Source organism: Gopherus flavomarginatus, chromosome 1 (assembly GCF_025201925.1).
Source record: "Gopherus flavomarginatus isolate rGopFla2 chromosome 1, rGopFla2.mat.asm, whole genome shotgun sequence".
In the NCBI taxonomy this organism is placed as follows: Eukaryota; Metazoa; Chordata; order Testudines; family Testudinidae; genus Gopherus; species Gopherus flavomarginatus.
In genome coordinates, this window is record NC_066617.1 from 252,566,543 (window position 1) to 252,618,384 (window position 51,842).

Here is a 51,842-nt window from a genome sequence, read left to right on the forward strand (position 1 = left end):
AACTTGGCAGCATTGCATGTAATGGGGGGCGGTGTTGGGGAAATTCAGGGGGCTATACACACACATACCCCGGGGACACCTAGGGAAATCCCTGGGATGCCCTGTTTAGAGGTTTCCCACACTGAAGGAAGCTCAGGTGGCTCAAAAGAGCAGTTTGGAGAGGAACTGCACTGGAGATTTGGCCAGAGAACAGCAAGAAACCAGCATTCTGTTTCTCAATGTTTCATTTATGGGGGCACCCCAAGTGTAAGACTATCTGGTACTAAGTACAGATAAGACAGCTGGAGGCTAACATATCTGGTATTAGAAATCTACTCAAACCTGTGCAAAAAGTTATAAAGGGGAAAATGGCAGAAAACAACTGGAGGCCAGAAATAATCCCATTCTTTGATATAATGTTCTCTTTCCATCAAAATATTTTCATTTTTTAAAGTGACACCAAGGTGTTATGCTAAGTTAAGCATTGTTATTTATGTACTGAATTCAATAAGAAAATGTCAGGTTTCATCACTATAGGACATTTCTGAAATTCCACCCAGAAATGTTTGTCTTTACTTTTTAATGCTCAACACACTCTTTGTGCTCAACATTCTTGCAGTCATTCATTCCTTCTCATAGCTAAGCAAGACTGGTCCTGTTTGGTACTTGGAAGGGAAACATATAAGGAGGAGTTTAAAAAATAAAAGTCAAGCAGGTGTTGCAAGATGTAATGCCGTTGACTCAGTACACGGCGTTCTTCTGAGCTCATTTCACAATATTGTGTAAGAGGTACTGCTCAGCTGGAAGTGCCATCTTCAGTCTGAGATGTGAACCAGTGATCATCTAAAGATCCTGTGGCCCTTTTCACAAAAATAGGGTGGTTAACCCTTGTGTCCTGCTCCAGTTGCAGTTTTTAGGTAATTATATTCTTCCTAGCTAAAATCCCTTTGTTTCAATTGAAGAAGTTTTTCTTCAGCCCCCCTCCCCCTTAATAGAAAACAAATGCTGTATAGAGAGACTGATGCAGAATGGTCCCATTGTTCCATCGCAAAGATGGGTGCATTTCACTAGTGCACGTGATTTTCACAGTGGTTTTCAACCTTTTTTCGTTTGTGGATCCCTAAAAAATTTCTAATGGAGGTGCGGACCCCTTTGGAAATCTTAGACAGTCTGCAGCTCCCCAGGGGTCCGTGGATCATGCGTTGAAAACCACTGCACTATTGGGTAGGTGATTCCCTCCAATATACTGCAAATTTATAAAGCGTGTTGAGAGCCTTCTGGAAGAAAATACTATATAAATTTAAATAATGTGTGGAGTGTACATTAATATAAACTATTGAAATTCAGCTTTGAAGTGTTTTTTGAAAGCCGTTATTGAGGTCTTTCTTTTTTTCACCCTATCTAGTGAAACATGACATCAACGACATTGTTTTTGTGCAGTATAACAGTATTTCTTTATTCACTCAAGGCAGGTAAGTTAATCAGTGGATCCTTAAGGGTTTGTTCCAAGACTGGTTCTTTCACAGACATTACAGTAATTTTCTTTGAGAGTAGCTGTTTCCAAATATATGTACATCTAAAGATAAGCAATCTTAACAATAGTGGTACTTCTGTGCTTAGGGGATGCAATTGTTTCCATTGCATACTGTCTTAATAACAGTAGAAGTCTTTGAAGCAGAGTGTAATATGCAGCATTCTGGCATATTGAATGTCTTATTGAACAACTTTTGGGGCTTAGCTTTGCTGAATGTGTTCACATTATAATGAAACATACACATGGTCATAAATTTGAAGATACCAACTTTGTAACTAGTTAATCACTTTACTTAGTTATGCTAACCTACTTTTCGTAATAGATATAGGTCTGAATTGCATCCATCTTGCTCTGCCTTTCAGTCAGGGCTAACAATCCAGATCTTCTGCTGCTGCTCTCTCTCTCTGTAAATTTCTAATAGATCTGGTTGGAATAAGATGCTATTGGGGACAGACAGTTATTACATTTTCATAGAATGTTACTAATGCAAAATGTGTACATTTAGTGAAAATAATATATGAATTGCTAGCGTGATCTCCATATATCCTGGTTAATGCCTTGCTTCCTTATCATATATACCAGCACAAATGAATTACTATAATACAATAACCTAAAATGCTTCTTCACTTGATCTAATAGGTGGAAATTGAATTTAGATGTTTGGGGTGGGAGAAATATCTGGTTTCCCCTAATTGTGTTTTTTAATATAATATAGTTGAGGTTAAAAAAAAAAGTATAGATGAGGTGCAGTATGAAAATTTATCTTAAACATATCCAGTAACACAAGAAATTTTGACCTTGCCTCTACAGTTAGAAAATAGCTTATTTGTACTAGCATATCATTTGCACAATAATATGGTATATTGTCCATTGTTATTTGATCATATAACAGTAGTAATAATATCATAGCAATAATGCTACATAATAGCATATAATTCCTTTATTTTCCAAAGGATCCTGTATTGCTTTTCAAGCTAAGGGCCAAATCCTCCTATCCAAAAAGCTTGCAGCAGGACACAGTCTGATTAAAAGAAAAACGCCATGAATTTTCATTCACGGAGTTTCTAACAGATTATTCTGGTGAAGATGAGTTTTATGTCTGTGGACAGAGGAGCTGTGTGGCTCACTAGTCCAGTGGATGTCTTAACTTTTATATGAAAATTTTGTGGCTAGCAAGCCATTAGTGTGGAGGGGCTGATATCCTCTGGCTGCTCTCTTACATGGCAATACGTACTCCTGTTGGCCTCCCTGCCTATGCATCTTATAATTCTTACCTGTGCCATGAAAATGCTAGATAGCACAGAGTGAGCTTCCTAGAAATTGATATTGGGCGTTCATAAAACATGTCGCTGTTTTGGATACTGCTTAGGGTTTGGCGGCAGAAAGGAGCCTATTCCAGTACCCTTTATGTTCTTTATAGCCAGATCAGGTCAATATTTGCATGTGTTTCATACCCTCCACATTTAAGAGGGGAGGGATTGCTTTGGCTCGATAGGTACAGAAATGACTTCACCTACCACTAAAATACAGCCCTTTGTCACAGGCTGTAGCAACAGTTTAACAGCATATAGTACTACAGAAAAAAATGTGTTGAAGTAGAGCATGAGGAAGAAAACCATAATCCAACTGAAACAAAAGGAATTTTAGATGAGCAACATGTAGTGATTGAGTCTGAAATAGACCATGACACCAGAGTTGACACCTCTAACAAAAGGTTCATAAGGCAGGATTTTTCAAAAATGCTCACCACTAGGCTAATTCTGCTCCCACTGAGTTCAGTGGGAGCAGAATTAGGCCAATATTGAGTGCTCTGAAAAATCTTACCCTTGGTGCTCATGAGAAGGTGGCTGAGTGGAAACCCCTTGATATTTGTACAATTTATACTTTCATCTTCAAAATTCCATTAACTAGATGCTTTTACATACAGAAAGATGGGAACATGCATTATTCTCTATTGATGGCTTATTTCAGATGAAGAAGCTAAGTTAAGAAGCAGAGTAAGAACAAATAAGAAGTCTATGTGTGTGCGTGTTAGAGAAAACGACGATTCACTAACATTCTGCATCTAAGATGAAAAACAAAAATGGCAGCTCTGCAGTAGGGATTTGCCCATATTTAAAGGTGCAGCATGCAGAACACAGAATATTTCATTTCAGTTGCCTAGCTACATCCACCACATCGTTTGAGTATGATTATGTGGTATCTTCCAGTCTGAAGATGAATAACAGTAGTTCTCTCTCCTGTAACAGAATTAAGGATGAATGTTGAAATTGTAGTAAAATTTGTCAACATGGTAAAGAAATAAACTCAAAATTTTCTTTTACAATTTTTAAGCTCTTCTCTTGTTTTTCATTTTGTCTTTCTTTAGAGAAATGTGAAGTCTATGATGTGAATGATGTGTTTCTTAAGCACAATTTTGTACACGAAGGTCAGCCACTTGCTGTCAACTGTTCAGTAGATAAAATACTGAATTTTGAAAACACAGACTATAACTTGACTTGGTACAAAACTGGTAGCCAAACATCTGTAGCTAAAGACCAACATTCCAGAATTCACCAGCAAAATAACTTCATTTGGTTTCTCCCTGCAACTTTAGAAGATTCGGGATCCTATGAATGTGTTATAAGGTAAAGACTTTTTTAAAAAAAGTTATACTACTGCAGAAGTAAGCTGCAAAGTTGTGTGTAGGGTTTTTTTGTTTTTGCTTTTTTTGCGGGGGATGAGTGTGATAATCAGTATATAGTTACATTTCTTCATAAGTACTGCTGTGGAGGGAATTAATACAATAGAGGGCATGTTCATAATATTTTTACTCTTTCAAGATGAGCCAAATATAATGGTCAGTTTACTGTAGAAACTACAGACGTCCAAACTCCTCCTCTTCCTCCTCTAAAAGAAGCTGCGTATCCTGAAGTTGTGAGGCTATAATACACATAGCTAATATGATAAGTGGTTTAATTCAGCTATTTTATGTTCCATTGCAGGAATTTATCAAGCTGCAGAAAAGTATATATGAACCTAAGAGTTTTCAAGAATATCTATGGTTTATGCTTTAATGAAAAATTTGCCATTGGGGAGGAGATACTAACATCATCACATGCTAAGGTTGTGTGTCCTCATTTGGATTACTTCAGAGATGAGGAGAATACTTTGCCCCTTCAGTGGTATAAGGTAAAAATAGTAGTTTTTTGCTGTCATAACTCCTTGATATGTAAACTATAATCAGTGTTTTTTAATACCAGTCACTGATGTTTGTGAATGTCAATGGAAAAATGACAGCATTTTTTAAATGTGAGAAGAGCTTTTGCAAAATAAACTGAGAAAAGGTGACAATTACCCTTTAGCTTTTGTTCTCTAAAGGTATGTACTAGTTAGAAACCCCTTAATTTTTGGTCTGTGCTTTGTATTTATGAATTATGGATCAGAAAGTGAGCTCTAATTTGAGCCACCAAACCACATAGTCAGTAGGTGCCATATTCTTTCTTGCTAGTGAAGTGTAACTGCCTTGAATATAATTTCCTTGTGAAAATAAATTTAGTAAACAATGTTCTTATCTTTCATAAAGGGAAGATATCTGGTGTGGGGTTGCTATGCTCCCTTTTACATTAAGGCTGCTTAACGCGTCCCATAATAAAATTATGTTACGCAGTTTAAATAGCAGCTCTTTCCCTCATCCACATATTGTTTGGCCTAGCAAAAGTGTGCTGGGCTGAGAGCCAAGGGACCATGCTGTTGGGATAAAAGTTGGAAAACTTGAGTCACAAGTCCACCCAATTTGGGCATAATCAATTTTGGCCTTTATTTATACAATTTCTGACAGAATTATTTTCACTTATAGCATCTGGACATGCATTTATGCCAGACAAATAATAACAGATAAGACGGAGTTGGCAAAGGGCTCAAGTTACCACATTCTGGGGCACCGGAAGTCTTCCTAGAATTCTTAATGGTGGTTGTTTCCCCCATCTCTTGGTCTGGTCTTTCAGTCCTCTCCTTCAATTTCTGCTCTGGTGTTTCTCCAGTTTGGAGTTTGGCTGTTAACAAACCAACTCTTTGGGTTTTGGATGACCCATGCATTGTGCATGCTCAAATTCAAGTGATCTGGTTTTGCAGTTTTGTTGTCATGTTGTTTTTGTAAAAAGAACAGGAGTACTTGTGGCACCTTAGAAACTAACACATTTATTTGAGCATAAGCTTTCGTGGGCTACAGCCCACTTCATTGGACACATAGAATGGAACATACGGTGAAGAGATATATATACATATAGAAAACATGAAAAAACCAAAAGCATGTTGTTTTTGTGTCACCTTACCCGGGATCTTCTCTGTAAAAAAGGCTTCTTGTTACAGGATTGTGTTTTTACCCCCAGACGTCCAGCATAACATGTTACCTTTGTTTTGTTGGCAATAATATCATTTTAAGCAAATCATCAATTCTGTATGAAGGAATTGCCAAAACCACGCTTGTACCAGCAAGGTCTTGACCTAAGAGTTACCTCATTTGTACTCATTCACTACCCATAAATACAAATCATTAAAAATGTAGCTATGAAAGCTCCCTAATCTTACTGTTAATAACTCTCCATGTTATATTTCAGTGTTATAAGTGAGTGTATGTTCTCCCCTTCTACCTTTTAATCTATTAGAAAGGGTGGGGGAGTTATGGAAAACATGATGATTCTTTAATGTCAGCATTTCTTATTTTCTTTAAAATATGGGTTTTTCATTCAAAATCCAATTTTCTTGATGAATCATTTAAAAAAAAAAAAGAAGTAATGAAATTTTTTTCCCGTGCATGCATTTTGAGGGGAGTTTCTGTTTTAGGACCTTGATATTTAGTTGCTTTTAATGGCTGTCCAACAAGGAGTTCTAGATGCCCTTTTTCTACACTGGTGTTTGATGCCCTTTACAAGCCTTGTTAGTGAGAAAGGATTCATATCCCATTCAGAAGTTACACAAGATCAATTCTGAAAATGCAGGGAAAAGATTTAAAATTTTTATTAAAGCTAATATTAAAATTATTTAATACACAGCTTAAGGAAAGAGTGTCTGTCTGTACATCTGGATGTAGTGCTTAGATTATCTAAAAATACATAAAATGAAAATAAAAGTCATACAATACATATAGTACATAATCAGTGATAACCCACATTTAGATTAATAAGTCTAAAGATACAGTATAGCTATTAGTATCCAAATATTTGGGTACAACACTTATGAAAAAGTTATACAGACGGTTGTGTAAAGCAAATATAGCAATGAGTGAAGATTGTCCCTCAGTAATTGAGAAATTAGGATAGGTCGTCCCTTAGACAATACAATCCATCAGGGAAGTATTTCAGTTACTTTCTTGACTTTGCTTCTCATCAGCACTCCAGCTCATCTCCCCTGGTATTGCCAATGTCCTGTGATGTGTTCTAGATAGATGTCCCTCAACCATCTGATGGCATCCGACGTCATGAGTTTCAGTATCAGCCAAGTGTAGCATTGACCAATACTGCATTCGCTAAACACTTGCTCATTACTGGGGTCCCATGTGCCCAGAGCTCTGATGATCAGTGCATGAGTTTGAACCTCATAGTCTCTAGCTCTCAAGGTGTTGGATAAAGAGACGTATTTCTCCAGCTTCCGAAATCAGGTGTCGTGGAAGGCCTGGTTCCTGTTTTCAAAGGGAACTGTGACATCCAGCATGGTGAGCTGCTTCCATTCCTTGTTGATGATGACTATGTCCAGTCGCAGTTGGCTGTCTGTTCCGGGGATGGCAGCGTTTACAGCCACCTTCCCCAGGGGTGGCAGGATGGCTCTGACTAGTCAATTCTGGATGGCTTTGTGTCACAGATGCCAGGCTCTGGAATGGGTCTTGCAGCTACACAGGACATAAGGTAGTGTCTCGTTGGCATGGCCACACTTCCTGCATTGCTTGTCCCAATTCCTGTGGCAGATGGCTCAGTGCAGTGGGACGCAGTTGAGCCAGGCCTTGTGGATGAACCTCCAGTCAGCAAATCGGGTGAAACTGCCCCCGGAGTGGTTGTTGGTATCCCACTTGCATATCACCTCAAGGGCCTTGCCTTGGGCTGGCTTCTGTTTCAGGTTTTCCACACACTGGCAGAGGATGGCATCCTTCAGGGTCCTCTCCAGCATAGTTCTAGCTCTTGGAGTGATGATAGTGTGATCTGTAGTCTTCACCTGTGGCACCAGGACTCTCAGCTCCTGGCGTTCCTCACACCGCTTCCAGTGGCAGCTGATACGTTCTCCAGTCATTGCATAGCATTGCAGGTACGCATCCAGAATGAAGCACTCTCCTCCTTCTCTTCCAAATTTGCCTTCCAGTGAGCCACTCAAGTAGGTGGCAACATTCACTTCCTGATGATGTCATGCATAGCACTTTCCATGAAGTTCCTCACCATGGTGTCAGGGCACGTCAGTAGGCAGAAGGCATGAGTGATCAGCACAACATTGCACAGATCACCCATTTGAGGGACTTTGGTGCCTCCCTGCCTGTGTGAGATGTACACCAGTTCATTACTGGCCCTTTGGGGAAGAAATATCCACTTCTTCACTAACTGCTTGAAGGTGCTGTCTGCCTTGTTAAGAGGTACCTTCACCATGGCAGATCCCCTCAGGACAAATGAAATATGTGGGATCAGGAAGATGTTCAAGGCATTGCTCTTCTGCCATGGTGCTAGTAGAGAGGAGTCGATACTGGCTATATCTCGTAAGATCTCCGTGATGGTATTCTCAGGTGTCTGCTGGATGCAGAAACCCATGACTACATCTCTAATATGCCAGATTCAAATCTTTTCCTTTTTTCCACATTGCCTACTAGAAGGAATGTGCTACGTCTGGGTACTTGGCTGTGCAGCCTGTAAAGTGAGTGCTACTTCTGCATATGTAGTCGACCATTCCCATATGCTACATGACTTCCTCCAGTGGCTGGTACACAACTTGTTCCTGCTCCTTGCTGTTAGTCCTTTAGCTTAAGTGGTAGAGGTCTGTGTGGCAATCTTGAAGGTGCAGAGTTCAAGCTACCTTGATTATTTATGAAGGGGACTGTTACAGTTGTACATAATAGAAATTGTTTTTTCTTAAGTTGTCTAGCACTCAAAAAACAGGAAATGCCAGAAAGTCCTGTGATCTAATCCTACCTTGACCACTGTCTTACTGTCTGACTTTGGCAAGTTCCTTTGTCTTCCTTTCTCCATTTCCCAAACTGTTAAATCTGAATAATAATAGTTATCCACCTTCCTCGCAGGAATATTGTGAGGATGGATTAATGTCTGTGCAATCCAAAGCTCCATTTAAAAAAAGTTAAGTACTCTGAAAAATCAGATACTAGGTATGTCAGGTTAGGTGCCTGATCATTGATGTACACTAAATTAGTGGACATTTCTGCAAATTCTGGTCTCTCATTGCTTTAATTCCCCCTCTGTAAAATGAGTTATTGTAATTAAGCTTGTCTGTGGACAGACCTGGAGTTGGTTTGAATCACAACCTCAGAGCCTAGGGAAATGTTTGTGTTTTTCCAAGACAAACCAGGGAGACTGTCCCAGATTTATGGTCCAGGAAAAGCTTAGGCTGCAGCATACAGGCAAGCCCTGGAGAGGCATGATATTATATTCTATCTGTGATTTAACAGAGCATTGTAATTGTGTTTAGGAGTGTGAACTGCTTGAAGAGGAAAGGTTTGTCTCTTCCAGTGATTACCTTGTGATTAAAAATGCAACTCTACATGACAAAGGAAACTACACATGCAGAACATCATATACTTACAAGGGAAAACAATATAACATTTCACGAGACATTAGTCTAACTGTGACAGGTATATGCCTTTTATTTTTTATGTCCTTGCACTTCAGAAATACTATCCAGATTCTCAGCTACAGCTAAAGAACAGCACGTGTGTGTGTGTGTGTATATGAGAGAGCGAGATAATGGTTTACACTTCACTTTCGTATTCTTGTGGTTTTGCTGCCATTTTGTTCAGAGTTGATTCCCTTGTGCCAAGATAGAGCAGCCCCAGAGATTAGAAAGGAGAGAAGAGTAAATTAACCTACAGTAGCAAACAAAAACATGAAGGGTTTGGCTATTGCATTTTAATATTGATCACTATTCAGAAGTCACTGTTTGTATGTCTGTCTTTAAGGCATTCTTTGGGAATCTCATCACTGTGGTCGTGTAGCACTTACCATATGCTGCAGCTGCCACTGAATTTCTGAAGTAACTTTGTTTTTTTGTTTAGTGAGTCCACGGAACACTCCACCAGAAATATTTTACCCAAGAAACAATTCCATTGAAGTAGAACTTGGTAAGCAAGTTTTCTTACAACAAAATAATAAAGTGTATCCTAAACAGAATTTAGACTCAAGAGGATTTCCAAGTGTTGTTTGCTTAGTCATGTCGTCCTTTACAGCAAAAGTGCCCCCTATGCAACAAAAAAGACTAAGAGTGTGTCTATACAACAGCTGGGATGATGCTTTCCCGCGTGGATAGACAGACGCACAAGCTTTGATCAAGCTAGCATGCTAAAAATAGCAGTGTGGCCACAGTGGCATGGACTAGCTTCCCAAGTTTAATTCTGCCCAGCCCCCTGGGAACATACTCTGGTGGCTACCCAAGCTGCTGCAGCCACGCTGGTGTTTTTAGCAGGCTGTCTCGAACAGAGGTAGTGCATGTCTGTCTACCTGCACTGGGAATCACCCTCTCAGCTACTGTGTAGACAAACCTTTAGCGGTCAGGAAACTCTATGAGATTCAGCTCAGAGGGTCTCTCATATATTAACTTCCTGAGGGAGAAGAAGGTGGAACAGACAAGAGGGAATTTTTTTGAGAAGCAGAGGAAGTTGTATGAGGCAACATTGCTTTCCCTAGCCACCGCCTTCACTGCAGCACAGCTCCTTCTGTGCTCTTTAGAAGTGACTGCTCCGTAATGCCTACAGATGTGGAACAGATCCTGTGAGGAAACCCCTGTGAAACTTTTGGGTGGTTGATGCCACAGAGAATGGCTATTCTCTCCTGAATTCAGCTCCTTCTGGTCCAGCCAGTCCCCTTCCTACCCTGCAGATCCCTGAATTTGTACATTTGGTTCAGAGGGGTTTCTGTAAAATGGAGCGGGAAGGCATGGAGAGTGTAGTATGAAGCTGCTGTTGTTGCTTTGCCCACTCTATGCCTGTATCTGACTTCTAGTGGATTTTGCATTCTTATATGTATTAGTGTAGAGAATTGTATGGCCTTTAACTACAATATAGTTATTTAAATTGCCACTTTGTAACTGTCTTGTAGGCTCACGTGTCGTAGTGGACTGCAATGTAACAGGCGCTGAAGTGTTTCAGGTGTACTGGACAGTCAACAACACATACATTGATCTATATTATAAGAGTAGAATTTTTGAAGAGGAAGATTATGAGTAAGTATGCTTCCAGATCAGAATGTATTGGATTATCAACTAAAATCTTATATAATTTCTCTGTTTTGTTTGAGCCAGCTATGAAAAATTTACAGTTACACAAATAAACACACTTTTGTGATCTAATTATAGGCGGGGCTGGTAGCACTGCCTTTGACTAAGGTTCCCAACACTTTCGGTTAAAGACCTTGTTTTCAGTTGCTTATTACTTTGCCACACTTTAATTGTTTGTGCTGAAATTTTACATGCTGGGTTCTGCCTCAAGCTGATTTTTTTCCCTTTTAATTCCAGTCAAAACAGTTCTGGCATTTCTGAGAATGAGGTTGGGGCAAAATGATTTTTTTTTACCCTATGTTACAAAATTCTGGCAACCTTTTATTTGAAATGATCTATGGCCCATATGCTTTGGAGCAGGGGCTTTAAATTTGGCTGGGGGTAGCCTCTGTGTCAGGGTTGCATATTTTGCCATCCCCAGGAAAATCTGCCTAAATTTGGCTAAATTATGAGCCTTAGAAACTTAGATTTTACAGGTAAATTCCCTGAAGATTCCATCCACATGCTTCAGATGAGGGCTCAGCAGAACTTTCCCTGCACTTGTGCAGCTCTGGGATGCTGCCCGGTCTCGGTCTGGGCACGGGCACCTGAAATGAGAGCAGGGAGACTCCTCCTGTGCTCTCAGTGACCACCCCAGACACACCCCTACCTCATTGGGCCCAGGCAGTGTGAGAGAGGAAGCTGCCTGATTCAAATGCAGAGGGGATTACAGTCAGACATGTAGGGGTGTAGACAGAAACAAGGAACATTTGAGAGGCAGAAACTGTGAATGGCGGCTGGCAGGAAGGGGCTGAGGGAGGGAGGGACTTGGGGTGGGCAAGGAGGCTAGGATAGGGAGCTGGAGAGGTAAATCGGGAAGAATGGGAAGCCAGTAGGTGCAGGGAGGACTGAGATTGTATGAAGAGCTAAGGGAAGATTGGGACTTTCTGAGCAAGGATATTGAGAACCAGTGGGTGAGGAGAGGAGGTGGCAAGGAGGGAAAACAGATCTGATGATGAGTCTGGGTATGGGAGCAGAATTGGGACTGGCTGGGAAAAGAAACTAGGACAAGGAGATGGGTGTCTGGGATGAATTGGGGAAGGAGGTGGCTGGGCGCCAGGGTTGAGGAGAAAGATGGATCAGATGAGGAGCTGGGATGGGGGGAACTGGGACTGCCTGAGTAAGGGGACTGGGACAGAGTCTTAGGTGCCTCAAATTGGGCACCCAAAATTAGTGGAAACTTTTTGATTTTTGCAAAATCAAAATCTTTTTGCAAAAAAATCTGCAAGATGGGGCTTCCACCACCCCTCATCTCCCGGTGGGTTTGTGAAGATAAATGAATGAATATTTATGAAGCACTCAGATACTGTAATGAAGAACATCCCACACGGAAATTACTAATTCTACCTTCAGAGTGTGGTCTGATTAGCATGCGGTAAATCAGGTCTAGGGTTACACATTGAACAACAAGGGGAAAATAAAATATTGAATAGTTGCTCACTAAGTGAGCACCATCCCATTTTGTGCAATGAATGACGCATGGTCCTATGGAAACAAAGTGATCATGTAACTAAAGACTGTATCATAATGCAGCCATGGAGGGGGCCCAGATTAAGGTTGTCCAGTTATAATTCTGGCATTTCCTAACTTCTGACCTTGCAACCTCAATAACATTCTTTTAGTTTAGGGGGTTTATTGTATGTAATAGATAATTAATCCATATATCACTGATGTATAAGGTCTATAACCTTCATTGATGAATATATTTAAATAAATAGTTGACATTTCAAATGGTAAATAGAATATTTTTAGTGATAAACATTAATTGGATAAGCAGATAGGTTCTTTAATGTGAGACATGTAATGTGAAATTAACAAGATAAATATTCCCCCATTCTCCCAGTACTAAAAAGTTACAGTTTCTAGTGCAATATTTACCCCACCACACTTTACTAAGCCAATGTTTGATAAGGTTAGCACCACAGGGGCCTTGGAAAATACCATGGGGAAGAATTTGTGTGGGGCTTCTTAAAAGTGCAGCACAAACCTCACAGCCCAGGGACGGGAGGGCTAAGCCCTCCTAATTCCGTGCTACTCCTGGGGCTGAAATGGCAGCTGTGCCTGAACTGTCCTGTGGGTGATGGTATTAGAGTTATGGTCCCACCTTCTCTAGCTCCAGCCCCACCCTGGGCCCATTTCCTACTCCAGGGCTTGTGGTGGGATGGAAGAAGGACCTTGTGTGGCAGCCTGTAGGTTCCTTGTGTATACTTATGCTGGGGGGCATTCTCCCCCAGCCATTTCTGTGGCCTCTACAGCTACATCCACAGAGTTGAAAGACATTAAAAGCTCTAATACAATCCTTTCCCTACACTCATGTTTTTGCAAGCTGAAATGTGCCCATAAGTTTAATGTATAAAGCAAATATTTTATATGAATAGCCTACAGAAACTGTGTATGCTTTTGAGGAAACAGTGCACCAACTGTGTTTATATAAGGATGTCCCTTGATTTCCATCCTGCTTGTCAGAGATAGACAAAATGTCATGAGGATCCCCTTATGGATTCCAGGAATCTTTCAGTTCTGAAAAGAATCTGATATATGGTCATAGTGTTGAAGATCACTGACTATTGTCCTGTTGTGATTGCCAGCGAAGAAACCGCTTCAGTAGGGATTGAGTTGTTTTTATTACTATGTTTGCTACCTTTTGGATAGAGGAGAAACTTTCTACGATGGACGCCGTCTCGCTACGGTGAGGCTCAATATTTCCAAAGTGAATAGCGAGGATTATGAACATCACTTCGTCTGCCATGCTTTGAATTCTTTTGGTCAAGTTGCAACATATATAGCATTAAAACACAGAGGTAATGCATTATTGGATACATTTGACTTGACTTTCCCAGGAAGAGTTGGATACTGTGTTCAGATACCACAATTATATGAGTCATATACATATCTAGATAGATAAACTGCTTTTCCTTTTGGTTAACTTTAAGATGTGTGAGTCGGGGGGGAGGGACAGGAAACAGAGGGGAAGGTGGTGTGTGTGCGTATGTGTGCACAGAAATTGGAGGTGAGCATATGAAGATTTAGGAGATTAATAAAAAGGATGAAAGTACACATGGTGAAGGGAAATTTTAAACAGCAGAGTTTGGAAGGATTTCTACATTAGAGTAAATTGTGAGAAGCTTTCAAGGAATAGAAATGAATGAGCAAGGTTCAAAACTACTGTGCTGTATGTTGGATGATCAAAAGTTGAGGCACTGAGAAATTTGAGCCTAAATGGCTTGCTTACGGCCACACACTGAGTTAGTGATGATGCTTGGAATAGAAATTGAGTCTCCTGACTCACTCACTGTCTTATACACTAACCATCAGAAATCCTCAACCTGGACTACACACAACAATCAATCATAGTGGGTCAAATTTAGGGGTTACTTCTGAAAATTTCTGTATTAATTTTTTGTGCCAAGGTTTCTTCATCTATAAACTACTGCTAACACTATTTAACCCAGAGAGCTTTTATGGGGATTTATTCATGCTTGTAAGAGCATTCACATCCTCCAGTAGCAAGTGTTATGAAAACATAAATTGTTAATTGTTTTCCTTTGTATTAGATGCTCTACTTGTTGATTTGCCCAACCAATAATTGATATAGTTGTTCTGTAGTAATACATATGTACAGTCAATTTTTATAAAAATTATGAGAATATAGAAATGTAACTTTTGAATATTACTACAGTCGTTTGAAAGTTCAAAGTTAGACAAATTCCGCAGTTTCTTCTTTTTTTCTTGTACTGATGCAGTTGCAGATTTTCACAGATCTCTGACTGGAGGATTCATTGCATTGCTGCTTTTAGCAGTTGTTACTTTATTAATCTTCAAGCTTTTCAAGATTGACATTGTGCTTTGGTATCGTAGTTCTTGCCATGCTTTTGTAAAGAAAGAAGGTATGTAGAGCAGCCAGTTTGCTACCTTTTTATATTGATTTTTGTATCTTGCAAAAGAGTATTTAGGAAGGTCTTTTGATGATGGGGAAGAAATGATCCCCGGGGTAGAACTTGTTTAGAATTTTCTAAAGAAATTGGAGGGTATTTGAAATGAGTGAGTAAAATGCATAACATACTAAGACGATAAACAATTGGAAGTATATGTGGCAATGATGGTTAGGTGGTACAACCCAGAAATCCATTCATTCCCCAGATCTGTGGATTGCTGTCTGCTTTGCTAAAAAATGCACCTTGTTTTGCCATAAGCTTTACAGCTTACCTGTTGGTGACCAGTAGATGTCACCAGAGCAACATACTGCCATTTAGCAGCAATGGTACCGCCTAAGGTTAAAAATAATTTTTTTAAAAAAAGCTTTTGTATAGGAGAGGCAATATGAAATTTTGCCTGGAATGTTTCTATTGAAAATCAGTCTCTCAGACTTTTCTCAAGATGAGAACATTGTCTACAATTTCTTCTTTTTATCCATCCCCTTCTCCGTCCCCTTCCTTTTAAAAGCTGAAAGCTATGAGAGGCAGGTGCAAGAGGGGGTAAAAGTGCCACCACAGCCACATTCCTTGATTACCATGTATTTTATTATTTTTATGTACTGTGGGGATGTGTGCAAAGGTTTAAGAAGGGGGAGCAGCTGCTACATGATATATTATTCTTTGTACTACAGAAGCACCTAAGAACCCCTGACACTGACCAGGATTCTGTTGTGCTGGGCAGTGTACAAGCACAGTACAAAAAGAGGGTCTTTGCCCCACAGCGCTTACAGTTAGAGCCAGGAAACATATTTTGGAGGAATGGGTTATTCCTGTTTTAGTCAATTAGAAACTATTTGTGAATTTGATACAAATTTGCCAAATACTCTGGGCCCAAAATAACAATAGTAATAATTTGGGGCTAAAGTCACAAAATGAGTAGAGGAGGAAGAGGTGATGCTGCTGCTGCTCCCCCTACAGCAAAGGGGAGGTAGGAGTGTTGCTCTGATAACCTTTAACCCCATGGTTAGGCTACTCACTCAGGATGTGCGAGACCCAGGTTTGAATCCCCACACTGGAATAGGATTTTGAACCCTGCTTTCCCCCCTTCTTCTACTAGCATTAGCTTCCTGTCCTGCTCAGGGAGAGGATTAATGTTTAATAGGGCTGGTTGAAATGATTTCACTGGAAAGGAATTTTGACGAAAAATGAATTTTGGTCAACAATTAAATTTTCATAAGAAAATTTCATGTGACAAACTTTTCCAGTTTTTCAAAGAAAAACCAGATTTTGAGTTTTGGTAAAACCTTTTTTTTTCTTCACTCAACATGGTTTTTGAAAAGCATTTGAATATTTTTGTTTGTTTTGTTTATGGAAAAATTATAATTTTTTTTGGTGGGAAGTTTCTACAAAATCTAAACCCCCAAAATGTTCTCAAATTTTCTGCTGACAAATATCTGGCATTTCCCACCAGCTAAAGTGTTCAGCCAATGTCAGGCAGGAGGAGGGCTGGAGAACATTCTGGAGGAGGTAGGTGTGCTAGTGGATGTCTACCTAGGACCAGTGGAGCTGGGACTTCTTTCCCTGCAGATCATAGGGTGCTGTGCTCAATCCACATGGTGGCAAACCCCTCATCCATGAGGAGACAATGAGTTAGATGTATGGCTGGTCATCCAACCTTCATTTTAGAGCATTTCATCCCCTTTCCTGGTTGTTTGCCAAAGGATTTTAAATACTAAACAATTAAAAATTGTAATAAAGGTAGGGTTTTTTTAAAGGAGTCTCTTGCTCTTTCTTTATAGCTTCAGATGGGAAGATCTATGATGCATACGTCATGTATCCAAAACCCAATGGGGTGAGATGTATCTACACCCTGAACAACTTTGTTCTGAGAATACTACCCGAGGTTTTAGAGAGACAGTGTGGATATAATCTTTTTATACTTGGAAGGGATGATTTACTAGGGGAAGGTATGTTAAAAATAGCAAAATTAATATTATCCTTGCTGTGTTTTCTTTTGACATGTTGTTCTAAGATTTGTTGTGTATGTTGGTGATGAAAAAAACAATGTGAGACTGACTAATTTTGTAAACTTAGTTTAGCTGCATTGCCTATATCATTGCTGATTTTTAAGGATGAGGGACTCGGAGCAACTATTCCTTATGAAGAATTCCTCTTCTGAGACAGAAATACAAGATGGCCATTATTTAATTTAAATAAAAACCTCAAGTGAGAATAACAAGGACACCAGTCATTATTGATTAATAATAAATCTAGTTTTTATGTAGAGCTTTTCATCAGTAGAGTTCAAAGAGCTTTGTAAAGCAGGTAAAAATCCCCCATTTTACAGATGGGGAAACTGAGGCACAGAGTGGTGAAGTGACTTGCCTAAGGTCAACTAGCAGGCCAATGGTCAAATGAAGTAGAATCCAGGTGTCTTGAGTCCCAGTCCAGTGCTCTATCCACCAGGGAACATTGCCTCCCACCGTGCCATTAGTGGGTTTTGTGGTATGGATGTCCGTTCAATGAGATCTAGACTACAAACTCATTTCACACAGATCACTGGACAGCCCTCAGGTAGAAACCACTTTTGATTGTTGCTGAAGTGAGCTGGATTGGATCTAACAATCTGTTTTTGAAAGGTTCTGTACTCTACTAATCTTCTGAGCGAGCCACCGCCCCATAAGTATGTACTTTTAAAATAATGAGAGAAGTTTTGCATAAGTTGAAATTTTTCTATGCCTACTTTGATCATTCTTGCATTACTTACAGCTGTGGTCAATGTTATTGATGAAACCATCAAACAAAGCAGAAGACTGATGATAATTTTAGAATCAGAAGCATTGAGTTACAATGTGTTAGAAGATACCTTTGAACAGCAACTGGCTGTGTACAATGCTCTTATCCGGGATGAAATAAAAATTATTCTGATTGAACTAGATAAAATACAAGACAACACAAACATGCCAGAATCCATTAAATACATTAAACAAAAGCACGGAGCCATCCGGTGGAAAGGAGACTTCACAGAGAAATCTCACTCAGCAAATACAAAGTTCTGGAAAAATGTGAGATACCGAATGCCACTCAGACAAACAGTGTCTTCTTTGGATCCAAAAACTTTTCACTATTTTGCAGCAACAGAAAGATGATGATGCTGTATTTTAATGGCACAGACCGGCTCACTTTTAAATATTTACTGTGGACATTTTGTCTTCAGAAGCTTCTAGTGTGTATTACCAAGTGGTCATCTCAGTCACTTAGATGCTTTCAAGATTAAAAAACCCACTACAACATCATTTTGTTGTTGATTAAAAAATTCAGTTGCCACTATACCATTGTGCAGATATTGGGAGGTATCTGAATCATTGTCTCAGTATCCCAGATATTTAAAGGTGAGATGTAGCAAATGCAGTGGCATATAATTTTTGCGATTTCTTTATAAGAAAACTTATTGCAGGGAAGTTTTTTTGTTTTTTAAATTGAGGTTAAATAACTAATACATTTAAATGAGCATTCATTATGCCTAGTTTTTTATACTGTGGTTTTGTTGTTGATATGTTTTTTCTGAAAATAATTTGATCTGATCTAATCAAGGTACTTCCAAACTCAAGTCATGCCTTTTTCCCCATTTCACATGCCTCCCTTTTATTTTCGTCTCTTTTCTTTTTGATCTTTAAAGACATTTTGTTTTTCTAAAGCTCCTTTCATCTGAGATTCTTGAAATAGTTTGAACTTATTAATTATTATTCAAAAGTATTAATTACCTTATTTATTCGTATTGCAATTATATCTCTGAGCCCTAATCATGGATCAAGGCCCCATTGTGTTAGGTGTTGTATAAAGCTACAGTGAGTTAGGTAACCATTATTTACCCAAGCAAGTAAATCAGTAAGCCTGTGACATACTAGGGAATAGAATGCAGGTGTTCTGCTTCCTTATCCTGTGCTGTAGTCCTAAGAAATCCATCTCCCACCCTCCCATTTTAGTTCTTCATAAAGGAGGAGAGAGATGGTGGTGAGCAGACTATACTGTGTTGAGCATACTTAGTTGCGAGTGAAAAACTTCTGCACACAGAACTCAGTTTTATTTCTACCCTTAATAGTTTCATAAAATCCTTTAAGATATATAAAGTGTATCGAGCTTATTTCTGAATACTTTCTCCCCAGCACAGTAGTGTCCACAGGTTTTATCATGGATCTTTAGACAGCATGGAGGCACAACTCTGACCTTTTCTGAGGGCTTGGAAACAACCCACCTGCTGAAGAGCCTGCCATTTTAGTTTTTGTCTCCATAGCTTCTGGCTTGGTGGACAGGCCTCCGTGATGGAGTGCTTTAAGGGATTGTTGAATCCAAAACAAAGACTAAATGATATACTTCTGATAAAGACAGCAGGTCTTTAATTTGGCTGGAGCTTGTGCTGAATTTTTTTGAGTGGCTTCTGGGACTGCGTCACCTTATTTTGGGCTTCCCTTTCTCCCTGAGGCACTGCAGTAGGCCATGTTCATGCTTGACCCTGGCAAGGCAGCAAAAGAAGCTTAAAGGGAAACCTGCTCCTCTTGTAACTTTTCCAAGGTATAACACATGGGATAGTGAGTTCTTCTGGTTTTGTAGGCCTAGAGCACAGAATCAGCTTCTCTTTTTATGATGTGTTTTTTATTTTGTAAATAGTAAATTAAAGAACAAAGGTGACTGTCATATTGCGTGACCTGTGTGGCAGACCCCTCAAATACAGCAAAAGGCCTATAATAATATTGTTGTGACTGAGGTGTGCCACATGGGTAGGTGTCATGTGCAGTTGAAAAGCCAGGCTGTGACATGCTTTTCACTTCACACAGAGTCAGGTCCAGATGTGTAGGTGATGACAATGCTAACACATAGGAGTGGAAAGATAGGGGATATGAACAAGTGAAGCTATAATTTCTTGGTCATATAGAAGTTTCAATGCTGTTGGGGCTCTGTGCAGCTCTAGCTGACGCTTATTTCTCACATAATACAAACCTTTGTACTTTGAAGTCTGTATACGTCGTGTCCACTGAAGAATAAATAGGAAAGCTCATTCAGTTTTGCACAAACGTTGCATTTGGTAGACAGAAAAATGTCTTTACAAAGTTTATACTTCCTTGCTCATTCTGTTCTTCCCACTTCCTGTTTGTTTTTCTGAGTAAAAATGTAACTTCCTCTTTACCACAATAAGCTGCATTATGTAAGCTCTGTGGTCCACTGATCAGCAACATGCCTCTTCCCTGCTTTAAAAAGGCAATCTGGATATATATATATATATATATATATATAGTATTTCAGCTCATTTATGTAATGGTAGCAAAAATAAAGGTTTTAATTAGGAACATACACTTAAAGGAGCCATACACTTCTGCTTCGCTGCCTTTTTGAGATGATCCAAAATAGCAAGAGTCTCATCACCGTAATACCTGAATGTCTTTCAGTAATGCATTAAGCAATATGACTAATGCCTGTCACATCTTTGTTCTGTGCAGTGGAGTTGTTTTTGTTTCATGTTTTTCAATGTGTACACTGCTATGGTATATATTTGTTAGAGAAGCCAAGGTCAAAGGTATGCACCTTGCACGCAGAGCACAAGGCAGTGAGGTTTATGATGGTCCATTGTTCCTGGGGGAAATAATTTCACATGCTTGGACCAGCCTCTGAGAAAGTTCTGTTTCCTGTACAGATGAGCTTTAACCTTGTTGTAGAGAGTTCCATTGTGCCTGAGGAATGAAATTTTCAACCAGTGTCTTCATTCTGGAGCTTTAGGAGATCTTTTAGATGCCATGGAGTGCTTTGAAGATAAGGATCAAGACCCTGAACTTGATTCAGAATCTGTGAGAAACCAGTGTAGAGAGCAGAGGACAGGTTTGATGTGCTCATGGTAGCCTGCCTGCTGGGCAGATGCCAATCCCTTTCCTTCCACTCCCTCTGAGATGATACAAACACCATGTGTTACAAATGGGGATATGTGAGTTAATCAATTGTAAGGGTTTAGTCCTTGGTTATATGCTCTCAAGGGGATCCATATACTCCCTTGAAGTCTGACTGTTATTCAAGCAACAGTTTTTCATAATGAATCAGAGCACTGTTCAATGCTATCAGTATCTCTTACTCATTAAATCAGTCAACAGCACATCCTTAAAAGTTCAATGGCCTTTTTGTGGTTAGAGGACATTATTTAAAATTTTTTTCAAAGCTTGTCATGTTCAGTCTTGCCCACCAGAAGGTCTGGAGGGCTCAAAAGACTCCTCCTTCCCTTGGTCTCTGAAAAACAAAGTGGTCCCCTGACCGTTTCTTACAGGAAGCTTGAAGTTGGCTCATGAGTGATCATTTTGCTTCTTTAGGCCTGAGTCATCTTGTCTTAAGAATGATGGATGTGATGGACATCTTTTGTCATCAGGCTTCAGGTAATTTCGTGAATTGGGTCAGCAATGGCCAAGGAGGGCTTGGTGCAGCTGTGGGAGGGTTGGAGGTGTAAAACTACCCTTTGCACTCTCTTGATCCTGATGCCACTCTGTGGTAGACCAGTCCTCAGATTGCTTTAACTTGTGCCTTTCTTTGACTAATCAGGCAGTGCCCTCTCTAGTGAATACATGTGTTAGAAAGCTGCATAATCTCCCCAGTGCCTCAATTGACTGTGAGCTTTCTTTCTCCTAGGCTGTCCCATGCAAATGCAGGCCTGGATAGGCTTGTCAGGTGGTTTATTACTGTTCTCCTAGATGCTGGTTAATTTAAATAGTAAACAGATAACTTTTAGGCTGGCAATTTCTTTACAAGAGTTTAGCACCCTGTAAAATTCAGATACTGATTTTTGCCCACTTTTTTTCATCACGCCAAAAATTTGTAGAGTTGGTCACAAAGTGTGAAGAAAATTTGTTTTTGAAATCTTGAAAAAATTTAAGCAGCTCTATAGTTGATTGGAAAATAATTTGAAATGCTACTAACTTTTTTCAAATTTTGCATTTTCATCCATGTCACAATTCAAAATATTTCAACCAGTTTTAAGAGTTTTATTTCTATGGAATACAAGCATACATTGATTTGTACTGCCTTTTTTGCTGTGGAATTCCTGTGATATTTTTAACTTTTGGTGGCTTTTCTCCTTCTGAAAGTGGCTTCAGAAATAGGATGAAATTTTTGAGTCAAGCTTAGAATGTAGGGTTGGCAAAATTCAATTTTTTAAAAATAATTTCAGTGGATATTAGTGGTTACTTTTAAACATTTTTATCAGTTTAAATGTTCATAGTTGTGGGAAATTATCATAGAATCTCAGGGTTGGAAGGGACCTCAGGAGATCATCTAGTCCAACCCTCTGCTTAAAGCAGGACAAATCCTCAGGCTTTTTTTTTTTTTTTTTACCCCAGTTCCCTAAATGGCTCCCTCAGGGATTGAGCTCCCAGCCCTGGGTTTGGCAGGCCAATGCGCAAACCACTGAGCTATCCCTCCCCCTCCATCAGATGATAATTTAATGACAATAGATGTTAAGACTCAAAAAGTTAAAACAAACAAATTGTCACCATTACATGTCAGAACATACAAGGGAATATTCTTAAATCAAACTCTAATTTCTGAAGCGGCATTTTTCTTGCTTTGCTTTTGTAAATTTTGATTATTATCAGTCAAAATATTTTTTGTTGGGGGGAGTGTGTGTGTATGGCAAAATCAAGGTTTATTGACATTTATTGATTAAAATAGAATCCTTCCAAGCGTATTAATATGTTCCTACAAAACTTCTCCACTTCTAAAATTTGGGAATAATTTCCACAGAGATGTTAAATCAAAGATGAACTATTTTTACTGAACTGGTAAATCAACCAAATTCAGGATGAGATACACCAGCATTATTAATATTGAAGAGAAACTGCAGGTTTTAAACCCTTTCTAAAGTCTTTACATGTAGAAATAGATGTGGGGTGGTGCAGTTAAGTTATGGTTAAATTTCAGCTAATCATCTGAGGGTACAATGACAAGAGGGAAAGTAGTTTAATTTTCTTGTTGAGGGAGCTGATTTTGATGCTGAAGTCATTCTTTTTTTTTTCTCTTGGGAATTTTGGTAACAGTCTTAACTCATATTTCTGGCATTTTGTTTCCTGGCATTATGTTACTCTGGTTTTGCTTGAAAACCACAGAAAGATTATCTTTGCACAGTACAGTGAAAGCAACACATACAAAAATCTACATCAGAGATTCAATTAGCTAATCTACACATCTATCTTTAGAGAGGAAAATAATTTAACTAGCTAGAGCATAGTTTCTGGAAGTATGCTAGGGTCTGAAGAAAAAACAGCCTATGCAGATGGCAACATTGATTAGTCTTTGTTGATCATAAAACTGATGGCAACTTTCACTTAATATTGTATTAATGCCTACAATGAAAACACATGGGATTGTTTGAAGGCAGGTTAACTAGATGGAAGAGCTTTTTGTTCTTCACAGGGTAATCAACATTTGGAATTCTCTTCCTTAGAATTGGAATCTAGATCATTAGAATTCAGTGGGAAAAAAGGACAATTACCTGGACATCCATAATATCTCAGGATCTAAATGGAATAAGATTCCTAACTGTGGAATTTTGTGTTTGTGCACATACAGAGGATTAAATTGATCACTGAATTTCAGATGATGGGGAGGGAATTCTCTGAAAGGCATATTAGCAAGGATGTTGCTTGTTAATTTTTACATATCTTTGGTTACATGGGTTAATCCCACCTACTCATTTTCTATGGTTGCTGGGAAGTGGGCACTAGCTGACTTCAGACCTTCCCTCTGTTTCTATTACACGTAGCACATTAGCTTTTTTTCTGATGTATGTAAGAAAATTATCTACTAGGTAATTCAAGTTGGGCATCCAAAGTTATTGGGACACTTCTAGGAATTTAGGCCTTGGGCACCCAAACTATATAGAACTCATATTAACTGTCCCTGCTTTTGTTTTGTCCTTGTGCACTTGGTGAGGAGTGTGGGAAGAATATACCTTTTATTGGCTTTGTCCATTTATCCTGCATTCCAGGCTTTTTCCTTTCTTACCATCCTGTTTATTCTGAGATTTGTTTGATTGGATATTTTTAACATCACTTCAGTTCTCTAAATTGTGTTCTCCATCCTGGTACCTGAATGTGGTTGGCTCTGTTTAGGGGATTTTTCATTCATACTTTCCCCCTCCATTCTCCTTCCCCCACACTCTGGCCTAGTGTCAACTAACATTCTGTCAATAACTATGGTGTGGCCTGTTGCCTGAACATATTTTGTAAGATAACACTGCATTTTTAATTTAGGGACATTATTGATTTGATTGCATTAATTCACCCAGGCCTAAAGGGTACATATAAAGCACAGCCCAGCACTCGGGGTGGTGTGGACCAAGTTGTGCTGCCCCAGTGGGAGCTCCTCAGTGCAGGAGGAATGCACCATTGCTTTACTCCATCACAAGGGGCAGCACGTTTTCCCTTACTTGGCGGGCCCTGCAGAAAGAGATTGAGAAACTGATTCCACCTACCTCCCACCCTTTCAGTGTCATGTAGGTCCCAGTGCACAGATACTGTAATTCTCACAGGGCTTTGGGCAGGGTACACAAAAGAGGAGACACATTGTACAGTCCCCATTCCTGCACACCAGGGTAAGTGCCTGTCAGATTTTGTCCCACAGGTACCACATTAGATACATATTATACATAGAGTGATAAATCAACACAATGCCAGTAAAACCCCTGCCTCCTGCCCAGGGTTTTCCCCTTCTTTCCACACTCTTTATTCAGCTGCTGCCAACACATATGTTGATATGCATGTATGCTATCTCCAGAGACAGTATTCATTGCTGAGGTATTGATGGATGTGTAGGGACAAACTGAATACTGATCGCTAAAACGAAGCTAAGTAGTAATACCGTCAAACAATGACAAAGTGACTATTTAATAGTGTCCCCAACTCCATCTAGAAATGAATCCCTGTAGCGGAGTGGTCACCCACTCCTGCCCAACAGAGGACTGTGGCTGGGGCATGCAGCTCCCAGGCTGATCAGGGAAGTAAGCAGAGCTGGGAGCCACGCCCCAAACCACAGCCAGCCCTTATAAAAAGGCTTTGAGCTAGGAGCACAGACACACTTTATCTGCTTGTAGAGGGAGATAGGCCTGGCTGCTAGGGAGTTGAGACGGTACCTGGGTGGAGCAGAGCTGGGGGAAGGACAAGGGAGCTGGGGAGCTCCAGCCTGGAAAAACCTCAGGCTGCGGCCTAGCAGGAGCGGCACGAGGGTTTTTGGTGCCCTAGACTCGCCGGTCCTGCGGTTCTGGTGGACCTCCCGCAGGCGTCCCTGCGGATGGTCCGCTGGTCCCGCGGCGCCGGTGGACCTGCTGCAGGCGTGCCTGTGGATGCTCCACCGGACCCGCGGGACCAGCGGACCGTCCACAGGGATGCCTGCGGGAGGTCCACCGGAGCAGTCTGCCGACCTCCCAAATCCTGGCGCCCTAGGCGACCGCATAGGTCGCCTAAATGGAAGTGCTGGCCCTGCGGCCTAGTCTAAGGCCAATTGGGTACTGGGGTTGCAAAGGGGAGCCCATGGTTAGGCAAAGGCAGCAGGTCCAAATCCCCCTTGCCTGTGAAGACTGGCTGAGACACTGCAGTTTGCCCCAATTAGCGGGGGCTAGATGATGACTGGCAGTAGCCAAATATTGAGGTGAGGTGGGGATAGTGGGTGGGGGTCCCCCTGGGTGGAGAGACCCAGAGAAACAGGGGTACTGCCAGGGGGCAGCGCCCAATGAAAGGGGTACCGGGGTCCGGGAGGGACACAGGGGCCAGCGGTAGCGCAACACCAGCTGATGATTTTTAAAATCTATAGACTACAACAAGTGAGTATGAAATGATGCACATGGTTCTTTTCAGTGTGCTTCTTGAAGCACAAGGGTGTGTCTCTTGCAGGAATCCAATATCAAGTGTTTGGGCTTGGAGAAAAAAATGTTTTGTTTTGGTTTTTTTTAAAAAATCAGAGGCAGCAAACTTCCACCCTGACTGGATCCAAAAACAAATAATGAAAAAAAGCCAAATAGCTATCTTGATGCTAAGCATCAGACTAGGGAAGAATATGTATGCCATATGTCCCCCCTGTCATCTGTGTACTTCCTGTTATGGGTCATAACATCTGGTTCTGCTAGATTTTTGGCTCTGATCCCCATGTTTCCAAAGTAAATATGACTTCATTTTTCTTAGAGACTAAAGAGACTAGATCATAGGTCAATTCATGAAAATAACAAGATCAAGATTTTCTAAAAGACAGACTCCTAAGTCTATGTCTTAGTGAGTGGCTTGGTTTTCAGGAGTGCTGAGCATCCAACAGTTCCCACTGAAGTAAAAGTTTGGGTGTTCTGTGCTTTTGATAATTCATGGGCTTAAATATTGATTTTTAGAAGCTTAAATTTGGGGGATTTTTTTCTTTGAAATTTGTCAAAAATGACAAAGATGGGGGAAAAATTGCACAACCCCCCAAATTTTGGAAGATAGTGACAAATGAAACTGTATTTATGGAGCAAATACACCTCTACCCGATATATTGTGACCCGATATAACATGAATTTGGATATAACGCAGTAAAGCAGTGCTCGGGTGGGGGGGGGGGGGTAGGCTGTGCCATCTCGCGGATCAAAGCAAGTTCGATATAATGTGGTTTCACCTATAATGTGGTAAGATTTTTTTGGCTCCTGAGGACAGTGTTCTATCAGGGTAAAGGTGTATGATTTAAAATGATAAACTGCAAACTATTTGGGTGGTACAATGCCACCATCTAGTGATGATTTTAACTTTGTAGCAGATGAATTATGTCTCTTAAAAAAATTAGAAGTGATAGTCTCTGCTTAAAACCAGGTTCCATTAACAGTAACGCGAACCCCAAACGTTCAAAAACCATGAGTCAGACATATATGTGAATAAAACATGAGATTTTAAAAAACAATCTCATTCTGGCCCAATCTTTTGAGCTTTGGCTGCTCACCTCCAATGTGTGTATGAGAATTAGTATTGCCTAGAAAATCACCACGACAAAGCTCACTGCTGCAGTCTCCCCAACCAAACTGTACACCTATTGATTCTAAATGGTAAACCAGCCCACAAAACAAAGTGCAGAATGAAACAAGTCAAGCAGGAACTTTGGTCGCTCCTTAGAGACAGCAAAGTCCAAAATGAGTAACTCAACTTTGATGAACTGATAATAGCCATGAAAACCCTGAAATGTGGGAAAACAACTGGACTCAATGGTATAGCTAATAAATTATTACTACATTTTGAGACAAGAGCACAGAGGTGGCTGCTTGACTTCATCAATTCTTGTATGGACACAATGCAGATATCCAGGCTGTAGAGACATAACAAAGTGCTTACACTACTCAAATCACATAAAGACCTACCTTGGCAAAGAGTTACCGCCCAATATCTTTACTCTGCTCAAACTATAAGCTCTAAGAGCAGATGATACTGGATAGAATAGCACCAATAGTGGAAGGGCAGCTGACTGATGACCAACCTGGTTTCTACTCAGGACATTCATGTTGTGGCAAAATTGCAAACCTAACTCAATATGTCATTAATGTGGATGGTATGATGGGATAGCCTAATTTGGGCAATTAATTGATCTTTGATTATTAGCTGGTAAATATGCCCAATGGTCTGTGATGGGGTCGGATCTGAGTTATTACAGAGATTTCTTTCCTAGGTGTCTGACTGGTGAGTCTTGTCCACATGCTCAGGGTTTAGCTGATCGCCATACTTGGGGTCAGGAAGGAATTCTCCTCCAGGGCAGATTGGCGAGGCCCTGGGTTTTTTTTCTCCTTCCTTTGCAGCATGGGGCACTGTCATAGTATCTTTCCCCAATCTGAACCTTAAGAGTCCAACAAATTGGGGTACCAGCATGAATTCCTCTAAGCTTAATTACCAGCTTAGATCTGATACACTGCCACCACCCAAAAATATATAGAGTTTTGGGGCACTCTGGTCCCCCCAAAAACCTTCCCTGGGGACCCCAAGACCCAAATTCCTTGAGTCTTACAACACAAGGAAATAAACCATTTCCCTCCACTTCTCCTTTCTTCCTCCCAGATCTTTCCCACCCTGGGTACACTAGGAGATCACCGTGATTCAAACTCCTTGAATCACAACACAGAGAAATCAGGGTGGTTCCCCCCCTTCTCTCCTCCTCCCTTCTCCTTCCCTGTTAAGTACAGACTCAATTCCCCTGAGCCTCAACAAGGGGAAAAAATCAAACAGGTCTTAAAAAGCAAAACTTTTAATAAAAAGAAAGAAAAAAAGTAAAAGTTATCTCTGTAATTTAGATGGTAAAAGTTACAGGGTCTTTCAGCTTATAGACACTAGAAAGAAGCCTCCCCCCAGCAAAAATACAATTTAAAATACTTCCAGCAAACTACACATTTGCAAATACAGAAAACAATCAAAAGACTATAACCGCCTTTCTTACTAAATACTCACTATTCTGAATATATAAGAGACTGTAGCAGGGAGATTGGCAAGAAACCTGGTTGCACGTCTAGTCCCTTCCAGGACCCAGAGAGAACAAAGCCAAACCCAAAAAACACAAACAAAGGCTTCCCTCCACCGAGATTTGAAAGTATCTTGTCTCCTGATTGGTGTTCTGGTCAGGTGTTTGGTTCACTGTTTGTTAACCCTTTACAGGTAAAAGAGACATTAACCCTTAACTATCTGCTTATGACAGGCACACACTTGCTGGAGGGTTCTCTGCACCTTGAAGTCTTTAAACCGTGATTTGAGGACTTCAGTAGCTCAGACATAGGTTAGGGGTTAATTACAGGAGTGAGTGAGTGAGATTCTGTGGCCTGCATTGTGCCAGAGGTCAGACTAGACAATCATGATGGTTCCTTCTGATCTTAAAGTCTGTGACTCTGTGTAACTTGCAATATTGTAAGGTCTGTGTTTGTTGATCTGTCGGTTGCTTATGACACTATGAACTATCATGCATTTCTATTGAAATTGGCAATAATTTTGAGAAATGGTAAAATGGCCCAGGTCATCTCCCTTGCTTGAGAATCAACATTTCTTTGTCAAGATGGACAGTCAAGAAAGTTGATGATGTACTCAATGAAATGGATTGCCCCAAGATTCAGTGTTATCATCCTTGTTATTTAATGGCTACACAAATGATCAACCAGAATTTCCCAACATGGGAAGATTAATTTATTCAGATGATATTTGTATTGCCACACAATCAGAAAGATTTGAGGATACTGAACATGTTTTAACTGGCTCCCTGAACATACTTGGAAAATACTATCACACATTAGTTCCTGAAAGCCATCCTGGCAAAGCACAAGTTTGTGCCTTCCACTTGAAACACCATCAGACAAAGTGAAAACTCCAGATATTGTGGGATGGTACAATCCTTGAGCACTATGAACATCTGGTCTACCTTGGGGTCACAGAAGAACGAACGCTAACATTCAAAGAGCACATTAAGAAGTGAAAAAGAATGTGAACTACAGAAATGGCCCAACACAAAATGAGGAGCTGACCCCAAAACACTGAGCAACCATTCTCACCTTGTGTTACTCAGCTGCAAAGTGCTGTGCTCCATTATGGTGATGCTCAAGCTACACACACAAAATTGATACTAAACTCATTCAACCTTGTAAGGTCATCACAGGGACTTTGAATCTGACTCCCAGACTGTCTCTATACTGTCTTGTTGAAGATTGGCTCAGTCTTCAGGCCTGGTCTACACTACGCGTTTAAACCGATTTTAGCAGTGTTAAACCGATTTAACGCTGCACCTGTCCACACAACGAGGCCCTTTATATCGATATAAAGGGCTCTTTAAACTGGTTTCTGTACTCCTCCCCGATGAGAGGAGTAGCGCTGAAATCGGTATTACCATATCAGATTAGGGTTAGTGTGGCCGCAAATCGACGGTATTGGCCTCCAGGCGGTATCCCACAGTGCACCATTGTGACCGCTCTGGACAGCAATCCAAACTCAGATGCAGTGGCCAGGTAGACAGGAAAAGCCCCTCGAACTTTTGAATTTCATTTCCTGTTTGCCCAGTGTGGAGCTCTGATCAGCATGGGTCCCAAATCCAAAAAGAGCTCCAGCATGGACCGTACAGGAGATACTGGATCTGATCACTGTATGGGGAGACAAATCTGTTCTATCACAGCTCCATTACAGAAGACGAAATGAGAAAGCATTTGAAAAAATCTCCAGGCTATGATACAGAGTTCACAGCACAGTGCTGTGTGACAAGCGTAACGGAAAGCCAAAGAATCAAATAGACGCTCATGGAGGGAGGGAGGGAGTACTGAGGATTCCAGCTATCCCACAGTCCCCGCAGTCTCCGAAAAGCATTTGCATTCTTGGCTGAGCTCCCAATGCCTGTAGGGTCAAACACATTGTCCGGGGTGTTTCAGGGTATATCTAGTCAATTTACCACCCCTCCCCCCGGTGAAAGAAAAGGGAAAAAAAATCGTTTCTTGACTTTTTTATATGTCACCCTATGTCTACTGCATGCTGCTGGTAGACACGGTGCTGCGGCACTGAATACCAGCATCCTCTCCTTTCCCCTCCCCTCCCCGGTGGCAGATGGTTCCGTACCAAAGGACTGATAGCTGTCCTCATCATCCTGTGAGTGCTCCTGGCTGGCCTCGGTGAGGTCAGCCGGGGGTGCCTGGGTAAAAATGGGAATGACTCCCAGTCATTCCCGGTAGATGGTACAGAATGGCTGGTAACTGTCCTCATCACAGCAACTGGGGGCTGAGTTCCATCAGCCCCCCCGTCCCTTTCATGTGTAAAGAAAAGATTCTGTACTGCCTGGACTATCATAGCAGCGGGATGCTGGGCTCCTCTCCCTCGCACCATTTAATGTCCTGCCTGGACTGTCATAGCAGCTGGAGGCTGCCTCCCCTTCATTTTATCTCACTAACAAGTCAGTGCTTCTTATTCCTGCATTCTTTATTACTTCATCACACAAATGGGGGGACACTGCTATGGTTTCCCAGGAAGGTTGGGGGAGAAGGGAAGCAACGGGTGGGGTTGTTGCAGGGGCACCCCCTAGAATGGCATGCAGCTTATCATTTCTGCGGGATCTGACATGGAGCAGCTGTGCTCTCTGGTTCTCTGATACACTGGTTCTCTAGTACACTTGCCCCATATTCTAGGCAGGACTGACTCTATTTTTAGATAAACCATAAAGGAGGGATTGACTCGTGGAGTCATTCCCATTTTTGTCTTTGCGCCTCTGGCCGACCTCAGCGAGGCCAGCCAAGAGCACACATGACAGCAGCAGATGGTACAGAATGACTGATAACCATCATCTCATCGCCAATTTACAATGGCACAGCAGACGGTACAGAACGACTGGTAACCGTCTCTGCTACCTTGCAAAGGCAAATGAATGCTGCTGTGTAGCACTGCAGTACCGCCTCTGTCAGCGGCATCCAGTACACATATAGTGACAGTGACAAAAGGCAAAACGGGCTCCATTGTTGCCATGCTATGGCGTCTACCAGGGCAATCCAGGGGAAAAGGGCACGAAATGATTGCCGTTGCTTTCACGGAAGAAGGAATGAGTGACGACATTTACCCAGAATCACCCGCGACACTGTTTTTGCACCATCATGCATTGGGATCTCAACGCAGAATTTCAATGGGCGGGGGCGACTGCAGGAACTATGGGATAGCTACGAGATAGCTACCCAGAGTGCAATGCTCCAGAAATCGACACTAGCCTTGGTACATGGACGCACACCACCGAATTATTATGCTTTGTGTGGCCGCGTGCACTCGGCTTTATACAATCTGTTTTACAAAACCGGTTTATGTAAAATTGGAATAATCCTGTAGTGTAGCCATACCCTATATCTTTAGTGTGGTGGGATGCCTTCAAGTAAAAAGGAGAGACAGAACAGGCACATGACATCCACTGAACAGACACATTCCTAAGAAGCTGTAATCCAGAAACTGTTTTGCCTCTGAAAATCCCTGATCTCAAAATACCACTGTGGAAGGCTATAGAGTTTTTTTTTTCAAAAAAAAAAAAAATTGGCCAGAAATGTCAATGACTTTGGAAAAGGGGGTTCCTTCAGAGCAATTCCTTCCAGGCACTGACTCAAATGAAAACATTGGTGTACTGTAAATCAAGAGAGAGCCAGGTGGCAAAGACTGGGTGACAATATGACCAAGTGAAAGCTGAGGAATGAACCAAAATGTGAATGTGTAGAGCCTAGGCAAACCTTTGAACCTTGCCTGATGAAGTCTATCCTGTTAACATTCTATACTCCCAGGGAACTGTTCTAGATAAGTGACAATTCTAGGTCTTGGCTGAGGTTCTTTGAGCAACAAGGAATCAGCTCTGCATCCCTAGCCTCATATCAATTAATTTTGTGCCAGTCCTCACATCTGCCCCAGCCCCACATCAATTCTGCCCACTCAGCCAAACAGTTCTTCCATCCCCAAGCCACAACCCCATATCTGCATCTGTGGAAGTTCTTCTTCCCCTTCTGAAGCCAGATGGTGCAGCATTAGAAGGAATGGGTAGGGAGGAGCAGAAGGCAGGCTGATCTATTTTTTCACAGGAGAGGTGGAGGGAGCCAGGCTTCCTAAGCAGCATTTCCTGCTCTCTCATCCCCTCCTTCCTCCCCTGTCCAAAAGCTTCTCTGGCTTTTGGTGGGAGAAGAGAGAGCAGAAGAGCTCTGTTTGCCTGCAGCAGCTCTGATTGTCTCCTCTTCCCAAGGAGGTGGAAAAGCAGGTAAAGAGAAACCAATCTGAAGGTTTTCCCCTGGGCAGTCAGAAAATCACATGAAGGCTGGAGCTTCTGTCATCACCCCAGCAGAAGCCAAAATAACACGAGCATTGCAAGCTGTATATTTAGCATTCTCTAACTTTGGTATGAAAATTATTAATCTTACTCTGAAGACTGTCTAAAGTCTCTGTATAATTGGAGTAAATGGGTTGAGTTGATTTTGAGTTCCTTACAGGTCATTACAATATTGCTGTGATTTAAAATGCTGACTTGTTTCTGAAATCTCTTTGTATACCACTACTCAAAAATGGCTTGTTACTGCTGTCCCTTAAAGCTTTCAACAGTTAGATCTAGAAAATACATACACTGGGTAGGTTTGAAGACAGTTTAGCATTAATGGTTTCAGGGCTTGATCCAGTGCCTGGTGAAGTCAATAAGAGTCTTGCCAGTAGTTTCAGTGGACTTTGCATTATGCCTTTAGTTTGTGTGAGATCAGTCTGCAATTTAGTGAAAACATGAGCAATTGTACATCTGATGCATCAAATGGAGGGTGTTCCCTGAGTTAAGGTGGAAGAGACCTGAGCTTTATGGTGTTAAAGGGTTTAAGTTCTAGTTGTGGCTTTTCAAGTTTGTATGTTTTTTTTAATAATTATATTGATGTAGCCTGATGTGTAGTAGAAAATCACCGAATAGTGAAAAGCAAAGAGAAAATTGGACAAGCTGCTTTTGAGTTAGCCCACGAAAACTTATGCCCAAATAAATTTATTAGTCTTGAAGGTGTCACAAGGACTCTAGGTAATTAAAGTTACTCTGCACATGGAGGCACTCTCAGTAGCTCCATTGTTAAGGTTGCAACCACTGTTCTGTTACAAGCCCTGTCCTCACTCCCCTCATAGCTTTGCTCTGTAAAAGTATTTTTGTAATTATTTTCAGGGCATTTTTAAGTATTGTTGGAATGTTTGAAGGCAGTTGATCAAACCACTTCTTAAGTTATGCATACTTAAAAATTAAACTTTTAGAAAATCTCTTTGTCTAATGTTTAGGTCCCTCCAGCTGAATACAGAATGACTGTAAGGGTTACGTGGCCTAAGAGGTGGGGTACAGCAAGCATTTGCAGAATCCAACCCTAAGGGGGCAATACATAGTTACAAATCATCTACACCAGGTGTGGCGAATCTGAGCCTGAGAAGGAGCCAGATTTTACCAATGTATATTGCCACAGAGCCACAGTAATACGTCAGCAACCCCCCATCAGCTCCAACCCCCGCTACCAGCACCTCCCACCCATCGGCAGACCCACCGATCAGCGCCTCCTGCTCCCTCCCCACACCTCCTGATCAGCTGTTTCATGGTGTGCAAGAGACTCAGGGTGGGAGGGGGAGGAGCACAGCAGGCTCAAGCGAGGGGGCAGGAAGAGGTTGAGTAGGGGCAGGGCCTGTGGCAGAGCCAGGCATTGAGCAGTGAGCGCCCCCCAGCACATTGGAAAGTTGGCACCTGTAGCTCCAGCCCCGGAGTCGGTGCCTATACAAGGAGCCGCATATTCACTTCTGAAGAGCTGCATGTGGCTATGGAGTCTTCGCAGAGTGTGTGCAGCAGCAAAATACAAGCGCAACCTTGTCATGTATATCAATCTAACCACAGATGTGTAGCATCTATAGGCGTGTTTCATTTGCTCCCAGCTTCTTATCAAATCTCTTTTTGTTTCAGCAATGAGGTCACCTAATGGATCACTATGATTCTCACACAAGACCTACTGACATGAAACTTTCTTTGGTTCAGATGCAAAAGAGACACTGTGGTGGAGTGCCTGCCCCACACTCGGCTCCCAGGGGTTAATAGAGCCCTAGGGTGACTGCACAAGAGGCAGCCAATCAGGGCCAAGCAGGCCCATATAAAAAAAAAAGTTGCAGGGCAGAGGAGGGCATCTCTCTCTTGGGAGGCCAGGGAGGAAGGACTGTGTCTTTGGAGGGCTGAGAGAACTGCCAGCCCCCTGAACAGAGCAGTGCTGTGAGCAGGGACTGGGGGAATGAGAGACAGCTGTTGGGGTTTGCTGGTGGAGGCCCTGAGGCCAGGGCAAAGAGGATGCTGGGGTCATAAGGAAGTGGCCAGACAATTCACTGCAGTAGCCACTAAGGGAAGTGGCTGAACATTGGGCTGCAGGTCCCCCTGAAGGGGGAAGCACAGTGTGTGGCAAAGTTGGAGGGCTGTATCACTGAAAAGGATGCTGTGGTCCTTATAGAGAGATGGGTCTTAGAGCAAAAATGACAGTGGTGAGGCACCACCTGAAGAGGATGCACTATCATGCAGAACTAATTCCCAAGACTGCCAGCAGGAGGTGCCACAGTGGTGAGTGCACCCCGTTACAGACTTTTCCAAACTTCTCTGTATCATAATAAAATGCTTCAGTTTTATTGTTAGCTGAAAAAATGTTTGGTTTTCTTATGCTGTATAAATTTAAACCTCTTGTAGAGCACATTTCTGGGAGTAAAAACAATATAGGTCTGATTTTCAAAAGAGTATAGGCCAATAGCCATAGAAAATGCATGGGTTAATTCTTTGACCTGCTTTGAAAAATCTCAACTTGAGCATTGTAACTGGGCATAAAACATATTCCTGAAGAAGCTAATAAATACTTTTGCAAAGCTATTGTAAAATCTTAGTGTGAGATAATGTTGTGGCTTCAGGCCTTTTTCAGATTAAAGTGTTTTTTTTTTAAATGTGAACTCCCTGATCAAAATCTGTTATAGCAGTTCAGTTCCCTAAGAATGGAATGTTAATGTAAGAAATACAAACCCCACCACTAGCATTTAACATGAAATCCTGGCTGCACGAAAGTCAATGGAAATTTTGCATTCACTTCAATGGGGTCAGGATTTCACTCAACGTGTCTAAACCATGCTGTTTCATTAATGCTTTACTACTTTTGCCCATGCGACAAAAGAATGGCTCTGCAACGTTTGCCTCTCCTGTTCTGCTTGTGTCTTTCAGTTATTTTACAAAGTTTTGATGGTGCATATACAAGTAAGTTTCAAGCATCTGTCTTTTGAATAAAGATCTGTGTGTTTACTCTAATGTGTAGAAGAGGTTACTTTTGTCTACTACAAAGTCTTTTGTTCTTGGTGATTCTCAGTTCTAGCCACATCCGTGCATGGCTAGAATGGAGATGCTAGTCTATCTCAATAGCTGTCAGAGCCTTTAAAGCTACACAGTGGAGAGTTCCTGTGTATAGGATTGTAATGTTGCAGAGTTCTTGGTAAAATTTGTTACATAATGAGATTAGCCACATCCTCCACAGAAAAGACATGTACAAAAGCACTTTTCTCCAGTAACAGTGGGTATTCATAAGCTGAAAAGCATTTCTAGCAAGTTCAGCTTTTCCCTGGAAGAAAACTGTAATGTTAGCATTATTCTTTATATTTAATAAAACATTGGCACCATAATCAAGCCCCTAAAAGTGCGTGCATGTGTGTGTGTTCTATCTGGGATAATGTTCAATGCAATACATGTGTGGTGAGATCCCAAGCTGCTATAAATTGGCTGAAAGTGGAGCTATACCATTTACACCAGTTCAAGATCTAGCCCATCCATCTTCTACTGACTGTTCTGGCTTTCTGTGGAAGTAGTGAGACATTTTTGTAGGCTGCAGCTGAAACTCATTAGATTATTTGCAGAACCTCTGTTGCTGTAAGGCCAGGCTAGGTTGGACTGACTTTATATGTTTGGTGTTCAGTTAAGACCTAACCTTTTGTTACTATTTTCTCCCACAATAATAAACAGGACACCTCACTTTAGGTGCATTAGAATCCACCTTTTACTCACTTTGCCCATGTATTACAGCTGAGGTTCTTTGAGGCACAAAATAAATCAAATCACTGATTTAGTTATTTGAAGTTCATAAAACTAAACTCTTAACTAGTGTCTTTGAAGGTAATAAAATGAAACATCCTGAACTAATCTTTTAAATTTGAATATTTGAAGTGAGTCCTACTAAGACCTGCTGTGACTGTTTTGTGTGATATTTGAGTGAATGTAACTGAGCAGTTGGGAAGAGCTAAGTCTGTTAAGTACCTACATGAGGTAGAAATATTTGATGATAGATTTTTCAGTCTAGCAGCTAACGATCTAACAAGATCCAATGGCAGAAAATTGAAGCTAGCTAAATTCAAACTGGAAGTAAGGAATAATTTAACCATGAAGGTAATTAACTATTGGAGCAAATTGCTAAAGGTTGTGGTGGATTCTGTCACTAGCAATTTTTATATCAAGATTGGATGTTCTTCTAAAAGATATGCTCTATTTCAAGCAGAAATTCCTTCAGGGAAGTTCTGTGGCCTGTGTTATGCAGCAGGTCAGACTAGATGATCACAATGGTCCTTTCTGGTCTGCAATCTTATATAATCCTTCTACAGAATGAGGCACCTGCAGGAGATCTTGGACTGGATGAGAGTCCAGCCCTCAAGGGAGTTAGGTTGCTCAGTGGTCTAAATCAACAACTGTAAAATAAACCTGAGCTTCTTTCTAAAGGAGCAAACCTAAATCAACCCAGCACCCAATAACAGAATAAAAGCCCTAATCTTCCTGGAGGTAAGAGATTAGAGATTGATTAATCAGGGTGGTGGTTACCCAGTTTTAGTGCACAGGAGGCCCTCAGAGCCTAAGTATAAACTTTGATGAATAGAAGAAGCAAAGGGAGAAGGAATTATTTATAGAGATTGCATATTCATAGAGGAATGAGGGTCTAAATCAGAACTGGCTGCCCTAATTCTCCAATTGAGAAATCTGATCTCTTGTGAAGAGGGAACTAGGGTGAAATGGAGGGAGAAATGCCCTTAGATAGGATCCATCTTCTCAGGGCTGGCTCCAGGTTTTCTGCTGCCCCAAGCGGCTGGGGTGTGGGGGGAGAAAGCTGATTGGCAGCACTTCCGTGGCATGATCAATCGCGCCACTCCATTCTTCTGCGAAGGGTCCTTCTCTTCCTCTTTGAGCTGCCCGCTGAGGGACCCGCCGCCGAATTACTGCCTAAGACCCCGGATGGCCCGCCCCAATAGCGGACAGTGCGGCGCCCCTTTGTATTGGCTATCCCAAGCACCTGCTTCCTTAGCTGGTGCCTGGAACCAGCCCTGCATCTTCTCATAGAGTTGAGGGAAGGCAATTGTTCGTATGCCCCAAGGTTTACTCCAGTAGATGAATATGGTTAAGAGACATTGTCTGTGATAGGGGATTTAATCATTAGAAATATTGGTAGCTGGCTATGGAGAGACCATGAGAACTATAACGTCCAGCTTAGCTCCTGAGACCTCAACTTCAGTATAACAACTTTCAATATCATTGTCTATATTGTCTTTAAAAACCTCCCCTTTGCTCCCCAAATCCATCACTACCACCATTTTTAATTTTTGAAACGAAGAAAATTCAGTTATATGACAGAGCTTTTCAAAGTTTTTGTTCCTCTCCTCTGGCTTCTCTTTGCAAGAGATCTGCAATTCTCATCCATTCGTTGTTTAGATACATTGTTTGTCTAAGAGATTCAGAAACATTGATAAATCTACAGGAAACAGATTATTCTCATGTCATATGGACAGACTATACAATGATTGTAACTCTACTCAAAATCAATGAGTGATCCTATAGAGAAAGACCTAGAGAATAACTCCCTAATATGTTCGGTTATTATGGATGCTACCAAACAGAAACTAAGTGCTATGGTGATGCTAATGGTAGAGATTAGAAAAGCTCTCTTGCAAGAGAGCAAAGCACATTATTCCTTTTTGCCTTCAGTCATTTTTATAGGCATAAACAACATTCTTCTCTGAATGGCAGTGCAGCTTTCCAGGAAGAGCATTCTTTTTCCGCTTGTAGGTCATTAAGTCTACCTCCTTGGCAAATTTTCAGAATGTTATCATTGCTTTTGGTGGCATAGAGCCGGAGGTTTAGAAGGGAGGTGTACAGGAGCTGTTTTTACCTCCAAACCAAGTTCAGAATCCTCTGTTGAAAAGTGTCTCTCTAGTTTAAGAATACCTTTTTGTAAAGTATTATCATCTTTACACCTTTATTCCTCCTGGCTGATATGAATACAGACAATTCATCTGTAGAGTCACTGGTACAAGTAACTTCCCTCCGTGTATCCCTGTGCCTCATGTTTGACTTGTCTACCTGACAGGGAGTTATTGTAGTGAATCTTTCATTACTTATTACTTTAAAGTAGACTGAGGATTTGGTTCGGTGTTGAAGCCTGCCCCTGCAGCAGCACATAGACTGCCCGTATAACAGCAGCACTGCTTTCTCATGTGAGTGAGGTACCTGCTCGCTGTTATACCAGCACTCGTGTCTGGATAATGCCTTAAGTACATAGAAAGTAGGGACATATTAACTTCACTTTACTGAGGAGTAACTGAGGCAGATTGAGTGATGTGCCCAAGATCACACACAGTCTTTGGCAGAGCCATGAATTATACCCAGATCTCCCAAGTTTTAGTCCACTGCCCACAAGTCCATTCTTCCTTTAGGACACTAAAACAATAGAGAAAGCACCACCACAATCTGACAACATGCTGTCTTGGCTGGGTGGTTGCTTATTTAATGGAGGAGCTACCACCAACTGACCAAGCCTTTAAATAGTTTTCTTGCAAGCCACTAAGCATAGATCCCAGGCAGCCCAGATATGGGTCAGACCCAGAGTGGCACAATTAGAAAGAAGTTCATGAGAGGCTCAAGTTTGAGCACCCCTTTCTCTGCATAAGGGTCTGCTGCAGAAGTTCAGATTTATTAGAGTTTGCCAAGTCTCTACCTGCATTTCCTTCCATGCAGCTTTACTAGTTGTAGTAGGCTCAGCTGCATTTAATTAGCTCCTTGTTGGCAGAACCTCTGAATTGCAGCTGAATTATCTCCTGAATCCCCAGGTCATTGGCTAGCTCAGCATGGCTTCCTCCCAGCAAGCTGCAGTGGAATGAATGCCGCAGGGCTTTGAGGAGACTTCCAGGGGGTGCCAAATCCCCTGCACAAGTATGAAATAATAGATAACGTAGAGTCATTTGCTCTTAATACACAACTTTATCTTCTCAGTTCATCCACTTGTGGAAAGTCAAAGGAGTGGGTCAACATCAGGAACTTACGTTAGATTAGAAAAGAAAAATAAAACATTTTCTGGTCTATGTGGTTACCAACATTTCCGGTAGTTAGCTGGGAATGGCATGGGAAGAGGACAGAAGGGAGTGCAGGTGGGTGTGCTGACTGATAAAAGGGAACATAATTGAAAAGGGAGATTAGAGTGGAATGTTGAAGCATGCAATCCACATTTGTTGTGTACCATCTCTTTCACTCTCTCTGAGCTTGTGAGGGAGATGTATTTGTGTAATTTATTGCAAGAATAAATGGTTCCTTCTCTGTGGCCTGCCTGCCAAAGATGTGCCCACAGTTTTGGCATTGCTTTATTCTGAAAAACATACTCAGGGTTGAGACTGTACATCCAGGGCCAGCTCCAGCTTTTTTGCTGCCCCAAGTGGCAAAGCGGGGAAAAAAAAAAGCCGATTGTGCTGCTTCATTCGGTGGCAGCAATTTGGCAACAGGTCTTTCACCCCTTCTCTTCCTCTTCAGCGGCACTTTGGTGACAGCTCAGAGAGGGACTGAAGAGCTCACCGCCAAATGGCCATCGAAGACCCAGATGTGCCGCCCCTTTCCATTGGCCACCCTAAGCACCTGCTTCCTTCGCTGGTGTCTGGAGCCATCCCTGTGTACACCAATGATTTCCAGTCATTGCTTAGTTGGAGCCATCCTTGTGATGGGATGGTGGAAGGTTTTCTTTCCGTGGCCTGCTGTGAGGTGCTGTGAAAAATTTATTACAGTCCTTCCTTTTTCTGTCTCATTTCCTAATTCTCCTGTTTGACTGGCTTTTGTTCCATTTCTTTTGCTCTTTTTGGCTTGCTTGCACCCAGTACTGAAAACTAATGAAAATATTTAAAGAAAAGGGTAAATCTTGCCCTTTTCAAGTTTTTTTGCTTAGAAGAAACTTGATGTGCCCTATGTCACATCCTCTCAAGTTTCACATTATTTTTCTAGTGAAAAGATGACCTAAACTGTACAGAATATGTTTGGATGATTGCAAAATATCCACTGTCTAGATTTGTATTCTGACCTTCTGTCAAGGCTGAATCCCCACTCTGTCACTGAGCACAGAAGGTGGGGGCCTGCAAGAATTTTAAAAATTAATATTTGCCACTCCAGGCTTGCATTAAACTTCCAAAGTTACAGCTCTTCTTTGGCCTTGGCTTGGTAAATGCTGCCACCACCCAAATGCAAAAACCAAAACAAAAACAACAAACAGGAAGGAACACTTGGGAATTCCTCCCTGTGGAGTACCCTCAAGCCCTTTCACCCCCTTCCAAGGAAGAGCTGAAAAAGAAAATCAAGGAAATTAGCTATTGCTACCAGCCATCAAAAAACATGCACAAACCTCTTAGGACACCAAACATCCAATCCTGTTCTTAAAAAAGGTAAATTTTATTTTAAAAAATTATATCTGGAACTTAGGCTTTTGCTAGACTTTAAAAGAGCAATTCCAAAAATTAAGCACCCAAAATAAGTTTCTTGGGGGTTAGCTTAAAGGTTAATGCAAACAAAAGCATCTGGCGTTAGCACAAAGGAGACCACAAGCCTTAAAAAAATAAACAGAAATAAACCTGCTCGCATTTAGCTTCTAAGGATAGAACAAGAAACAATGGGCTTAAACTGCAGCAAGGAAGGTTTAGGTTGGACATTAGGAAAAAGTTCCTAACTGTCAGGGTGGTTGAACACGGGAATAAACTGTCTAGGGAGGTTGTGGAATCTCCATCTCTGGGGATATTTAAGAGTAGGTTAGATAAATGTCTATCAGGGATGGTCTAGACAGTATTTGGTCCTGCCATGAGGGCAGGGGACTGGACTCTATGACATCTCAAGGTCCCTTCCAGCCCTAGAATCTATTAATCTATTTAAACATGCCCTGTCCAATGATTTCTTCTAGGTATGGAAGATGACTTTTTATATCTGGTCCAAGCCTTACACAGCATTCCTGCTTATAGCACTGCTGCTCTGTGTCTCTTTCTTTGTAGAACAACATGCAAAGGGAAAGTTTCTTTCCCAATTTTAAAAAGTTCTACCTTCCCATTGGCTCTCTTAGTCAGGTGCCCACTTTTTCCCCCTCCCCTTTACCGGGGGAATTTTTAACCCTTTACAGGTAAAGCAAGTAGAGAACAGCCACCAAGAGGGATTTTACAACCCATCAAAGGGAGCTACTCCCCCCACTTCATTTATTACATTTTCCCTTTAGCTCTTTAAAAAGAATATGCAGCATAATAGATATTTTTAATACATATTTCCTTTGATGGAAGTTACTATTTTACATGTAACTACTTTAAAACTGCATTTTCCATCCTATGGTACAGGAAGGTACAGGGAAAAAATATTTTTTATCAGTGCTGCAGAGAGAGAGAGAGAGATTAGATTATTTTAAAGAGCTTTATTATAGTTAATAGAATGTCAATTCTGTGAATTTAGTGAAATCTATGGTTAGCCAAAGGTCAAATATGACACCTGAGGTTTGACTTCAGCAACAAGTTATCTTGGTAGAAAAATTTGTGCTGAATCTGTTAAATCAGCAGAGAGGATAAGCTCTGAGAAAAAATAATAATAATAAAAATACAGGTGTCTGTTCCTAGATTCTTTCATTTATAAGAACTTTTGGTTATCCACATTAATTTCATTTGAATTAACTAGTTTGTACTAGAGAGATGGTGCATCATTGATTCCAGAACTACCCATATGAGATCTCTCCCTTTAATGCACTGAAGACTGGAAATAGTCCTGGTCCTACAGAACCATTTTTTTAAGTAATCAGTGGGGCTAGATCCTAAATTCTCTTGGAAACCACTACCAAACTTGCAATCTTGGATGCCAAAAACTAGGCACTTAAATCCATATTAAGATACCTGAGTGGCTCAAATGTCTGAAAAGTAGGCAACTTACTTAGGTGCATAAATACCGCTTTAATATGGAGGGACCCATATCGAAAATTGTGGTTTCCATCTGAGGCTCACATCAAGTGGCCTCAGTAGGAATGCTAAAAGCACCCTTGGAGTCCTGGCTGCCGCCCTGCGCCCAAGGATCTGAGGCCACCTCGAGGCCAGGGCTTTGCTCCCAGCTTCAGCTCTGTGGGTTGGAGGGGTGGACAGGGAAAAGGGGGCTGGCTTTCAGCTCCCCCACTATTAAAAATGTTCCAGCGCCACTGCCTAGTTGTGCATATGTCTGCACTTAACTTTGTCCACAATTGATGTAAGCGTCCCATTATGGCAACGCAGTTGTGACATCACACTTCATATTTATGAAAATATGCTTTTATGGATATGACATAACTGAGATGTACTGTATGCAAGATAGCTTATGTAATATTACTGGAAAGGTTATGATTTACTGAATGCAGGGCTGGATTAAGACCTTTAGAGGCCCTAAGCACTGAGAAGATTATGGTGCCCCCAATATGTAATTCAAAATAAAAACAATACTATACCGTAAAATACAATTTTATTTTTTGAAATGACACAAAACTGACATATGCTAAAATTAAAATAGTTTTTCTAGATTTTGATTGCAAAATTCTGGATACGTTCATTGAAGCTGACTCAACAAAGCACGTCCACTTCCATACACAATAGGGAAAGAGAATCAAGTCTGTCCTGACACATTGTTGTTCTCTGAGGGTTTTTTATTCTTTTCAGCTGAGAAAAAGTGTGTTCTGTGGAGCAGTTAGTAATCATCAATGTTAGAAAAATACATAGTGAGATCTCTACATTTGGACATACACATTGTATTCCGTCTCTCAGTATTGTGTCAAGATCAATGTGACTGAATTTCATTTTTCTTGTTTCATTAAATTTGCGCACATATAACAGTGGAACATTCATACTTCTCCACAGAGATTCATGTTCAAGTCGATAGGGTATGAGTCAACTAGCTTTTGGGAACCTTGTGAATACTGTTAGTCAGATAAGTCCATATTGTTTAGAAAAGAAAATTTACCTGATACTACTTTGTACACTTCACCTCTCCTCTTCATGTGAGCTTCCAGTGTATCAATTATAGCATAGTAAGTAGATAAGCAAAATTTGTGTCTAGGATTCAATGCTGTTTCTATTGCACTGCTATCATTTGCTTGTTTTTTCCTGATTCGCCGGGGGGACTGGGCTTCTTTGTAGTTAGTATCAGGCAAGGTATCTTTTGAAATGTCTTCAAATCTTTCAAAATCATTCCTCAAAGTGTGTAAGTGGTCTGCTAATGATTGACAGAGGTCTGCACATGTTTTCAAATCCAATTCTTTTTCTTGGAGAGCTTGACTTGTGTGGTGAAGAGCTGTAAAATTTCATTGCACATGGTTAACATGAATACAAACTCTAGTTCTTGCATCTTGTTTGCAATGTTTTCTGCCTCTCGTATAGTTTCTCCCTTTTGTGATTGGTCTTTGGCTATATTTTCTAATGCATCCACAGTCTTTGAGTAGGACTCCAGAAATGAACTTGTTGCCACCGCATGTGCCTCCCAGCGAGTATTAGAAAGAGATTTCAACACACGATCATTGCCCAAATATGTTTTAAGAACTGCCCATCAGTGTGGTGAGGCAGAGAAAAAATGTATAAAGTGGACTGTTGAAAAAAACCATACTGTCTCTGGACAACAATCAACAGCATTGCGGCCAACAAGATTGAGAGTGGGCAGCACATGGTATGAATATGGCATATTTGTTCTGTTCTGAAAGCTTCTTCTGCATTCCTTGATAACATCCTGACATGCTGGCAGCATTGTCATAAGATTGACCTCTGCACTTTGAGAAATCTATTTTGCAAAACTTGGCACAGATAATGCAGTACTTGATTTGTCATTTCTTCACCAGTGTGGCTTTTCAAATTGAGGAACGTTTCATCCTGCCCCTTATCTCAGTTATCTGAATTTTTTAAAAAATTCCGCAACGTAAATTATGTATATTATATATGAGAAAAAAATGAATCAACTACGTATAACTCAGAAGAATATATCAATAAAACAAATTTATTGCACTACATGACAGGATCTGATTTCCTCGCATTCTTTCGATCTACATTAGTAGGATGCCCCCCTGGTTTAGGTGGGGATAAGTAATAAAAAGAACAGAAAAACAGGGGAAGAGTGTGTAGGGGAGTGTAAGGAAGTCTAACAAAGTTCTGATTTTTCCCATGATGACTGCTTCAATGCTATTTTGGAAACAAGAAATATCAGAATTTTTCAAAAAAAATTTTTTTTTTGGTGCCTCCTGCTTTGCTGGTGCCCTAAGCACGTGCTTAGTCTACCTATTGGGTAATCCAGCCCTGATTGAATGTGATTATCCAATTTGTATATCTGTATCATTTCTGTATCTGAAGTTAGGAATATTGATTATGTATCTGCATTTCAAATGGGTTACTTTGGGTGTCACCCCTAACTAGCCCTTCAGGTACAACAATGAGAAAGCCAGACAGAGCTAATGGCCCATTAGCAAAGACAATGAACTGTAAAAGAGCTTAGTCTTTCTGTGAAAAGAACAGGAGTACTTGTGGCACCTAACAAATTTATTTCAGCATGAGCTTCCGTGAGCCCACTTCTTCGGATGCATAGAATGGAACACACAGACAGGAGATATTTATACATACAGAGAACATGAAAAGGATGTTCTCTGTATGTATAAATATCTCCTGTCTGTGTGTTCCATTCTATGAATCCAAAAAAGTGAGCTGTAGCTCACGAAAGCTCATGCTGAAATAAATGTGTTAGTCTCTAAGGTGCCACAAGTACTCCTGTTCTTTTTGCGGATACAGACTAACACGGCTGCTACTCTGAAACCAGCCTTTCTGTGGATGCTCAAGATGGCATACAAGTAATGGCTGCCACAGCCCCGTAGAGATATGGGTCTGAGTCATCTGGTACTGGATACCACCCACCTTTTGGAATGCCAGTATTTTTCCACTGGAAGGCAAAGGGATCCCGCCATAGACAAGAGCTATATGAGACAGAGGAGTGACATCATCGTGGTTATCCTCTGCCTCCCTACCCAAAGAGACACTGAAAAACACCTGGAAGCAAGAACTGAACTCAGGGGAGAAGGGGTGAACCCAAGCTGGAAGGGTATCTAGCTTGTGAGTAACAGTACCTGAGTCTCAAGTTGCAGACCAGTGCAGCTGCTTTTCAAGATGTTCTGTAATCTGCCTGCAACAATATCTAGGGTGATAAATTACTATTTGTCACCAATTTCTTTAGTGAAACAAACTTAGTTTGCGTGTTTTGTTTTATTTGTTTAGTAATCTGCTTTGGGCCTGCTGTAATGCATGGCCAGAAAGGGTTAAACATCCTGCAAAATAAATGACTCACATTCAACCCTTAAAGACATGTGCGGAGATAATGTTTGTGTTTGTGTATTTACATGTATATGGGTAGTGGTCAACAGTGTAATCAACAGTCCCTGTCTATGCTGTATTCTGATAACTCAGTGATCAAAAGATCATCCTAGCATTTAAATGAATTGTAACATGCGATCTCTCTGTATTCATCTCTTTGAAATGTGTAACAAATCTGTGAATGGTGCAGGAACAAGCAAATTGCCTTATGTTAATTTGATGGCTAAGTACCAATGATGGACCTCCTTCAAAGTCATCCTAATTACCTTTTGTTCCCAGAGGGACTCCAACTTGTCAAAGAAGACATGAACAGGATCAGGATCCAAGGATCTTTTATGCAATTTCATCTCAGATCTGCTTGATGCTTCACCAGGGGAAGCTTAAACCACTAGATTGGAATCCCAGTGCCAACTAGTTCACCCTGAATATGATATTGGGCTATAACCTATGAACTATGTCTGAAAGAATGCTTTGCAACTACAAAGCTCACCATCTCTGCTATGTATCTGAACCTCAAGATTTGAACTCATGTCTGTATGTATATTGATTTTTTAACCATAAATCTCTCTCATCTGTTTTTTTAATAAATTCTAACTTAGTTAAGAATTGGGCTGTATGCGTCTATTTTGGTAAAATCAGGAATATTCATTAATCTGGGAGGTAATGTGTCCAATCCTTTGGGATTGGTAGACCCTTTTCTTTTATATGATGAAATAAGATTTACAGATATCTTCATCATATTTGACTTGGATACCTGAATGGAGGCCTGAAGCTGAGTACTTTAAGGAAACTGTGTTATTGACTTCTGAATAACCAGTGAGGTAATTAAGAAGCTGTTTTATACTGGTTTGGTAAATCTAAGTATTGAATTATCCACCGGCTTTGGGGTTTGTCTGCCCCATTGTCTTTGCAGTTCATCCTAACTGAGTGACCTCAACTGGCCCCCACGGGGACCCCGGTCACATGCATGCCTTCCTCTACATTGAGGGAGGAGGCTGATTTCATAATATATCTTTGGGTCTGCCCTCCAAGGGAGGTGGGCACCTGAGTGCTGGGGCAAGTCCCTTAAATTGAGTCTTCTCAGAGCTAATCTCACTGTCTGTGTTGTTCTGCAGTTGGGTGTGGCCCTGCCTGTGTGTGTGCTGGAGGAGGCTTGATAGCCTGGCTCGGTAAGACAGGTAAAAAGGGTACTCAGGTGGGCTCAGTGGTATCTCAGCACATCAGGTGGCAACTTAAAGGGGGCAACCCATCACAGCAGTAACGCCACCTTCCCAAATGATGTTGCACTATGGCCAGTGAACTGAGGTTAACGCAGTGCAAGCGTAGACACTGTGTTACCAATGTCCACCCCACTAGTTCTCCAGCAGCTGTCCAACAATGCCTAATGCTGATCATTCTGGTCACAGTTGTGAACTCTGCTGCTCAGGGATCACGGAGATTGGAAGCCCCCACTCAAAAGCCTGTGAATTTTTGAAATGCCTTTTCCTGGTTATCTGTGTTGGTGAGCATACCTAGCAGCAATCTGTTTTTGTGAGCAACTGCTCAGATGATCATATTAACTACACACTCCAGACTACTCCAGCCTGGAGTAGCCAGGAGATATTAGATCTCTGGGCCTATGAGAAGAAGAGGCTGTGCAGACACAGCTATAGACTGGCTGTAGAAATGTGGAGATCTGTGAGCAGATTGCACAGAAGATGCAGGAGAAGGAGTATGACAAGGATCAGTAGCAATGCTATGTGAAAATGAAGAAACTTAGGCAGGCATATAAGAAGGCCAGGGAGGCCAACAGTCGGTCCCATGCTGAGCCACAGACCTGCTGCTTTTACAAAGAGCTGCAAGCCATATTTGCTTGAGACCCAGACACCACTCCACAGAGCACTATGGATACCTCCAAGGAGCTCAAGATAGACCCCTGCCATGAACAGCAAGTAGGAGGAAGAAGAGGTGGATGGCGGACATGCAATTGCAGGGGAGTACAGCAATGCCAAGAGCTAGGAACTATGCGATTCCACCACTGTCCAGTCAGCCCCGGCAGTTGAGCGTGAGCAAGCCCAATGCCGGGGAAGGAACTTCAGATAAGCATGTAAATGTATTTCCCATTTCAATGATGTACTGATGGTGCCCCCAATTTAACAAAAGCCATAGACTTTTCATTAATTTACTTGTACTATAAGAGGTAGTAGGTACAACAAAGAGAGGCAGAATTGTTATCTGGTTTTCATTCCCCTGTAGAGTTAGGGACGGGGTCTGTAACAATTGGTTGTTTATATATACAATGGTGTCCCTTAAATCCTCCTGAGAGATCTCAGTGAAATGCTCATGGAAGTACTCTGGAAGTTTCTAGGGATGGCAGCCTTATTTCTTCCTCTGTGGTATGACACTTTCCCATGTCAGTCCATAATAACTTTGGTAGTGTTGTGGAAAAGATCACCACCTATTCGATTTTGGTCAGACAGGCCGAGGCACCTTTATTGATAAAACAAGAGTACAAGTATGCATACAGGGAAAAACAGAAATTTCATGCAAGGAAAAACTGCTCTGCCCCTTACGATATTTACCAAGCTTATAAAGGCTAAAACCGCAAAACGTCATATTAATTACACAAGTTATTTGCTTATTTTTGGTAGTTAATATTGCAGATCAGCAAGTTATTTACTGTAAATTTAGCTTGGGGTATTTTTAGTTAGGGGCTTTTGCAATTACATTGTTTTATAACTTTAATTGCGAATACATATTGCACAAGCTATTAGCATATTGCATAGGTTACACATTATGGCAATAATTAAGCTGGTCACTTGACAATGCCACCTGGCAATTTTCTATAAGCAAGCAGTTTTATTATGCTATATTTTGCTTAAAGCTAGACTGGCAGGAAAAGACTCCTGGTCCCTTCCTGCTTAGTTCCTTTTTTGTCAGTGTTCCATACCCATATTTTTTAATACTTGGGTTTTTTCTTTACCCAGTGGGCTAAACATTACTGATAAACAAGTTAGGCCTGAATATATGGGCCTATAAACCAATAAAGCTAAAAGTATTTATAATTATTACAATATTGTATATTAAAATTACAGAAGCTTATATTAATGTCGGGGATCTGCAGCCAGGACTAATTTGCCTTATTATTTTAATCAGGGTCCCGCTGCAGTATCCATGGCAGTGACAGCAAATTCTTAGGCACGGGTTAAACAAAATTTTATAAAGACAAAAGTTTACAAGTATTTAATTATATTTAAACCGTAGATGCTTATATTATTGTTGGGGACCTACCACTAGGGTACTTAATTGTACATGGTCTTCAATCAGAACCCTAGGGCAGGAGCCACACCAGTGACAGCAAAATTCTAAAGGCAGTGGCTTAAACAAGGGCAAAAAGCTACAAATATTCAATTATATATTAGGACCACAAATGTCTGTATTACTGTTGGTAACCCGCCGCAAGAGTACTGTTTGTGCACTATTCTCCGACCAGAACCCTAGGGCGGGGTCCCCATCAGCAACAGTAAACTTTTAAATGCAGTGGCTGAAGATGGCCCGAGTTGGCCGGCACTAAAGCTACATATAAAGGGTGGGGGGGTTATGATTCCTTTCAGTAGGCACCACTGCAGTAAGCAGGCTGGTGGCATACAGGCCCGGGTGGCTTCAGGATGCCAGGAGCAGCTGTGCTTTCAGTGCCTTTGTTATCCTCCAGTGTGAGATATCAGCTAAAATCACCATCGCCAGTGCCATGACTTATACTCATGCTTTCATGCAACCAAGCCCCTCCTCATTTCCCTCCCCCCACCCAGCAGGCCATACTCACCCCTTGCTCCCAGTCACCCAGTTTATACTCATTTCTGTCCCACTATGCATTGACAAAACTTTCCAGAAGACAGTGCACTGGATGGTGGCAAGATTCACCTTGAGATACCTACCTGTGGTGCACCATACTGTGCATTGACTCCTGGGGAATACATGCAGCACTGACTCAAGGAGCCAAGTATGCACATTCGCGAGCAATATACCAACTGTAGCAGTTTTATGTTGATGTATCTTGTGTTGGCCAAAGTTTGTAGTGTAGATATGCCCTACTCTGAGCAGGGTTAGAAGACACAGAGATTAAAAATTCCAGAGGCCAGTCTACAATCACACTCCTGGCAGCATCCACTGATGGCTTCATGGGTGCAAGCCATATATGATCTTGCTTCATGGGTGCAAGCCATATATGGAGTATTATGGGAATAGGAAAACAAACTCCTGGCAAGACCTCTCTATATGAGTACTTCCATTGCAGTGCCCAGTGCTTTACCTGCAATTACAGAAGTGTTGTTAACAGTGGTAGCTAAGAATAGTTGTGTGTTTTGGTTTATTGAACAATGTCAAAGGGATGGGAGCAAGGACCACTAACACATCCCTTTCTGTTCTACTCTGATATTTCTTATGCTTCTCTGAAGCCAAATACAGAAAGGTTAAAAACTAATAGGAAAAATTAAGTTGTTTGGTATTTATGTAATATCAACTATTCTGGGAAACAACAGTATTTGGTTCAAGTTTGCTTTGTAGTCATGAAACCACACAGAGGTTACACTCCAAATGCCTCATATTATTTGAACCAATAGTTCAAGGGAAAGTGAGAATAATGGCAGGTCAAACTGTGGATTACAACCAGATTAAAGCAGTCTTTGGATATAATGCCATGTAAGCCTGCTCAGACTCACCTGGCGGCACCTCCTGCTGGTCTTTCAGAGAATTAGCTCAATTTCCAGCCCAGAGCGCCCTCTGCAGGCTGGTGATCCAGCACAGCTTGGTCTCTGTAGCCTTCCCAGACTCAGGTGCCTGTTTTCTCTGGGTTGCTGCTCAACTGGCAGTACCCTCACACTCTCAGGTTCTGGGTCTCCCCCTCACAGGGGAACCCTCATCCACTGTCTCCACTTCACCTCAGTCTTGTGCCCAGTCTCCATCTAGCCCCTGTTCACTGGGGCAGACTGCAGTATAAGCCACTCATCACAGGCAAGGGGATTTGCTGCCTCTGCCTACCCATGGGCTGCCCCATTGCAACCCTGCAGCTATTCAGCCTATAGTCAGGCCTGCAGCCTGGGGCCTTCCAGGTTGGAGCTCCCAGCTCCCCAGGCCCTTCCCCAGCCTGCTCCCAATCTAGGTGTCTTGCTGGGTCCCTGCAGCCAGGTCCTTCTCCCTCTACAAGCAGAGGGAGACTTACTGGGCTTCTGGCTCACAGCCTTTTTATACAGACCAGCTGTGGCCTGATTGGGGCATGGCCCAGCTTCAGTTGCTCTGCCAATCAGCCCAGCTTTTCCCCTGCCTCAGCCCTCTGCCAGGGCTGCTTTAAGCCCTTCCAGGCAGGAGTGGGTGACCACCCCACTACACGCCACTAGCCCCGCCCGCTGCTTGGGCCTACCTCGACCGGGTCCTGCACGAGGGCACGCCCCGCCCACCCTCCACCCCGGGCCCTCTGGATCTTTTCATCAGGCCCCTGCCCTGTGGACCCAACCGACCCATTCACTGCCCCTTCTCTGTAAGCTGGCTGCACGATCTGCAGCTGGTCTGCTTCCAAACCACACCAAGGAAACATCTATACATGCTCATGCTCCACACCCTTCACTTCCTCACCCTCATGTCCTGCCCTGACACAAAGAGGCGGGACATCCTGCCACCTCTGGAGGGTGAGGAGCCCTGGTGGGCCAGCCTATACTCTACCCTGATCCCGAGGCTCGCTGGGGATATCAGTTGGTGGCTCCTTCATGA

General features: G+C 41.5%; 1 protein-coding gene across 1 annotated transcript; it reads left to right on the forward strand.

Moving 5' to 3' along the window:
- The first annotated feature begins 821 nt into the window (after nucleotides 1-821).
- LOC127034319 (interleukin-1 receptor type 1-like) lies at nucleotides 822-18,629 on the forward strand. Its single transcript, XM_050923046.1, has 11 exons — nucleotides 822-896; nucleotides 1,385-1,451; nucleotides 3,882-4,140; nucleotides 4,498-4,684; nucleotides 9,170-9,332; nucleotides 9,753-9,818; nucleotides 10,792-10,915; nucleotides 13,661-13,809; nucleotides 14,752-14,895; nucleotides 16,722-16,889; nucleotides 17,692-18,629. Exons 2-11 carry the CDS (start codon nucleotides 1,391-1,393, stop codon nucleotides 18,069-18,071), a joined length of 1,701 nt encoding a protein of 566 aa, XP_050779003.1. The 5' UTR covers nucleotides 822-896; nucleotides 1,385-1,390; the 3' UTR covers nucleotides 18,072-18,629.
- The last annotated feature ends 33,213 nt before the right edge of the window (nucleotides 18,630-51,842 follow it).

Coding starts and splice junctions, on each gene's coding strand:
- LOC127034319 (XM_050923046.1), top strand. CDS start 1,391: ATGACATCAACGACATTGTTTTTGTGCAGTATAACAGTATTTCTTTAT. Junction 14,896..16,721: donor TGCTTTTGTAAAGAAAGAAG/GTATGTAGAGCA, acceptor CTTTCTTTATAG/CTTCAGATGGGAAGATCTAT. Junction 16,890..17,691: donor GGATGATTTACTAGGGGAAG/GTATGTTAAAAA, acceptor CATTACTTACAG/CTGTGGTCAATGTTATTGAT.